We start from the raw sequence: 70,840 nt of genomic DNA on the forward strand, positions 1-70,840 counted from the left end.
AGAGAGACCTGGTTTCCATCCCTGGGTTGGAAAAGATCCCCTGGAGGAGGGCATGGCAACCCACTCTAGTATCCTTGCCTGGAGAATCCCATGGACAGAGGAGCCTGGTGGGCTACAGTGCATAGGGTCGCACAGAGTTGGACACGACTGAAGCGACTCAGCACGCACTGAGGTTTAAGAGACATGCAATGAGTAGCACGCCTTCCAGAGTCACACTTACATGAGTCTGGCCCCTCCCTGGGACAGTCTCCGCGGAACAGGACGTGAATTGCGCAGAGGGTCGGGCTTGGGCCGAGGGGGCACTCAGAGGCCCCTGTATCTGGGGTGGGCGTCTGGCTCCATTCCCTGGAGCCGTGCTGCCTGCACCTCCCGCATGGCCTGGGCTCCGGGCAGTGGGCGGGCAGGTGGGCGGTGGGAAGGGGAAGTGGCTGCCCAGCCCTCCCCAAACCAGTCAGACTCCTTTGCAGAGGTTTCTGGAGGCGCTTCGGGGAGCTGAGTAAGGGAGAGCGGGAGGCCAGGGCACAGGAGAAGGAGGGTGGAGGAATCATTTAATTAGCAATATTATAGGGAATTTCCAGTTCATGCCCCACCAGGCTGGGCAGGGACGCCATGGGATTACTCAGGCAATTTCCAGGTATGTTCCAGGCTCAGCCGTGAAGGCTCAGCCAGGCCCAGAGTTCTCATGGCTGGCTGGCAACTCAACTTGCCCATATGCGAAGGTGGTGTGGGTGGTCAGGGCTACACCCCGAGGCCGGGCCTGCAGCAAGGGCTGTGTGTAAGCACAAGCTTTCTGCATCAGTCCCCACCTGGAGGGGACTTTATTGGCCCTTTCTCAGGCCAAAACACTGAGTCTGGGAGCTGTAGAGCTGGCTGAGGTCATATAGGGGTCACTGAAAATGGGGAGAGCTCAAGAACCAGGGGTCAGTTTTGGAGTGACTCTTTCAATAACAACATTTTTTCACAAATGCTGATTGAACACTTACTGTGCTCAGCCTAGGGATAAAAAATAAAAAGTCCTGGGTGTATATTGTGGACTGCATCTTGTCTCCTGATGGAAAAACTATGGAGACAGAGACTGTTTAATGAAACCTTGTTTTCCTTTATTGTGGAGATAAGACGTTTAGACCAGACTGTTGTTCTTCAAGTCGCTAAGTCGCATCCAACTCTGCAGCCCCATGAGCTGCAGCACACCAGGTTTCCCTGTCCAGAGCTGGACCAGACTAGCATTTCCCAAATGAGCTTCTAAGGGACACAGATTCTCTGGGATATTAATAGCAGTAAAGTGGGCAAAAGGGTTTATGATCCAAAGAACTTGAGGATCACTGTGTTTAACAATGTTAACATTTGCTGCAGGGCCTCTCAGAGTCTTTAAAGTCTTCACAAACTTGGTGGGCATCACGTAAATGGGTGTTCTGTAAGTCACCCTCTGATGTATCTAAGGGAAGCTGATCACTGTTTTCCTGTCTATGAATCATGGTTTACATGCCACCTCTTCCAAGGAACGTTCTCTGAATCCCCAGATAGACCCAGTCCCCTCCAGTGGAGGCACCTGCCTCGAGCCCCCTTTAGCCTCCTGATAGTTTCCATGTTGAGTTGTAACCATCTGTTCCTGCCACTAGACTGTCAGCTTCTCAAGGGAGGGACCAGTTCTGATTCATCTTTTGGTTTTGGGACAGGGAACAGACTAGAATGAGTGGATGGAGAAGTCAATGGGTGGAAGGATGAGTGATGCTTTGATGGATGGGTGGATGGTCGAATGGATGGTTTATGGCTGGGTACGTGGGTGGATGGCTGAGGGTGGATGGCTGAGATGGATGAAGAGATAGATGGATGAGAGAGTAGAAGAATCAATGACTGAAATGATGAACTGACTTAATGGAAGGATGGAAGGATGGATGGATAAAGAAGTTAGCATGTAAATGGATAGACGGATGATGGATGGTTGAATAAACAAATGGATAATGGATAAGTTAAGAGATGGGTGGTATAGATGATTTCACAGCTGAACACTGTGAATTATCAATGGTGAATGAGTAAACGTGTAATTAATGAGTAAATAAATAAATGAAATGATGGACACATTAATAGATGGCTAGATAAATAAACACATAAAGGAATACACGGATAGATGAACTGATAAGTAGTGACCTCATGAATGAATGGTTGGCAGATTGATGAATGGTTTTGCTGTTGTTTAGTCACTAAGTCGTGTCTGACTCTTTGTGACTCCATGGACTGTCGCCCACCAGGCTCCTCTGACCATGGAATTTTCCAGGCAAGAATATTGGAGTGGGTTGCCATTTCCTTCTCCAAGGGATCTTCCCCACCCAGGGACTGAACCCACATCTCCTGTGTCTCTGGCACTGGCAGGCGGATTCTTTACCACTGAGCCACCAGGGAAACAATGAATGGTTAGATGAGATGGATAAATGAGAAAGCGGATGGACGGATGGGTCAGAGAATGGATGGAGGGAGGGACGGGTGGGTGGATGGATGGATGGGTGGGTGGGTGGATGCGTGGTGGAGTAAGTATATGAATGGGTGGATGGGGGAGTGGATGGATAGGGAAATGAATGGTTACATGGGCAAGCGAATACATGCCAATGTCAAAGGTCTGAACTGAGGCCAGGATGGCGGGAAGATCCCTGCATCCCTCCCTGGGGTAACAGTCTGTCGAATTTTGGGAGCTTGAGAGTTTAATGAAAGCTATGACCCCTATCTCCCAAAAACGACTCCTAGATGCAACGTGTAAGCAGCTTTAATGCAGCGGTGGCCATCAAGCCTCGCGGCCATCTACAGAGGTGGGGAGCTCCGGCCCTGCACAGTGAGTTTCTGTTTCTCAAGGCCTGTCCTCGGAGAGGAACACAGACCCAGAGGGATGAAGGTGGCTGAGATGGCGACAGGGAGCATCCCAGTGGAGGGGTCACCTGTGGATTCATTTGTCCGTCACACGGCATTGCTGTAACTTTTCTGGATGCTTGGGAGATGGCTGTGAAAAGATAAAATTGTCTCTCACAGTGTTTAAAGAGTAAAGTCAAGCAGTTTTCATTTTTAATCTCCTCTCTAATGCTTACTGGTTGGGTCATCTTAGGAAAATTACTTCATCTTTCTGGGCCTCCTCTTCAGATCTAAAATAGGGACAGCGATAATCCCTACCCTATGGGGTACAAACATGTAAACAAGTGTGCACTGCACATAGCCTGGTGCTCAGGGCATAGTAAGCGCTCAATAAATGCTGGTGAACCCGCAGTAGCTAAGGCCCTGTCAAGTCCCTTAAAGTGACCGTAGTCTGGCAGGAAAGAAAAGCAAGTAAACCACAGGCTGACTGGGGCTGTGGAGGGGATTCTGAGCCATCACCTTTAGGGTCCACTGGTACCCAGTCTCCACTTACGTCACTGTCTCCTTCTGTCTAGAGGGTGCAGAGGCTGGAGCGTTGCAGGCCGCATTTCCCCGTCTCCTGTGCAGACAGGGTTCTGTATGCTCCTTAGGTTCGGCCACTCAGATGCTCTCCCACGAGATTCAGAAAGTACAGCCCATCTGGTTTTTGCCTTCGCTCTCTTTCTGCTGATAACCTTGGTCATGGCTGGGTTTTCCTTTGGTAGCCGCATACTTTGCCTGCTCACCAGTTTCAGGGATTCAGAAGCTGCGGTGCGTGCTAAATAGCTTCGGTCATATCCGACTCTTTGCGACTCTGTGGACTGTAGCCCCCCAGGCTCCTCTGTCCATGGGCTTCTCCCGGGAGGGATACTGGAGGGGATTACCATGCCCTCCTCCAGGGGATCTTCCTGACCCAGGGATCGAACCTGCATTTTTACATCTTTCGTACTGGCCAGGCAGGTTCTTTACCGCTAGCACCACCCGGGGAGCTCCTCAGAGGTAGCGGTAGTGACCTCCTAACATTCAGGTTACTGCTACAGTGAGGTGTTCTGAAAGCCAGCAGTCCCTGTGGTGGTCTGCTGGTTCCCTAGCATCGGGACTGGCTGTGGTGGCAGCTTCCCCAGTGGGCAAGCTCCACTGTGCCATTCTGGAGCCCCTCTAGGCTGTCCAGCAATTTTGTGAGGGCCCACATCCCTGTATTCCATCATTTCTGTGTTAAAACAAACAAACAAACAAACAAAAAAAACCAAAACACTGGAGGGATTCTGGTTCCTGCCGCTGTAATCTGATTCACACGGGGGCGGGATAGGACCTCAGTGGGTACCTAAACCAGGCTTAGGGGATAGCGGACGTTGTATGAAGCCCATGGCACCTTGGTTGAGTCCTGCAGGGCATTCGTGGAGTAGTCAGACAAGAGATGGGGTTGGTGGGGAAGAACCCTCCAGGCAGAAGGAACAGCCTGGCAAAGGCTCAGAGATGAGAGAAAGCACAGCGTGCTGGAACAGTGAGAGGGGTTCGGGTTGGCTGAGGCCAGAATGTGTACGGATGGGGCGAGGTCACTGGACTGATCCAGGGTTTTAAGGCTGGCCAAGGTGTTTGAACTACCTTCTGTGATGGAACTACCTTCTGTGGTGGGGAGCTACATGCAGCTGGCGGCTGTAGGAAATGGCAAACGTCAGCCAGCTGCTGTGGGAAGCTTGATTTGGAAAGGAGGGTGTTCCGACAAGGGGTACACAGCTAGGAGGAGACTGAGGTCAGCCAAGGAGGAGCGGAGCGGCAGACGGATTCAGGGGACGCTGAGGACAAGACTCCCTGGCCTCGGTGACCAGCTGGGCTGAGGGTGTAGGGGGCGAGGTATTGAGGACAGCGCTCGGGCCTCTGGCTTTGTCCACTGGGCAAAGGTGGGCCTTCTAAGAGCAGGAAACTGGAGGCAGAGGGCCAGTGTGGGGAGGCTGGAGAGTTCACTTGGGGGCGTTGGTTTGAAGGATGCCTGGGGGCCACGCAGGGGTGACATCTGGGAAGTGTGTAGACAAGTGGCCCGAGGCACAGGATGCTGAGGCTGAGACAGACTGGATAGAAGCCTATGGCGTAGGGAAAAGGAGATTCCCAGGAAGCGAGTGAAATGTTCATCCAACAAACACTGTGGGGGAGCCTGAGACAAACCCTACCTCTTCATTTCTGAATACCCAGCTCCTGGCCTAGGACCTGGCTGCTTGTTTTTTCTGTCTTGTTTTGTTTTGTTGGCCACACCACGAGGCACGTGGGATACTAGTCCCCGTGCATTGGAAGCGCAGAGTCCTAACCGCTAGACCACCAGGGAAGTCCCTGGCTGCTGCTTAAACACTACGGGAGGAAGTTCTAGGGCCGAACCTCGGAGGACGGGCTGGGTTCCAGCAGGAGGAGAGGAGGTGAGGCCCCCGTGACCCAGCACGTGAGGCCTGAGCTCAGGTCCAGCTCCTCTGCGTGCTTGTGGTAGGGCCCTGGGCCAGTCTCTCCCTCTCCCCGAGCCTCAGTTTCCTTATCTGAACATTGGCTGTGAAAGGATGCGGCCGAGATTCAGAGGGACGGCGGTGGAGCCGTGTGGCTTGAAGCATGGGGGGCGTGGAGCTGGCATGTAAAAAGCAGGCTGATGAGGGCATGGTTTGGGGGGGTGACCTGGTGGGGCACAGGGTCACCTACTTCCTGGGGTGGCAGGGCCGTGGGGGACAGGAGAGGAAAATGAGGATCTGTCTGGAAAACACAGCCACGGCTGTGTCCCATGTGGGCCCCCTTCCACCCCACGGCCAGCTGCGGCGGGCGGGCAGGCCAGGAAGCCTCACCCGGGAGACGGAGGAGGGGGACCAGATGACAGGGACCTTTTCCGCAGCGCCTTGGAGCTGCTGGCGCCGAGCTCTGGCCACCGTCCCGACCTTCCAGTCCTGGTCAGGACCTGGTCCGCTCCTTCTCTGGCTATCCTCTTTGGCCAAGCAGAGGTTACAAACCAGAGGCCCGAGAGACCGAATCTGGCCCTTAGGTTGGCTGTGTTCAGTCCAAACAGAATTTTTTAATGAAAGGAGACAACATTAAAGAATCTGCAGATGTTGGATAAAAACCTGTGTTTCTGGAAAATCAGAGGACCTGAAATTCTGATCGCACTGGGTCCCCATCCCCAAGGGGCCACACTGGGCTTTAGACAGGGTGCGTGCCCTGGTCCCCTCCACTCCCTCTAGTCTCTCTGAAGCTGAGGCCAGGGAAAAATAACTCTTTATCATCTTAACTCTGGCCCGCTTCAGTCATTTAAAATCCCATCGGATTTTAAGCCCTGAAAAATTGTCTCTTTTCCCTCCATAACCACCGAGGCCTGGGCCCGGATTCGAGCCTGGAGCCCCTTAATCTCTGCCTCACGTGAACGCTCCAGGGTCGCTGGTCTTCTCTGCCCTCGCCCCCTCCAAGGCCCGGCACCACGCCCTGAGGGTGGATGCTGGGCTGAGACTTGGCTGGGCTCCGCGGGGCCCGTGGGAGGCGGGCCCACATCTGTTCTGAGATGTGTCAGCTGGGCCTGGTCACACTCTCTGCAGCTCATCCCAGAGGCATGTGGGACCAGCGCTGTGCTTGCGGCCCGGCCGGGGTGGCGGGCGGGGCCCGGCCCTAGACATGGTGTATGTCCAGGCTGCACACGGCAGGCTTGATATTTCAGCAGCAGACACACTGGCTGAAAAGAGGGAAGGAGGAGGGGAGAGAGACAGAGCTGGTTTAGTGGAAAATGCCCAAAACACAGAGGCAGAAAGACCTGAATTCACACCCTTGGTTGCTGTGTGACCTTGGCCAAGTTGCTTCACCTCTCTGAGCCTCCAGTGTAAGGTGGAGCCAAGGAGAGCCCTCAGAAGAGGTAATGTGGCATCAGCCTAAATCCCAGAGGGGCAGCCCGGAATGAAGGAAAAAATATCACAGACTTTTGGGGGTCAGATCAACTGACCACTTGTGAGCTGAGTGACCCTGGACAAGTCACTTGTGTATCTGGGGTTGGGAGCAAAGGTCATAAGCTCTAAACCCTCAGAAAATTAATCTGAGGGAAAAGAGAATTCATTCACTCAACAAATATTTATTGAGCATTTCCTGTGTGTCAGGCGCTGGGGTCAAAGCAGGACACGAGACAGTCAGAGGTCTCTGCCCCCATGGAGTTCACACTTTGGTGGGGTGAGCAGACAACAAACAAAATAAATAAGTTGTATATTGTATCTGAAGTGTTTCCCAGGTGCTGCAGTGGTCAAGAAGCTGTCTGCCAGTGCAGGAGACCCAAGAGACTTGGGCTTGATCCCCGGGTGGAGAAGATCCCAAATCGTAGAAAATACCAACCCACTCCAGTATTTTTGTCTGGAAAATTCCACGGACAGGGGAGCCCAGCGGGCTACAGTCCACGGGGTCACAAAGAGTTGGACATGACTGAGTGTGCGCATACATGTGCGCGCACACATACGCGCACACATTGTATTTGAAAGGACCAGGGCTGCAGGGAGAAATAGTGGGGAAAGGAGGTCGGCTGAGCTGGAGGTTTCTAGAGGTGGGTCAGAGACAGCCTCATTAAGCAGGGAATGTCTGAGCAAAAACCTGCGAGTTGAGGGAGGGAACCAGCAGGAGGAAGAGGTTTTCACGACGCGGGAGGAGCACGCAGTGCAAAGACCCTGAGGTGGTGCGGCAGGGAGGAGGCCGGCGTGTCTGAGCAGGGCTGGGGGCAGGGGCGGGGCGGGCCACCAGGACCCTCTGTCGTGGCTTCTCCGCACCAGGCGGGCACCACGGAGGATTCCGAGCAGAGGCGGGACGCAGTCTGACTTGCGGTTTCACAGGACCCCTCTGGCGGCGAGTGGAAAACGGACTGCAGAGGCCGGGACAAAAGCAGGAAGAACAGAGGAGGTCCGGAGCGCTCAGTCCTCTGTTTGCGGATCATGCTCGGCCCCTGCTCTGCAGCCTTCCTGGCTCCTCGTTGCCCGTGGAGAGAGCCCGAGCTCAGTGCGGCGTTCAAGGCTCCCGCTACGCCGGCTGGCCTCCTGCCTCCAGCCCTCTTCTCTCCCCCTCAGCCTCGCTGGACATGTGTTCCCCACTGTTCAATGAGCTGTGCCTCCTTCTCCTGCGCTGGTCGCTCGGCCAGGAACACTCTTCCTGTCCTAGCTTTGTGAGGCAGCTCACGGATGGCTCCCACCAACTCCCACTAACTCTCAGCTGGGGTTCAGGAAGGCAGGAGGGGGAGAGGAAGTCCTCATCCCAAGGTGCAGGGTGGGCTGGTGGGCACAGACCTTATCTTCCCCCTCCTCACATACACCCCAGGCCTCTGCCAGCTAAGAGCAGGATTGGGAGGTAGAAGTAGGGCTGGAGCCTGCTGTGTGACCTTGAGCAAGCCACACGCCCTCTCTGAGCTTTGCTTTCTCTGCCCGGTACATGGAGAAAATAATGAACTTCCTCATAGGTGGGTGGACACGGTGGCTGTGAGCTCGGGGGCTGTTGCCTCTGTGGGCGAGATGGCATTCTGGGAGAAGATACGAGCACATGTCTTTTTCCAGCTGGACCAGGCCCACACCGGTGGCCTCGAGCTGATGCCAGGGCTATCTTGGGGGATGGATCCCTTGGCAGCCCCAGGGTTCTCCAGCTTGGTCGTCCTTGAGTTACCTAAGCAGCCACTGTGTGTCCAGCCCCAGTTCTGAGTAGGCACTAAGGGGCTTCCCAGCTGGTGCCAGTGGTAAAGAACCCATCTGCCAATGCCGGAGACATAAGAGACAAGGGTTCAATCCCTGGGTCAGGAAGATCCCCTGGAGGTGCGCAGGGCAACCCACTCCAGTATTCTCGCCTGGAGAATTCCCATGGACAGAGAAGCCTGGTGGGCTACAGTCCATAGGGTCGCAGAGTTGGACACGATGGAAGTGACTTAGCAAGCATGCACGCAGGGACAGAAGACCTGGGTTCAAATCCTAACTCTGCCACTTAGCAGCTTTATTATCTAGGTGAGTTAACCTCTCAGCTTCTCATCGGTGAAGTGGGAAAACTAACAGCACTTATGTCCTAGAGTCGTGAGAGAAGCCAGTGAGATGATGTAAATATTACCCTCGGCACGTGGAGTAAGTACCTAATCTATGCCAGTTATTATTTTTATGGTATTATTTTTTTGTTATGACTGCTGTTTACCAGCTATGGGGGCTCCCTACGCCTCAGTTTTCTCATCTGTGAGGTTAATTGCACTGCCGCCCTGTAGGGGTTGAGTCTAATAAGCACAAGTGGTGTCGAGCAGAGCAGGTCCTCAGTGGGTTTTTGAAAATTTCAAGGATAGAATTCATTTAATACAGTACCAGAAGTCATCACTGATCTGCAAATGGTTCCTATGAAACCTTTTTATTATCTCTCTAGTCAAACAAACGCCTATTTGGTTTAATTGAATTGAAGCAAACAAATGAGATAAGAAAGAAAATCCCCAGCCTCGGGATAGTCATTGCAACCCAATGGGCGATGAGAGATACATGTGCTTCTAATAAAAAGCCAAGGATTATATTAACATTTCGAGTAATTACGAGCGTGCAGTTGGAAGACCTTGGCAAGTCCCTACTCTTCTCGGACCCTCGGTCTTTTCTTCTCTGCAATGGGTATGAGAACCTTTAACCTGCGGGATTATGGTTTGGCTCACACCCATCACAACTATGGCTTATGGAGTGCCTCCTGTGTGCAGAGGACTGTTTGTCATCTCCCCCTCCCTCCCAGGAGGGGAGGTTGGGCACAGGCTGCCCCCCCAACCCAGGAGAGGACAGCTGGAGACGTGGCTGGAGATGCCGCTGCGGGAGGGAAGGAAGTGGGGGGGGCTGGGCAGGCTGGACTGACGCAGCTGTGATGTCAGCGACAGGCCGCAGGCGGTGGCCAGCCCAGTGCGAACGGTGAGCTCTCTGCTGGCCTGGCGTGGTGCCTCCCCCCCGGGGTGTGTGTGGGGGGTGGCCTGCTGCCCCCCTTAACCCCTTCCCGGCCTCGTTTTCCCAGACAGCCATCCCCCGGGCCTGGCCTTGCCCACAAGATTCCCAGATTTCACAACCGGGGCTGGCGCTGAATCATGTACAGTAAGTCCAGGGAGAGAAACTCCTGGCTGCCCGGCGTCCCCAGGACCGGCCAGCCGCCAAGCCAGTCTTCCCTCCCCATGGGTGAGTGGCTGCAGGGAGCCAGGGATCGTCCCTCCGGACCGCCAACCAGCTGCGGGGGGCGTCGGGCAGGGCACGTGACCTCTCCAGGCTGCGCTGGGAATCAAGGGGTGGGGCTGTCTCTAGGGGACCCTGGGGCTCTGGAGGGCGGGAGGTAGGGCGTGGGGGAGACTGGTGACCGGGAATGCATCCCTTTGCCTAAGCTACAGTTTCCTGATCTGGAGGATGGGCATAATCACAGGACTGACCTCACGGGGCCAGTGCGAGGATTAAATGAGATGATCCATGCACAGTGCTGAGCACAGTCAGCGCCCGACAAGCAGGACTGTCGCTGTTGTGATGTCAGAGTTCCCCAGGACTTTGAAAGGCTCCAGAGAAATCATTCAGTCCTTGGGTGAGCCATCCCCACTCCCTGCCCGCTAGAACACCCACCCCTCTCCTCGTGACCCAAATGATTCTTATTTTTAAAAATGTCTTTATTACATCAATAAATATCTGTTGAGCACTGCTGTGTTCTACCAGGTCCTGGAAATACAGCAGTGAATAAAAAAAAAAAAGAAGAAGAAGAAATAAAAACAAGCCCCTCTGTTCTCACAGAGTCTATACTGTAGTGAGGGCATCAGAAATTTCAGGTCATTTCAGAGAGGGATGAGAGCTGTCCAGGAAATAAAGCAGGAGCTGTGATGGAGACAGCCCAAGAGTGATTCTCTGAGGAGGTGACCTTTGAAGAGAGATTGGATAAAAAGAAGCCAGCGTGGGAAGGAGTGTGTGTGGGAAAATTGCTGTGGGCAGAGGGGACTGCAGGTGCAAAGATGCACTGGTGGGAGCCAAGGTGTGTTTGGAGATCACCTGGGCCAGTGTGGCTGGAGCGGGGGACCTGCGGGTAAGAGGGGGACCAAGCGAGCGTGTGGGGGTCGGCGGGGCACAGACGCCCTGCCTGCACCAGCACTCTGAGCCCTGGGCTCCTCCTGAAAGTGAGCTGCCTGGGGCCTGCCCTGTGCTTGCAGGGGCGGCCACTTGGCAAGGGCCTGGCTCCCTCCTCTCTGGGGTCCCCAAGCCCAGGAGCAGCCCACTCACATGGAAAAGCCTCATCTCTGGGGTCACCATTTAGGATCGGGCATCTACAATGAGGCTTCAGCTGGGACTCAGACAGCCTCAGGGGAAAGTGGAGGGCTGAAATCTGCCTCTTCCTAGCCTAGGGCTTTGACCTTTGCATCTCAGAGCCTCAGTGTCCCCTTCCGTGAGATGGGCACAATGTTGCCACATAGAGGGATATATGCAGTGGAATACTACTCACCCAGGAAAAAAAATGAGGCCTTGTCGTTTGCGACAACGAGGATGAACCTTGAGGGTGTTATGCCCAGTGAAATAAATCAGACAGAGAAAGACAAGTATCGATACCATGTGATTTCACTCGTGTGTGGACTATAGAAAACTACTAAACGAACAAAAAACCAACACGTAGATACAGAGGAGAAAGTTGCGGCTACCAGGAGGGAAGGAGAGGCAGGGCAAGGGGGTGGGCAAAACAGATACAGGGGCCCCGCCAGTTGGGGGTAGATGGAAAATGAACTTTTAGTGGTGAACACACTGTTGGGTGGGCTTACCAGATGGCACTCGTGGTAAAGAACCTGCCTGCCCAGGCAGCAGACATAAGAGACCTGGGCTCGATCCCTGGGTTGGCAAGACCCCCTGGAGGAGGGCATGGCAACCCGCTCCAGTGTTCTGGCCTGGAGAATTCCCATGCATCGAGGAGACTGGTGGGCTATCGTTCATGGGGTCGCAGAGTCGGACACGACTGAGGCGCCTCAGCACGCACGCACAGTGTCGGGTGTGCAGAAGTAGAAACAAGATGTTGTACACACGAAACTTATATAATGCCATGTCGGTATTACCTCAATTTAAGAAAATAATATAAAAAATAAATAACTGAAAGGAGGAAGACAGGGCTTGCTCTGGGATCTGTCCCTGTTTCCCCTCCCCAAGCCAGGCAAGAGGCTGGGATTCCAGGGGCAGAGGGCAGCTGGAGCTTGCTTCTGGGGCCCAAGAGTTGGGGGCAACATGAGGCCTAATCAGCATTCCGAAGAGTGTTTTATTTTATTTTTTATTTTTTGGCCGTGCCAAGCAGCATGTGGGATCTTAGTTCCTTGACCAGGGATCACACCTGTGCCTCCTACATTGGAAGCACAGAGTCTTAACCACTGGGCCCCTAGGGAAGTCCCCTGAAGAGTGTTTTAAAAATTTTTTTTTTTTTTATTTCTAGAATTTTTTTTCTCTCTTTTTTTTTTTACCATTTCCCATCAGGCCGTGGCAGTCAGGATGGCTATTGGCATGGGAGGCTGGGGCCTGACATGCAGCCAGGGAGATGGAACGTGTCTGTGTGTTTGTGAAAACCACAATGCCTGTGGGGAAGGCAGGCTTCTTGCCCCCTGTTGTGCACATAAAGAAACCGAGGCCCTGACAGGGGAGGGGTGCTGCCCTGGTCGCCCCATCAGGGAGGGGCAGAGAAGCAGTCTCAAGACTGACTGGTCTGTGTGGCTTGTGCCCACTCACAGCCCCATGTCCTCCTGGCACTGGGCGTCTTGGGGCAGGACGGCTGTCAGAGCCAGATGCCCATGACTGCTGCGCTCCTACACATCTGGAAAGGAAACCGGATGGAGGCCGAATCAGACCAGGTGCGACCCCTCTTCTTCCTCCCCCGGGCTGGGAGTAATTATTTGCCCGGGTTAATAGTGCCCACTTCCCACCACCTTTCATCACAGCTCCTGGAATTGCCAGGCAGTAATTAACCCTCCTAGCACCCCTCTGAAGTTGGTACTGGAGGCAGACATGTTATTATACCCATTTTTTTTTTACAGATGGGTAAACTGAGGCAGGGCTCATTGAGGCCTAGGAGCCTGTGGTACCCCTATGACTCAGCAGCTCAATCAGTCTCCACTTCCTTCCCACAGGAAGCAAGAGGGCTTACCCTCCAGACACCCCTTCCCCTGGGGGCCGAGCTGCAGATGAGAGACTTGGCAGGTCTTGGATACTCCTTGTTCCTGCCCTCTCGCCTCTCAGAAGCAATAGGCATGGGCTTGGGACCAGGTGGAAGGGGCTGGGGTCTGTCTCTGCTGTGTGACCCTGGGCAAGTCACTGCCCTGCTCTGAGCCTCAGTTTCCTCCTTGGTAAAGTGGGGATAACCAGCCCCACATTGTGTCTTTGTTTCCCTGAGCAGAAATCACAGAGCAGACCTCTGGTCAAGCTCCATTCCCCGCCCGGCTCTGGCCACATGGGCCTCCTCCGTGCTCTTTGGACACCCAAGTCGCCTTCAACCTCAGGGCCTTCGCATGTGCAGAGCCATCTGCCCAAAATGTCCTTCCTTCAGATCTCTGCCTAGCAGGCGCCTTCTCTGCTTTCTCAGCTCAAACGTCACTTCCTAAACCTAGAGTCTCTCCGCCCCCCTGCCCTGCCCCAACCCCTTGCTCTATTTTACTTTCTTAAAGTGCTTGTGAAGGTAACTCATCATTTCCCATGTTTGTTTCCTCATGAGCTCCACCAGGGCAGAGATTTCCATCTGGGTCATTCACGATGTGCTCTTAAGGCTCAGCTCAGCTTTAGGGACACAGTAGGTGTTTAAGAAATGATTTTTGCTTTCTTCACCTCTTGCCTGGCTCACTCCAGGGTCAGCTACTCCTTGTCAACTGAGGATGGGCCGAGCTCCACTCTCTTGAAGGTCTCAGGTTGCTTTGAAATCCAGGACCTCAGTCTCGTAGCTTGAGAGCAAGAAGGTAGGTGAAGGGAGAAGGGCCACCCCCGGAACAGACACCTCACCCCTCCCCTGCTGCCTCGGGCTCATGGACTCACTCCAGGCTGATCCCCAAGCCAGCCACCCCCTCCCTTGGCATGTCTGTCAGCACCCTTGGGGGAAAGAATTTGGAAAGGGGAGGAAGAGAAAGAAAAGAAGGCAGGGTGCGAGGGGACGGTTCCCACACCTGTGTAAATAAATTGTCGTCTTAAAACTTGTCAAATATGCTCACCTTCAATGCCCAGTTCTTGGGCTTGTTTTCCTTGGCAAGGCCCCCAAGGGAGTGGAATTTCGGCTGAAGGGAGCCCAATTGTCATCCTCTAAGCATGTTCCCAGGCCAAGGGGGCCAGGGACGGCTCTGGCTGATGCTCCACTTCCGTCCCCAGAAGTACTGGAACGTTCCTGGGATTTCAGGAGCAGCCGCCAGTCCTGGAAGCTGTCCCAGAATTCTGGAATGTTGGAATTCAAACAGCCTCCTGCCCATTTTTCAGAAGAGGCACATGAGGACCAGAGAGGGAAAGCGGTTGGCCTGAGGTCACACAGCATGCTGGGAAGCGCTAGAGTTTTCCAAGAGAAGATGGGATCAGTATCCATCTCCTGGTTTCTCCTGTATTGGGGTAATAGCACCCCAATTTCCTACTGGAGAACCTCCTCTTCCCTCATCTCATTCCATGAGATTTGGGTGGGGTGTCCTAGGACCCTGTCTCCAAAGGTGGACATGTGACCAGGTCTGGCTCCGTGTGATCCATCCAGGGATGGGCGTGTAACTAAGCCTGCCCAATGAAACTTGATCCTGGGACTTTGGTTGCTGGGAATTATTGGCGAAAAGGCTTGCAGTTTTTCCATTGGATGGAGAGTGAGCAAGTGAAAGCTTGGAGCATCGGGGACTTCATAAGAGAAAAACCTGCCTGAGAGAGATCAAGACAGAGCTAGACAGGGTTGGATCCCCTGGCTCCAGCCATACCTGAAATTAGACACACTTGAATGTTTTCGTTTTATGAGCCACTACATTTCCTGTTTTTGGCTGAAAACAGTTTGGTTTTCCATCACTTGCACACAAAAGGGGATAACTGACCCAGGGGAAGGGAGAAGGAAGTGATTCCAAACCGAGGAAACAGCATGTGTCATGACCCTGAAGCAGCAATGCTAGGGGATATTCAAGTAACAGGGCAAAGAGAGTCATCCCCAAGGTGAGGTCAGGAGTGTCTCAGGTGGTCAGGGTGGGAGAAGGGAGCGTCTCCAAGCAGAGGGAACAACCGATGAGAACGCTCGGAGGGGCAACCAGCCAGTGAAGACTAACCACGTACTGGGCTTGTGTTGGGTGCCAGGGAACACGGAGGTGAAAAACGCGAAATCGAATCCAGCTACTTCTTAACGGCTCTGGCCAAATGTGGGCTCTTGTGCTTTCAGAGCTGAGCCATCGCACCCTTCCAGCATGCTGTCTCAGATGCACGTTCTCTTTGTTGATACAGTTGGGCACCTTCGGGGCCACCCAGCTTCGTTTTCTAGGGTGCAGAGCGTCAGTTCCCATTGTGTCACAGAGAGAGAGTCATTCCCTTTGCAGACCTTTCTACAGTTCTTCCTTTACATCATGAAGAGCAGATGCTAACCTGTCTCTAACACTCAATCCTTGCTTATCTCCCGTGGTGAAAATGAGCAAGTCTCAGACGTCATACCTCTGGCATACAGTTCTCTCTAGCTAAACTTTTAAAAACTTTGTACTCAGCTATGACATATGCGGGAGAAGGAACTGGCAACCCACTCCAGTACCCTTGCCTGGAAAATCCCATGGACGGAGGAGCCTGGTAAGCTACAGTCCATGGGGTCGCGAAGAGTCGGACATGACTGAAGTGACCGAGCATGACGTATGGAAAGACGTGCTCGGCTTGAGTTTTCACAGCCGAGTAACTGCTGCTGCTGCTGCTAAGTCGCTTCAGTCGTGGCCGACTCTGTGTGACCCCATAGACGGCAGCCCACCAGGCTCCCGTGCCCCTGGGATTCTCCAGGCAAGAACACTGGAGTGGGTTGCCATTTCCTTCTCCAATGCATGAAAGTGAAAAGTGAAAGTGAAGTTGGTCGGTCGTGTCTGACTCTTCACCACCCCATGGACTGCAGCCTCCAGGCTCCTCCGTCCGTGGAATTTTCCAGGTGAGAGTGCTGGAGAGGGGTGCCATCATCTTCTCTGAATTAGCACCTAAACAGATAGGGCCAGAGCCCTCCCTCTCCTCTGCCTCTTCCCTTCCTGTGAGCATTGCTCTCCTGGCTCCTATGACCATAGGTCAGTGCCACTTGCTCTTGAACTTTGATCCTTTTCTCTTTCTATAAATTTGCCCTTTCCAGAACGTCATATAAGTGGAATCCTATAGTGCATTGGTTTTTGAGACTGGTTTTTCTTACCGTCAGCACTTCGCATTTGAGACACGTTCATTTCATTGCGTGTTATCCGTACATTGATCCTTATTATTGCTGGATCAGTTCAGTTCAGTCGCTCAGTCGTGTCCGACTCTTTGAGACCCCATGAATCACAGCACGCCAGGCCTCCCTGTCCATCACCAACTCCCGGAGTTCACGTCCATCGAGTCAGTGATGCCATCCAGCCATCTCATCCTCTGTCGTCCCCTTCTCCTCCTGCCCCCAATCCCTCCCAGCGTCAGAGTCTTTTCCAATGAGTCAACTCTTCGCATGAGGTGGCCAAAGTAGTGGAGTGTCAGCGTTAGCATCATTCCTTCCAAAGAAATCCCAGGGCTGATCTCCTTCTGAATGGACTGGCTGGATCTCCTTGCAGTCCAAGGGACTCTCAAGAGTCTTCTCCAACAGTACTCCATTATATGGACATACCACTGACTGTTTACCCACTCACCAGGTGAGGGAAATGTGGGCTGTTTCCAGATTCAGTGACTATAAGTGTAGCCACTTAAAAACTTTTGCAAATAGGTTTTTATGTGACCATAACATTTTATTTATCTTGGGGAAATTTCTAGGAGTAGAATTGCTGGGTCCCATGGTAACTGTACGTTTGACTTAATCAGAAACTGCTGAACGGTTTTCCAAAGTGTCTGTGCATTTAGTATTCCCATCACCATTGCATCAAAGTTTTAGTTGCTTCCCATCCTCACCAGCACTTAATATCGTCTGTTTTCTGTTTTTAATTTTAGCCATTCTAATTGGTGTGCTCTGAAACGTCATTGTGTTAATCTGCCTTTCCCTAATGACTAATGATGTTAAGCATCTTTTTATGTGCTTATTTGCCATCTGGGTTTTTTTTTTTTTTTTTTGGTGTAGTGGCTGTTCAAATTTTTGCCCATTTAAAAAATCAGATTGTTTTCTGATTAATGGGTTTGGAGAGTTCTTTCTATATTCTGGAGACGAGTCAGTCCTTTGTAGATATGTGATTTGCAAATACTTCCTTTCAGTCTGCGGCCTGCCTTTTTATTCTCTCAACAGGCAGACTTCAATAACACTGTTCTGTTTTCATTGTGGTGGTTTTTCTGGCTATCTTTGATTTATGGCAAATATTCTTTGTTCTTTTCAAATCTAGTGATCGTATCAAATGTCTCCTCTTAAAATAAATTCACTTAGATAGAAAGGTAATTCAACTTGAAGGAAAATATTAAGCAATAGGCTTTTCTGCCTGCAGTGCAGGAGACCTGGGTTCGATCCCTGGGTCAGGAAGATCCCCTGGAGAAGGAAATGGCAACCCACTCCAGTACTCTTGCCTGGAAAATTCCATGGATGGAGAAGCCTGGTAGGCTACAGTCCATGGGATCGCAGAATCGGACATGACTGAGCGGCTTCCCTGGTTCACTGGTAGAAATAGTGGAAAGCAGACAGCAGAAAAATAGTGAGGCCGGGTACTTGAATAGCTGAGGTGTGGGCAGGTCTGATTCATTTCACCAGCAAATACGGATGGAGCACCTACTATGCTCCATGCTCTGTCTCTTTTAGCACCTACTATGCTCCATGCTCTGTCTCAGGTGCTGGGATGTGCATGAGGACAAAAGGAAGAGTGTTGCCCTTCTGTTGATGGTTTCTCTCCAGCGAGCTCCTCTTCATCCTTCAAAAGCCGACTTGAATGACCCTTCCTCTGTTTAACATTCCCTGGAACACTCACCACTTCATACTGCAATTTTCTGCTTCTGTGAACTTCTTTCTGGAAAGGGGATATATCTGGCAGCCTCTGAGCAGGTTGCATAGAGTCTGATGCTTAGGTTCTCAATGAACAGCATCTCATGGAGTAGATGCTATTATGAGATGCCAAAGATGGGTTTGTTGATTTTAATAACTGAAGTTACCCTGTTCCACCCAGATGCGCCCAGATGTGGCCTAAAGCCCTTCCCTGCTGCAGTCTGAGCTGGTGCTATGCAAACCAAGGTCATTCTCCTTGGCCTTCCCTTCCACTGGCAAAGACATCAAGAGAAGAAGCCTCCCAAACTCGATGCCTTCAGCTCCCCTCCTTGCTCCCCATCCAGTACCCGTGGATGTCTTCCCTGGTACTCATGATCCCACAAACACTCACCAGGCATCTCCTTGTCTGACTTGGCTCCAGGGACCGCTTCACCCTGGCTCCCACCACCCTTCCTCCCGCTTCTCCACTCCAGCACAGCAGCCTACTTCTGCTCCTCCGGCACACCAAGCTCATTCCCAGCTCCGGGACTTTGCACTTGCTGTTCCCTCTGTCTGAGACCCCCTTTTTCCAGCTGTTTGCATGACTGGCTCCTTCTCCACATTCAGTTCTGAGTTTAAACTACTCCCTCCCCAGAGGCCCTCCCAGGCCACACTATCAAAAGCCTCCCTCACGTCTACATTTTATCCTATCAGTTCAGTTCAGTTGCTCAGTTGCGTCCGACTCTTTGTGACCCCATGGACGGCAGCACGCCAGCCCTCTCTGTCCATCACCAACTCCTAGAGCTTGCGCAAACTCTTGTCCATTGAGTTGGTGATGCCATCCAACCATTTTATCCTCTGTTTTCCCCTTCTCCTCCTGCCTTCAGTCTTTCCCAGCATCAGGGTCTTTTCCAATGGGTCAGTTCTCTGCATCAGGTGGCCAGAGTATTGGAGTTTCAGCTTCAGCATCAGCCCTTCCAATGAATATTCAGGACTGATTTCCTTTAGGATGGACTGGTTGGATCTCCTTGCAGTCCAAGGGACTCTCAAGAGTCTTCTCCAACACCACAGTTTAAAAGCATCAATTCTTTAGTGCTCAGCTTTCTTTATAGTCCAACTCTCACAAGCTATGATTGTATCCTGTAATTCTGTTTATTTTCTTTGTAGCACCAAGGGCTCTCATTTCAGAGTTTACTTGCGTGTTCACTTATTTCTTGCCTGTGTCCTCCATTAGAGCATCAGTGCTGTGGGGGATTTTGATCTGTCCTTCCCTGTCTTCCCAGTGCCTGGTACAGTGCCCAGAATACAGTAGAAGCTCAATAAACTTTTGTTGAATGAATGAATGATGTCTCCTTTGAGGTGCACTCAAGCAAAACTGAGTCCCTTAGCCCATGTGACAGGCTGATGGCTCTCGGTGCTTCTTCATGGTGGACCTTCAGGGTGGACCACGTCTTCCTCTTCCTCCTGGTCTCCATCAGGCCCCTGCAGCTGGCCCAGTGCTGAGCACTGCCTACTGGGTCCACCAGGCTTGTGTCCTGCCAGCTGGGGCATTCCACCATCTTGGAGCTGTCCTGTTGGAAGGTGGTCCTCAGGGCCTCACCCACTGTGGACTGTGGGAGGGGCCGGAGCCAGCTCGGTGGGCTCCGAATCACACCAGCTCCCTGCGAGTCATTCCAGCTCCTTTCTGTCCTCCTGGTTCTGTCACAAGGAAGGCAAGGCTCCACTTGAGGCCTGTGGGTCTTTCTCATTTCCTAATACGTCTTCTTTTGTTTTAAGAAACAGTGTGTGTGTGCGAGCTCAGACGCTTCAGTCATGTCCTACTCTTTGTAACCCCGTGGACTGTAGCTCACCAGGCTCCTCTGTCCATGGGATTCTCCAGACAAGAGGGCGTAGCCATACCGTCCTTCAACAGGATCTTCCCACCCAGGGATCGAACTCGCGTCTCTCATGTCTACCTGCGTTGGCAGGTGGGTTCTTTACCACTTTGTGTAATATGCGGAATATTTCAATTTATAGCAAATGCCTTAGGTTGGGTCCCCCTAGAAGCAGATCCCCAAGAAAATAATTCAAAGCCAAGTAGTTTATTTGTGAGATGATCCCAGAAAACTCTGGTGGAGGTGTGGGAAAGTGAGCCTAGGAGGTGGTGGGGGGTAGGCCTCCAGTGCAGGGAATATTGTCGAGCAAGGAACCCCTGTGGGCACCTGGGGCTCCACCTGATGCAGAACTCTGAGAAATGGTACAGAAGGTGCCGACAGCCTTGGGATTTTCCAGCGGGGGTGGGGGGCGGTGGGCGCGGTCAGGGAGCTGAGGCATGGATACCCCCTTGGGCATGCCCCCCTTGGTTGGGGGCAGCTCCCTGGCGTGTTAATTCCCAGAACTTCTGGCCTCCTGCAGGTGGGCAGAGCCCATGGGTAAAGGGGGTAGGTGCTGGCAGCTGGAATCTGGTTTATGTTCATGGGAAGTAAGCAGGAGGGGAGCTGGGCGAGGCACCGACAGCAAATGCCTCGTACTTGATGCTGGTTTCTCAGATAAAGCAGAGATCAAATGTTTCCTTTAAAATGAAGTTTAAATAAAAGTTGAAAACATGAGTCGGCTTTAAGAGAAAGAGTAAATAGTGTACGGGGGAAATATGACTGTGGCAAACACTGCCACTTCTAAGGGCGTTTAAAGCCTTTAACTTCCCTGGTGGCTCAGACAGTAAAGAACATCCAGGTTCGAGCCCTGGGTCAGGAAGATCCCCTGGAGAAGGGAATGGCAACCCACTGTAGTATTCTTGCCTGGAAAATCCCATGGACAGAGGAGCCTGGTGGGCTACAGTCCATGGAGTCCCAGCGTCGGACACGACTGAGCGACTGATACTTGCAAAGCCTTTAACAAGCAGACGTTTCTCCTTGGTGACCCAGCCAGATGGGGATACAGAGACCAGCCTCTCCTCACAGCACACCCACCCCAAAACTGCTATGAATTCCTGGGAATCTTGGAAATGAGCCGTGAGGCTTGAAGCCCTTTGACTTGGGGTCTGTCCCTTAATATCTCTAGGCTTGTCCATGAAAAGGGTAGGTTCTAAAGTCACGTGAAAGAAGAAATGTGTAAAAACAGCCAAGACAACTCTGAAGCCAAAGAACTAAGATGGAGGACCTGTCCGTCCAGGCTTTGGGCTCTATGAAAGTGAAAGTGAAGTCGCTCAGTCGTGTCTGACTCTGCGATCCCCGTGGACTGTAGCCTGCCAGGCTCCTCTGTCCATGGGATTCTCCAGGCAAGAGTACTGGAGTGGGTTGCCATTTCCTTCTCCAGAGGATCTTCCCAACCAGGGTTCGAACCCTGGTCTCCTGCATTGCAGGCAGATGCTTTACCATCTGAGCCACCAGGGAAGTCTATGGGATCTATGGCAGAGGTTTAAAAAGTAAAACTCTATGTGCCTGCTAGGTCAGTTCAGTCATGTCCGACTCTGCGACCCCATGGACTATAGCCTGCCAGGCTCTTCTGTCCATGGGATTCTCCAGGCAAGAACACTGGAGTGGGTTGCCATGCCCTCCTCCAGGGGATCTTCTGGGATCAAACGTGCATCTCTTACGTCTCCTGCATTGGCATGCGGGTTCTTTACCACTAGCGCCTCCTGGGAAGGCTGGTATTGGCATAGAAGTGGGCAAATACATTAAGGGACTGGAACAGAGTCCTGTAACTAGCCCAGGTGTCACTTGTCCTGCTGAGGGATGTGAAAGAGTTTGGGAAAGGGGAGACAGCATTTAGCGTGGAGTTCTCTGAATTGGGTCTGGGCTGGGGCACTGGCTCCCCAGCAGGCTCCTGTCGGTGGCCTTTCCCTGGGGTCCCCCTGCCGAGGCCCTGGGGAGACATCCTCGTGGACCACACGCTCCCTGTGTCTGCCCTGGGAATCTCAGGAGCCTCCAGGGCATTGTTCCCTTTGGAGTTCTCTTTGATTCTTCTGATTAACCCACAGAGACAGCCGCACGTGGGTGCTGGCCGCCCTTTCCCAGGTCTCCAAAGCTTGCTCATCTCCTTTTAGGAGGCAGAGCAAATCTCAGCCTGGAGCCCTCAGCCAGCCACAGAATCCAGCTAGAGTTTAATAATATTTCTTTGTGATCATTGCTTTTAAGGTTATGTTTTGTCTGTAGAACAATAACTGTACAAATTTTCCTTGAAAATTTCCTTGAAAAAAGTTCACGTTACTGACATGTGCTATGAAGAGGATGAACCTCCATAACATCATGCCGAGTGAAAGAATTCAGATCCTGAAGGTCACCTGTGGCGTGAATCCCTGTTAAACACGTAGAATAGATAAGTCCATGAAGACAGAGAGCAGAATGGTAGCTGCTCAGGACTGGGGTGCAGGGCTCAAGAGTGGGGAGCAGCTGCTTAATGGGTACCGGGTTTCCTTCTGGGGTGATGAAAATGTTTTGCAGCTAGTGAGAGGTGGTGGTTGCGTAACACTGCGAATACCATTGTGACTAGCACATGAATTGTTCACTTTAAAGTGGCTAATGGATGTTATGTGAATTTTACCTTAGTAAATGATTTTTTAAAAACCAACCAAGCAAAGGAAAACAAAATCATTCATAAAAAGTGTGAATGACTTTAAAGATGACTTTTCAGCGAGGTTTAGGAGACATTGGCTGAGGGAGCTGACCTCACCCCCAGACCATGGCCCCTGCCGTGCCCAAGTGTGGAATGCCCCCTCTGTGCACTGATGGAATGCTGCCCATCCCTGGGAACCAAGCTGTAGCCTCAGCTCTGCAGGAAGCCCTCCCTGATTACACGGGCCGGGCCGGGCCGGGGATCAGAGCAGTCAGCTGGGCCAGTCCTGCAGCTGTGCAGACCTTGGTGCAAATCCTATTAGTGGGGAGGAGTCTCCTAACTTTGGACACACTGCTTACTTAACCCTCCCAAGAGGGCCTCAGTTTCCTCGTCTGTAAAATGGGGGCTCATGGTTGTTCTTATCTCACCAGGTTGAGTTAAGCCTATGTAGAAAGCCAGCAGACGGGGCCTGGTACAGTGTGGATGCCCTTGGCTCACCCCTGGCTTTGAGCACTGGTCACATCATATTGATTCATGTACCTCTTGTTTCCTGAACTGGAAGCAAGGGCGCAGTCTTTGTCATCCTTGTATCCACAGTTCCCACACAGGGCTCAGGCATAAGTCTTCAGGAAAGATGTGTTGATTGATGCCCGAAGGGATTCCTCAAAACCTGCCTCTTCTGCCCACCTGCAGGGTTCTCCCCGACCCTACCCCCCGTCGAGCTCCCGTCCTCACTCACCTGGACCATTGCGGCCACCTGGCCGTGTGCTCTACTCCTCACCCGCATCTGTTCTCTACGTGCAGCCAGAGGTCTCATCGGAACCTAAGTCGGCCAGTCCCGCTCCTGCTCTGAGCCGTCCTGGGGCGCTCCTCTCACCTAAAGTCTGAAGCGCTCCTCGTGGGCCGCCAGGGCCTGCGTGGCCTGGCAGTCCCTTCCCTGCCCCCCTAAAACCCCAGCCTCCACTGCTGGACTTTTGCACCTGCTGTTCTCTTTCTTGAGGACACTCTTCCCCAGATATATTGCCCACTTCCTCCCGTCCTTCAGGTCTTGGTTCAAATAACTATTCCTGTTAAGGGAGATTTTCCCTGGCTTCTCAGACCTCACTGGACACCAAAGCTCTCTTCCTCCCTTAGGAAAAGCCCCTGGCTGGGGTCCTGGGTCCCAGCCCATGTGTCGGGAGAGGAGAAGCTCCCAGGCCACTCTCTGGACTCGGGGCCCCAGGGTCAGCTGTGGAGGTGGGCAGCACCAACCGTACCTGGTGCAGAGGTCCCTGCCTGCCCGCCCTCCGTGGGAGGCGCCCTGCCCAGCTCACACGGGCTTCCAGGGCAGGTGGGAAAGTCCCGCGTCCTCCTCCTCTTACCTGACAAGGGCTGACTCAGACCCTCACCCTTGGCCAGAGGGAGCCGCAGCCACCCCGCCCGGGCCCTTGATGGGAAATGGCGCTGCCAGGGCCTGGCTGGGCCAAACCCTGACTCACGGCACCCCACCCAGCCTCTGCCACTGGGAGTCACACCCCCCTCTGGCCAAAGACGCTCCAGCTTCGCTCCCGGGGAGCGTTCCTCTCCACGCCTTTGCCCCAGCAGTGCCCTGGTTGGCAGTGCCCTTTAACCGGGAGTCTTCTGTTCCTCCGAGCCCAGCCTGAAGGCCATCTTCTGGTGGGGAACGCCAGAGATTCTTCTGGCCAGGAAAGTGAAGGGGTCGTGAGAGAGGTGGTAATGATAATAGTAATAATAATAATAACTATTATACAGTAATAACAGTAACTAGTCACGCTTTCGCTGTGCGAGGCACTGTAGGAAATACTTCATTGTATTAATTCACTCAACCTTCACAATAATCTTCTGGGGTAGGGACTTTCATTTTCCCAACGCACAGAGTGGTTAGTAATTTGCCTGAAGTGACCAGCTGGAAAGTGGGAGGAGAGCGATTCGATCTCAGGAGTCTGGCTCTCACACCATCATTCTCATCTCCCAGACCTGGAAGACCACGCGGAGACCCCTGAGGGAGCTGGGGAAGAAGGAGGTCCAAGTTCTGGGCTCGGTCTCAGTTGCCCCTCCCCCACAGTGGGAATAGGCCCTGCTCTTCAGGGTACGGGTGGTCTTTGTTCCCTCCATCAGGGTGAATCCTTGGAACACGGGTCTGGGCAATGCACCAGCAGTGGCGGGAAAGGCATTCACATGTACAGAGCAAGGACTATGGCCCGGACACTTGACCCATTAGCCTCTCAGCAGCTGCAAGCAGTGGGGGCAGTTACGAGCATCCGTTTTATGGAGGAGGAGGAGACTCAGGCCCAGAGAGCAATAAGATTTGCTCAAGATCACAGAGCTAGGATATTGGATTTAAACCCAGGATTGTTCTGATACCGTAAGGCCTGAGTCCCTTCTGCCGAGTGGTGACATGGCGTCTCAGCGAGGAGCAGGGCAGGGCCCAGAGGTCAGAAAGAGCCCAGAACTTCTGTTCGTGTTGCCCTCTTGCTCCAGTATCTCACTAAAGTCCACCCACTCATTCACTCATCTGCCATCCACCCACCCATCTTCCACTCACTTATCCATCCACCCACCCTTACATCCACCCTTTCATCCATCCATCCACCCGCCTACTCATCTACCCACTCATCTACCTTCCAAGCACCTGCCCATCCAGCCACCCTTCCGTTGTCGTCTGTCCCTTCCGTCAGCCTCCATCCATCCACCCACCCTTACATCCACCCTTTCATCCATCCATCCACCCGCCTACTCATCTACCCACTCATCTACCTTCCAAGCACCTGCCCATCCAGCCACACTTCCGTTGTCGTCTGTCCCTTCCGTCAGCCTCCAGCCATCCATCCACACTTGCGTCCGCCTATCCTTCCGTCCGTTTTTCTGTCCCTTTCACCTTCTGTCTGTCCTTCCATTCGTCTGCCTCTCCATCATCTTAAACAGTATCTGTCCATCCATCACCCATCTATTCTTCTAATCATGCATCCATCTCTACGTCCATACATCCCACAGATGTTTATTTAACTGATGGCTACTATGCCCAAGCCTTCAGATCACTGTGCCTTGAGCCAGGAGAAACATACCTAATTAGGCTTCTGTTTATTTGCTGTTCCAGGAAAGCTAATTGTGGGGTTTGTAAACAGCCCTTTGATGGCTGGAGAGTTACTTAAGAGGACAGTTAAATAAACCACTGCTGGGTGGAAACAGTCTGTGCTGGTACAGAGCGGGTCCAGAGTCATGGCCTGCCTTGCACGGCAGGAGGAGGGCTGAGCTCCAGAGAGTGTGGAGGCTCTGGGGTCAGAAAGAAGTCAGAATAATGGACAGTGGCAATAACATCCCACAAGTGTGGAATGCCTACGGTATGCCAGATGCTGTGTTAAGCATAGTTCTTACAGAAACTCCACGTGATGGAAACTATGATCCCATTTAAGGATGGGGAGACTGAGGCTTGGGGAGGGACATCCATGTGCTCAAGGCCATAGGGCTGGGAAGTAGCACAGTCAGGACATCAACCTGTCTGTGTGCAGCAATGATGGTAATAATAGCACATAATTATATAGCATTCACTAGATGCTAAGGCACTGTTCTCGGAGAAGGCAATGGCACCCCACTCCAGTACTCTTGCCTGGAAAATCCCATGGATGGAGGAGCCTGGTGGGCTACCGTCCATGGGGTCGCTAAGAGTCAGACACAACTGAGTGATTTCACTTTCACTTTTCACTTTCACGCATTGGAGAAGGAAATGGCAACCCACTCCAGTGTTCTTGCCTGGAGAATCCCAGGGACGGCGGAGCCTGGTGGGCTGCCGTCTATGGGTTCGCACAGAGTTGGACACGACTGAAGTGACTTAGCAGCAGCAGCAGCAGCAGCAGCAAGGCACTGTTCTAAGAATCCCACTAAATACACAACCCTATGATGTTGCTGCTATCATCACTACCATTTTTCAGGTGAGAAAGTTGAGGTTGAGAGGCTTAAAGTAATTTGAAAGAAATTACTCAGCTGCTAAAATTAAAATAATAATAATAATAATCTGGACTTACTCTTCACCATTTTATGCAGTGGATTACGCCTTCTATGCATTTAGCTTAGAAAGATCTAGCCATATACGATTGGCCAAACACTTTTTAAAAATCATTTTTTCATTTTTTCTGTTTTATATATCTAAAAATACTGTGAAACTATAACTTGTTAGGTCTTTTTAATTGCTTAGTTCAGGGGTTGGTAATCTTTTTCTATAAAGCTAGTGCATAATAAATGTTTTGGACTCTGTGGACCATATGGTCTCTGTTGCAACTACTCAACTCTGCTGTGGTAGCTGGAAAGCAGCCACAGACAATATGAAACTAATGGATGTGGCTGTGTGCCAATAAAACTTTATTTACAAAAACAGGCGGAGGGCCGGATTTGGCCCAAGGGCTATAGTCTGCCAACTGCTGACTTTGTGCATTTAAAATGAATCTGTAGTCACCAAACCGTGTGCTCTTGCCTTTTTATGAACAACGAAAGATTTTCAAGGGTACTTTAAACCATTGCTCAGTTCCACCTCCAGACCATTTGCTCACATATGCCCTATACAACATTTGCCCCTTTGTCAGCTAGCGGCAGCTTCTGAAGGAATTTGCAACATTTTGGCATTAATCTAATTCCTTTATTCATGCAGTCAACAGTCTTAAGAGGTGGTCAGCCTGGCTGACTCCCCACTAGGGACTCTGAGAATACCAAAGGGCATGGGAGTTACTCTTCTCCACACCAGGTTTTGTAAACTTCTGGCTTAAAAAAAAAAAAGAGTAAAGTAGAAGTTAAGTAGTCCTATGACTGTGGCTCTAATACGATTTCCTATTGGTGACAAGAACAAGGAAATGAAAGGATGACTGGTAGAGAGATTACAAAATGTCCTCAGAGCTAGTGGGAACAAAACCGGGTAAGGTCAGAAAGATCCCCTTTCCTCTTTATCCCCACCCCCTTTGCCTCAGTGTTGATTTCCCAGCCTCAGAAAAGTTGTGAGCCTGGGGAACAGCATGTGTTCACGTCCAAGTTAAAAGACCAATGACAACTTGGGTAAAAATATTTGCAACGTCCATGTAAACAAATGATTTATTTCCATAGTAGCTAAAGAATCCCTGCAGAGCAATAAGAGAAAAACCCATAGAATAACAGCGTAAGTAGATGGAAACAGGCAACGTACAGAAACAGAAATCCATATGGCAAATAGGCATGCGAGATATCCAGCCTTGCTGGTAGTCAGGCAAATATAAACTAACAAAAATTAGACAAGGTTTCTGAGTCCTCTGTTTGTCACAAATAAAAGACTAAAATGTAAAGTATTCAGGAGACCGTGGGAAATGGCCACGCATATTCTTCTGGTCCAAGTATGAACTGGAACAGTCTCTCAGAAAGATACCTTTACAGTATACAGTCAAACTGTAATTTCATCTTTTTTAGAACCCAGGAATTCCGTTGTTTGGCGTCTCCTTTAGAGAAACGTCAGGCACAAGGGACATGTGCCAAAATGGTTACTGGAAACGACCTAAATAGCTGCTGGCGGGGGAAGAGTCTAGCACCTTGCAGTGGCCTGAGGACTCCCCATCTTTTGAGGCAGACCCTACCCACTTCCACCATTGATGGTGAACCTGCTGGCTATTCACATTTCCCAGTCTCCTTTGCAGTTATGGGGTGGTCACATGACCTGGACTTAACCAATCAGACACACCTACCCAAACTTGGAATGAGGGGTAGTCCAGAGGCAGCAGAGAGGTCTTACCCGATCTAGTCCTGTGGCTGGGGCACTGGCCCTGGTTCTTCAACTCTCTTAGACTCTCCCAACCCCTGATTTTAATTTGAGTTTTTTAAAAAATTTATTTTTTAATTGAAGGATAATTGCTTGACAGAATTGTGTTGGTTTCTGCCAAACATCAACATGAGTCAGCCACAGGTATACACGTGTCCCCTCCCTGATGTGAGCTTTTTCCTCAAGTGTAGAATACATACAGAAAAAGGCACAGGTCATAAGTGACCGCGTGACGAATCTTCCTAAGTGAGCACATCAAGCCCACATCAAGAAACAGTGTTCCTGTTCCCCAGAAGCTCCCCTATTCCCTCTGCCAGTGATGAATTCCCCAAAGGTAACCAAGGGTAGTGTGTCTGTTTCTAGCCCTTTACTTAAATAGAATTAAATGACATGTTTTTGTGTCTGGCTCCGTCTCTTAATGTTGACATCTCTGAGACCCATCTATGTTGCTGCATGTGGTTGCGGGTCATTCATCATTATTGCTGGGCAAGAAGCCATCGTCTGGATGTGGCTCAGTTCATTCATTCCCTCTACTGCGGATGGGCACGTGGCTGTTTTCTAGGTAGAGGCTGTTTATGAATAAGGCTGCTCTGAACATTCCTGTGTACATCTTTGGGCGAACATCTGTCTACATTGCTGTTGAGTAATAGACCTATTGCTAGGTCATGTGGTGAAGGCATGTCTCATTTGATTAGAAATCACCAGCTTTCCAAAGCGTCTGCACCATTTTGTGTTCCTACCAGTCATGTATGAGTTTCTTCTGGATGTTCCACTTCCTCATCAACTCTTGGTATTTTCTGTATTTTTCTTTTTAACCATCCTAAGTGGTATCCCTCTGTGGTTTTACATTGCATTTCCCTGACAATCAGTGATGTTAAGCCCCTCTGTGTCATTCTACTGGGCATTTTGCATCTCCTTTGTGAAATGTCTCCTTGACCCTGTCTTTTGTGTCTATTTGATTGATTGTTCTTTTCTTTTCCCCTAAATTACTTGTAAGAGACTGTGTCTCTTAGTCTTAGTTGTGGCATGCGCGATCTTTAGTTGCAGCATCTGAACTCTGAGACGCAGCCTGCTAACTCTTAGTTGAGGTGTGTGGGATCTAGTTCCCTGGCCAGGGATTGAACCTAGGCCCCCTGCCCTGGGAGCATGGAGTCCTAGCCACTGGACCACCAAGAAAGTCCCCTGTGTCTCTTTAAATTACTGTAACAGGCAGGGTTTTGCAGGAAAAGAAGATCAATAGGAGATGAGCTATCTATCATTGATCTCTCTGTCTGTCTATCATCTAGCTTTAGGAATGCAGTTATGGAGGGTGGCAAGCCTGAAATTTGTAGGCAGCCTGGCAGGCCACAAACTCGGGGAGGATTTCTATATTATAATCCAGAGACAGAATTCCTTCTTCTCCAGGACACCTCCATTTTCACTCTCAAGGCCTTTCACTGGTTGGCCCACCCACATTATGGAGGATACTTGCCTTTACTTAAAATCAACTGAGTGTAGATGCTAACCACACCTACAGAATACCTTCCCAGCAACGGTGAAACTAATGTTTGACCGAACAACTGGCACAATAACCTAGCTAAGTCGACACATAAAATTTAAACGTCCAATTACTCAGAGTTGTTTACGTTGTTTGCAACTTGGGAGCCCAATCTGGTTCACCATTTACATAAACACACACACACACACGCACGCATGCTTGCACACACACAATATCAGCGGCAATGTTGTGCATTTCTATGCGTGTACGTGTACAAGAGTAAGTCTGGGAGGACACTGCCAAACCAGTTACATGACCACCTCAGGGAGTGTCCGGATTGAAGGTCAGAGGGAATTTTAACCATTAACAGTAACAGTAAAGAAAAATATTAAAGAGTATAATAGTGTCCATTATGAAATTAAAGTTAATTTTTAAGTGGGAAAACAGTTTTCAAAAAATAAAGGAATCATTACGTTCCCATTATTCATTCAGCAAAAATGGACTAAGCACCTGCTGTGTGCTATTGCTGGTGATACAGAGGGCAGGATGGGCAGCCTCTGTCCTGCGGCACTGACATCAGAGCGGAGGAGTCAGGCAGTGGAGAAACAAAGAACTTGGCAAGGAACTTCAGAGAGTGTTTAGGAAGGCTCTGCAGGAAAGGCAACCAGCGTAGAGAGGAAGAATGAATGGAGGTGTGGGGCTGTGTTGCCCTGATGTTCAGAGAAGGCCTCTCAAGGGGACCTTTGAGTCCTGCGGGAGGGGAAGGAGCTGGCTTGGAAGGGGCAGAGCGGGTGGCCAGCCCCACAGGTGTGAAGGTTCTAATGCAGGGAAGGGCCAGACGAGGCACGAGAACCCGGGCAGTGCGTTTGGAAAGGGAGGCTGAGAGCAGGCCCAGTGGTGGGTGTGGTGGAGCCTCGAGGGGCTCTGCTGCCTGTCCCAAGATGAACTCTGTGCCGAAGCCGAGCTGCCTGTTTGGGGGAGGGGGAGGCCTCTGAGCTGCACGCAGGGCCTTATCCCCACGTTGCTCCAGCAATCCCTGTAGGATTAGACCCCAGCTCTGAAGATCCCGCCCTCAGGCCTCGCCAAGCCAGCCCAGGCTGGCAGCATCCAGAGGGACGTCCCAGGGCTTCACCCTCTCTGCCTTGGAACAGGAGGGTCAGCAAGATCCACCATCACTGTCTCATCGAATCATAGTGTAACAGGGACGAGGAAGGTAACCAAAGAGATGCTTTCCCTGCACCATCCCTGGGGCTCCTGGTAAGAGCCCCAAGGGGTGGAAGGTATTAGTATTATTCCCATTTTATGGCCCCAAACACCGAGGCACAGAGAGATTAAAACCCCTGACCCCAGGGTCTGCTTTCTTCACTCTTGCAGTCTAGAACCTGGCTCTTCTGGCTCTCAGGCAAGAGCAAGGCCATCTTTCTGTTTTTTTCTTTTGTAAATGACAGAGCCCTGGATGGGAAAGGACAGTCCCATCTAGGCTTTCTTTATATAGGTGGAAATTCCAAGGTCTGGGGAGAAAAGGGAACCATTCCCTGACTATTCAGAGCCAGAGCGGGAGCTGGGCCTCTCTGCCCGCAAGGCCCTTGCAGTTTTACCCCCTATTGCCCTCTACCTTCCTTCCTTCTTTCAGTGATGGTTAGACTGGCCTCTAGGGCTTGCCTAGTGGCTTAGATGGTAAAGAATCTGCCTACATTGCAGGAGACCCAGGTCTGATCCCTGGGTTAGGAAGACCCCCTGGAGGAGGGCATGGCAACCCACTCTAGTACTCTTGCCTGAAGAATCCCATGGACAGAGGAGCCTGACGGGCTACAGTTCATGGGTTTGCAGAGCTGGACACATCGGAGCGACTTAGCACGCACGCAGACTGCCTCTAGGCTGTTCTTCCGGTATTCCGATCTCAATCGTGCCTCAGGGCCTTTGCACTTGCGGCTCCCCTACCAGATCTGGTCCGTCGTTTCTTTCTTGCCTTCCTTTCCCACTCCATGGACAATAGTCCTGCGCTTACTCCTCCTATTTTGCCTTATTTTGTGCCTTAGCTTTTTTTTTTTAACCCTCAGTCATTTTATTAAATATATTACATATGACTCATCTCCCTTCCTAGAATATCAGCCCCTTAAGGGTAGGGACTTTATTCACAGCTGTTTTCCCAGTACCCAACGCAGGGCCTGGGCCTCCATAATGCTCAGTATGTGCTTGTGGAAAGGATGGGCAGATGGATGGATGGGTGGGTGAGAGATGGGTAACAGACGGAGGCACTGGTAGGTGATGGGTAGACAGACAGATTCATAGACACATAGGCGGTGGAAGGATGAATGGAGGGGGGAGGGGTGGACAGTTCCCCCAACACGATTTCCCAACCCTGGGCTCCGGGTCTCCCACTTGGCTGTTCTAACTTGTCTCCTTTGGCTCCAGGCCTGAGCCGGCAGCTGTGGGGGCTTCCACAGGATCAGGCAGGAGTTGCTGTTTCTCATCCTCCTCTGCGGCTGGGCAAACAAAAGCCTTTGTTCTCCCTCCCCGGCCTGGCCCCCCCTAGAGCCCAGGGTGGGAAGCTGCTGGCAAGTCAGCGACTCAACTTTGCCACAACTAAATTTTGAGGCTTAACCTGTCAAGCTGGGCCCAGGGGGTCCTGTGGCCCACACTGGTGCTGGGCATAAAGGGGATGTGATGGGGGCGCTGTGGGCACCCCCCAGAGATGATTCCTACCTGGGTGGGCCCGAGAGACTCCTGGAGACCTTGATTTGGGGGAGGTGGGTGGGGGAGTTACAAGATGAAGCTGGTCCTGGGCTCTCTACGGACAGCTCAGGACGATGTTTCCTCTTGTCCCTCAGAGCTGCCCCCACAGGGCAGAGGGGCAAGAGAAGGGAGCCTCACGTGGTGCTGCAGTGGGCCCATGAGGGTGGTGCCATCAGAGTACCCATGGCACAGAGGAGGAAACTCAGGCCCAGAGAGATAGTTAGTGTGCCCTGTTGAAAGCCAAACTGGATGGGCAGTAATTACCCAGCTGGGCTGTCTCTGCTAACCAAAGACAGTGGCTTTTGGCCAGTTTCTTCCTGTCTTTGTCCAGGTCAGATTTGAATCATGTTCAAATGAACCCCAAAGCCAGTGGATCGTGGACGCAGTGACTGGAGAGCCTGGCACCCTTAGCTCACCAGCCTCACTAGCACACCATTGAGGAATTTAAACAGCTCACTTCCCTGCCTGCTCTGGAATGGGGTCCCACTTCCTGAGCAGAAAAAGTGGGAAGAAGCTGGGGTCCTAGCGTGGCAGTTGAGATCCATCCACGACACTTCTCGACTTCCTCTCTGTACAGCGCCCTGCGCAGTAGGTGCTGGGACTCGTCCGCACAAACCATGTGCCTTCCAGCCTCTGCCTTTGCCCGTGCGGTCTCTTGCATAGAGCATGCTGTCCTGGTCTGAGTTCTTCCAGAAACAGACCCTGAGACAGGATTCAAGTTCAAGACGTATATTCGGAAAGTGATTCTGGGAAGTCCCCATAGCAGGGTGGATGAGCAAGACAGGGAAGGAAGCAAATAGAACACGTGGTTATCAGCAAGCAACATCCAAGGGGATCTCAAACCCACGCAGGGAGCCGGTGTAGAGCATGGATCCCAGACTTTTTCCAGCCAAGGGGAGAGGAAACCAGCCGTGTATCCGCCAACTCTCCATCAGTGGTCAGCTGAGGGCTCATTCCAGGCCATCAACTTTCTGGAACTTCTGGTTATGCACATGCCCACAGCCAGACCAAAGTTCTCAATTAGAGAGAGTAAACATAGGTATTTGCAGCAAGCGGGAGTGGTCATACAGGGGATTTGGGTGGGCACCAACAGCATTTGCTACAAGTGTTTATTGGTTCCTGATCTTTTTCTAGCAGACTCCTATTCATCCTTTAAAACCCATCCTTCACTCTCCCAAGGGAGATTTCCCTAACCCTTTTAAATCAGTCAATTACTTCACCCCATTCCTTGTATGCACATCTAATATTAGCCTTTCTCACAGAGGGTTGTAATTACCCTTTAAAACCTTTGCTTGTCCCACTAGGGAGTGAACAACTTGAGGGCAGGGACGACATCTTGGGATGTAGAATGTGCTGTTTGCTGTTGTGAACTCCTGAGTGCCAGTCTCTTGACCACTCTGAAGCTAACTCTGGTCACCAACTCTGTGTCCCCAGGACCTGGCTGTTATGGGCCCTCGGGAAACTGGCAAAGGAATTGAAATTCCATTTTTAACTCACTGACATTTCTTCTTTCCAGGATGTTTGGTGTTTTGATTCTGGAGATTTTGGTAAGCAAGTGAGTCTCCATCTGTGTTATTTCTTCTCAGAATCACTCCTGGAGAGCATTTAGAAAACTTCAAGGTCTGAGGCCCCACTCTGGAGATTCCGATTTCAGTCACTGGAGCTACTAGGTTAAATTTCAATGATAATAGGGAGCCTCAGAGACATTTCCCCCACTTCAGGGGTGCTCATGGAGAAAGTTCATCACAATGTCAGTCACGAATGTGGGGAGGGGAGGGAGGAGCAACCCGGAGTCTGTGCTAGAAGAAGGGGCTCAAGAAGTAGGGAGGATGCAGAAATCAGAAATGAGAGGCAACGGACTAGGCACACACGCAGCCGTGTGGCTAGAGCCGAGACACGGCGCAGCGCCGGGCGGAAGGGGAAAAAGCGGACTGACGGTCCATCCTGCATGGTGTGCGTGAAACCGTGCTGGCCCACGGGGGCCGTTCTCCCTCCTGCCTGAGGAGCTGCTGCGGCAGGGTCTCTGGGGTGGGTCCCGGGAACCGATATTGTAAGAATGTGAAGCCCGGGTGGAGGATCATGGAGCGCCGGAGTACGAGTGCCTCGGTTCGATGTCTGCACTGACGTCAGGGCTCACTTACCCGGCAATGATGGAACGCGGGTACGCACGAGTCGAGGGCCTGCTGTGTGAGAGGCGCTGTGCTGGAAGCTTCACGCGCATTGCCTCACTTTAGTCCCAGGTAGCCGTCTGTGGGAGGTTCTGTTGTACTCCGCATTTCGTAGACGGGAAAACTGAGGCACAGGGTGGTGAAGTCCGTGGCTGAGGATTCACGGCTGTTCAGCAGCCGATCAGGCTTGAACCAGGGTCTGTGAACCTGACCCCAGAGCGCTTGCCCTCTCTCCTCCTGCGTCCTCCAAAGTTGCTCTTTCTGATGCCCTTTGACCCACCAGTTCAGCAACCCACAGGCATTGACCCACTCAGTTCTGCAATAAATTATTGTTGATGTTGTTTTTCCCCAATAAATCCCTCATGGCCTTTTTCCCACCCTTCTTCTTTAACCTCAGCACACAGACAAATCCCACATCACAAAGGCCGAAGCAGCTTCTGGAGGCGAGCGCGTCATTCCACGGGTCAACAACTGCATGGGCCATGTTTATTAGGCTTATTTTAAATTGCTTCCCCTTCCCCCGATGAAAGGCGGGATTCTTAAAATTACTTCTCCTCCAAATCAGCCCTCAGAGGCGCCACCCTGCCCCGGAAGCTCTCTGACTTGCCTCCTAAGGAATTATTAATTATGATTTGTTTTTATAATCGTCCACTTGGAGCCTCGGATGACACATGCTCAGACTTGTCCACCCTTTAAGAGAAGGAATCAAAGGTTCATGGAAATCAGTTATGTATATCAAGTGGAATTACTTGGGCTCAGCCCTGGGTTTGCTCTGTGACCTTAGGCGAACCCCTTCCCTCTCTGGGCCTCTGTTTTCCTAGTTGTAGAAGGAATGTGGACGGACTTCTAAAACAGGGTTAGGATATATGTCTCCCAAACTGTGAATATGCCAGAGCTGTGGGAAACGGTTGTAAATTGTACATGGATGGACATTTTACAAGTTTTATTGTGTTACTTTAACTTTTAAAATATAACAGTGCTACAGTATTTCATTTATGCTGCTGTTTTTGTTCTTTGGGATGGTCACAGGGAGGAGGACCCCTGATTCACACAGTCACTTAGGTATCCCAACTGCTGGAGGCTCTGCCGTGTTCAAAGTCACCCTGGGGATCAAGATCCAGTGAGAGAGGAGATGGTGGAGAAGGAACCCGTCAGCCTGAGTGATGTACATATGTACCCTCTCCCCACCCTGCCCTGCCACGCTTCTCTGTCCAGAACTAGTCACATGGGTCCACCCAGACACGAAGGCAATCGGGAAATGTAGTCCCCTGGCTGGGCAGCTTCTTGTCTACAGCTGCACACTTCAGAGGAGGTGCACGCATCTCTCTGGAGCCTCAGCCATGTCTGCATCAATAGTCTATTTTTAAAAAGTGAATTGAGGAACAGAGCTTGGCCACCCCATTTATCAAAGAGATAAAACACAATATATTTTCTACAAAGTGGGAGGAATCATTCTCCCCCATATTAAAGTTTACCACACAGGAGAGAGTAGTGTTTGCAGAGGAAGAGACATGCCATCCATGGAGTAAAGAAAGGACTTAGACCCACACAAACCTCTCCAGCTGATTTGTGATAAAACTGTGAAAGCGATTCAGTAGGATAACCTTTCTAATACAGTAAGTCCCCTACATATGACTGAGTTCCATTCCGAGAACATGTTTGTAAGTCCAGTTTGTTAAGTCCAACAAAGTTAGCCTAGGTACCCAACTAACACAATTGTTTCTACAGTACCATCTTTAACAGGTTTATAATTCTTTTCACACAAATAATCAATTCAGTTCGGTTGCTCAGTCGTGTCCAACTTTTCATGGCCCCATGGACTGCAGCACACCATTTTTTAATAATAAATTTTAAAAAACACACACAAAAAACCAGAAAACATTTTTAATCTCACAGTGTAGTACCTTAAAAAGTACGGTAGTCGGAGAAGGCAATGGCACCCCACTCCAGTACTCTTGCCTGGAAAATCCCATGGACGGAGGAGCCTGGTGGGCTGCAGTCCATGGGGTCACTAAGAGTCAGACACGACTGAGCGACTTCACTTTCACTTTTCACTTTCACGCATTGGAGAAGGAAATGGCAACCCACTCCAGTGTTCTTGCCTGGAGAATCCCAGGGACGGAGGAGCCTGGTGGGCTGCCGTCTATGGGGTTGCACAGAGTCGGACATGACTGAAGCGACGCAGCAGCAGCAGCAGCAGAGTACAACAGCTGGCATACAGGGGCTGGTATCAAGGGCAAGAAGAGTTACTATGGAGGAGGGAGGGGAGGAGGGGGATGGTTGAGATGAAGGACCGTCAGCAAGAGGAGATGGGGGGGCAAGCTGCAGTGCCACTCACACCTGATACTGATGAAACACATGTTCGCATCTTTGAAAGTTTGCAGCTTGAAGGTTCGTATGTAGGGGACTTACTGTAAATAGTGCGGGAGCAACTGGACATCCATAGGCAAAAAGAAAAGATCTTTGACTTTGACCCAAATCTCACACCTTATAACAAAGATTAAATGGGTCATGGACTTAAACTAAAACACGAAACTATGAAACATTCATTTCTTTTAAAGTAGGAGAAAAGTAGTTTTCAGGATCTAGGGCCAGGCAAAGAATTGTTACACCTGAACACCAAAAACACAATTCCTAAGATGAAAAAACTGATACATTGTACCTCATCAAAATTAAATTTTTTTTTTTGCTCTGTCAAAGAGGATGAAAAGACAAGCTACAGACCAGGAGAAAATATTTGAAAACCATGTATCTGGCAAAGGACTAGTATTGAGAATGTATCAAGAACACTCAAAACTCAGCAATGAGAGAGAAATCCAATTAGAAAATGACAAAAGACAGGAACAGACATTTTATGGACTAGGATTCACAGATGCAAATAAACACATGAAACGATGTTTAACGTCACTGGCCAGCAGGGAAATGCAAATTAAGACCACAATGAGGTATTACTACCCACCCATCGAAATGACTAAAGTGAAAGGTGATGGGAACACTAAATGCTGGCGAAGCCTGGAGAAACTGGATCACTCACGCATTCCTAGTGGAAATGTAAAACGGCACAGTATTCTGGAAAACAGTTAGGCAATGCCTTAAAAACTACCAGATGATCTAGCCATCGTGCTCCTGAATATAGCAATGAAAACTTAGATTCACACAAAAACCTGTACACACATGTTCATAGCAGTTTGACTTACAATAGGCAAAGCATGGAAGTAACCCAGACGCCCTGCAATAATGAACAGTTAAAGAAACTGGTGTATCCATACCTTGGAATTCTACTCAGCATAGAAAGGAACAAAATATTGACACGTGCAACAGTTTGGATGAATCTCTAGGGAATTATGTGAGCAAAAAAAATAATAAGTCAGTCCCAAAGGGTTACAAACCATATGATTCCCTTCACCTTGTTGCTCAGTTGCTTAGTCGTGTCCGACTCTTTGCAACCCCATGGAATTGCAACACGTCAGGCTTACTCCCAGAGTTTGCTCAAACTCATGTCCATCAAGTCAGTGATGCCATCCAACCATCTCATCCTCTGTTGTCCCCTTCTCCTCCTGCCTTCAATCTTTCCCAGTATTAGGGTCTCTTCCAATGAGTCAGCTCTTCACATCAGGTGGCCAAAGTATTGGAGCGTCAGCTTCAGCATCAGTCCTTCCAATGAGTGTTCAGGATTGATTTTCTTTAGGAATATTTATATTGTATTCTTTTTTAAAATTATGTACTTATCTTAGTTGCACTGGGTCTCCCTTGTGCTCGGGCTGGTGAGTGGGGGTTGCTCTCTAGTTGTAGGAGGCAGGCGCCTCGCCGCGGTAGTCTCTCCTATTGCAGGGCGCAGGCTCTGGGCTCAGGGGCTTCAATCATGGCAGAACGTGGGCACAGTATCTGTGGTGGGTGGCTCAGTTACTCCTCGCCATGTGGGATCTTCCCGGACCAGGGATTGAACTGGTGTCTCCTGCACTGGCAGGCAGATTCTTATCCACGGTACCACCGTGGAAATCCGTTTACATAGTATTCTTACACTCATACAGTTGTAGGGATGGAAACGAGATTAGTAGTGGCCAGGAGAAAGGACAGAGTTGGGGGTGGGAGGTGGCTGGGGCTGTGGAAGAGGAGTGGGAAGGGTCTTTACGGGGATGGAGACATTCTGCATCTCGGCTGGATCAGTGTCAGCAATCTGGCTGTGCCATCGTTTAAAAGATGCTGTCATGGGGGAAATGGAGGAGAGGGTAAGTAGGAATCTCTGTTTCCTGAGACTGCTCCTGAATCTACACCAATCTCAACGAAAGAAATTTGACGGAGAATACAAATCCAAGTTTTTCCTACCTAGCCACTTCTGAACACAACTGTATCTTTGGTAACATGGAGGCACTATCAGAATCTCAAACAGCGGATGTCGTGCAGTGGTTAAGTGTGTGGTTTGCCGATGGCACTGGCTGGGTTCAAATCGCAGCCAAGCAGTCCTCTCACCGACCTGAGCCTTGGCTTCCACCCCTGCAAGCGGCTGAGTAGCGGGAGGCCCTGCCTCGAGGGCTTGGTAGAGACTCCAAGAGGTGACTCGAGATTCACACGGGGCCAGCGCTCCAGTGCGCCTGCTGCTCTGTAAATTCCTCATCACTTCAAGGCCGCAACAGGCGGGCGATCGGACCTTCGGGCATCCTCGGCTGGCTCCCTAGCTTGGGATGGTGACCCCCCATCAGAGGTTTGTTCTGACTCCTTTCTCACTAAGGGCTGTGTGCTAAACGGCTGCCCTGAGGTTGGTCTGATGGGTTCTTGCCTGCCCTCTGGGCTCTGGAGCACACTCTCAAGGACCTTTCTCAGTGAAGGAAGAACACAGGCGGTTTCCGTGGGCTGGGCCACTCCAGGGGACCACGAGCCCAGGGGTTAGCCTCTCTGAGGCACCAAAGAGAAGGGATGGAAGGAATGCTGACTGCCTACCTACTGTGTGCCTCATGACTTACATGCTCCAGCTCATCAAAGTCTCCCAACAGTCTTGCACAATAGGTATTATTACTATTTCTACTTTATGCAGGAGAAAGCTGAGGCCGAGAGAGGAATGGACTTGTCCAAGGTTATGGTGGAGCTGAGCCCTAGTCTGATTTCAATTTAGTGTCATTTTGATTATTATTAATAACCTTATTTATTAAGGGCTTCCCTGGTGGCTCAGACGGTAAAGCGTCTGCCTGCAATGCAGGAGACCCGGGTTTGATTCCTAGGTCGGGAAGATCCCCTGGAGAAGGAAATGGCAATCCACTCCAGCACTCTTGCCTGGAAAATCCCATGGACGGAGGAGCCTGATAGGCTACAGCCCACGGGGTCGCAAAGAGTCGGACATGACTGAGCGACTTCACTTTCACTTTCTTTTTATTTATTAAACATCTACCATAACCAGTTGGGATGCTTAGCTCTTTGCTTTGGGGCATCATCACCCCCTCCCCACTTTAGAGAAGAGGAAACAAGGATTAAGAAGGGTGAGTTGCCCAGATGGACTACAGCTCTTGAAGAAGCAATCAACTGACAGCTCTTCCTTCAGCCCCGCCCTCGGCTCGGGCTGAGCTCCTCCGAGACTCAAGCTCGGAGACGTAAATGCTGAGTAAGCAAAGAGTTGGTACCTTGAGGTATGATGCCAGGGCAGCCTGTGGGCATTTTCATGTCAGCTTTGGCTGGCTGGGGTCAGCTGAGACGGCCAGAGCTTCCTGTGGGGGCTTGGTGGGGTCCTGGAGAGCTATGCAGAGACCCTCCCCCCACCACCTTGGGCCTGACAGAGAGTGTGGCAGTTGGAGGAGGCTCAGGGTGGCGGTGGCGGTGACAACTTCCTTTTGAGTAATAACATTTACTGAAAAGCAATTCTGCTTTTAGCACCAAAAGTTCACCACCCTTGCAAGCAGGCGCCTAAGAATATCTCTACTCAACCACAATTCAGACTCACACAGATTCCCTTCTGCCTTACCTCCAGCAGAGTTTTGCGTTTGGTGTTAAAGGGAAACCGAAGACCGCAGTTATTGGAGGAGGCGGGAGGGGTGTGGGAGTGGGGAGTGGGGTGATGCAAGGGGGGCCAGGTGGCATCAACCACAGTGCCCCACGCGTCCACAGGCCGCCTCCAGGAGTGGCCCAGCCCCCTGCCCTGCAGTTACTGGAAAGACATTGACAGGCTCAGAGTGAAACTGAAGGGCTGACCATTTCTCTTCTTTTTACAAGAAAAAGAAAGTGATTGTCCTCGAAACAAGCCTGACTTTGGAGGCTGGGGACTTGCCCTGGCCACTCTGCACGGCAGGGGCAGAGCAGCAGCGGCCCCAGGCGCTCCAGGTTCTCAGCTGGCGCCCTGCCACGTGCGCTGGGTCCTTCGAATGGCCCCTCTGGTCTGTTATTGGAAAGCCGGTCTGTACCGGGGAGGGGATGGTCTGAAAGGTTAGGAGCTCATCCAGGCAGTTGGAGGATGGTGGGGGTGAGGGAGAGGGCCTGATGAGGAGGTGTGGCGCTGGGCAGAGGAAGGAGCTGTAAACAGCAGCTCCAAGTCCCTTCTCTGCCCCGATCTGGCCTCCTGACTTGCACCAGAACCAGATGCGCAGGAGCATGCTCAGTTGTGTCTGACGCTTTGCAACCCCATGGACTGCACCCCGCCAGGCTCCTGTGTCCATGGGATTCTCCAGACAAGAAGACTGGAGTGGGTTGCCATGCCCTCCTCCAGGGGATCTTCCCGACCCAGGGATTGAACCCATGTCTCCTGCATTGCAGGCAGGTTCTTTACCACTGTGCCACCTTAGAAGGTTCCCCCAAACCAGGAACTGTCAGGAAATGGAAAGATGGAGAGTCACAGGAATGCTGGTTCAAATTCCACCAGGGATGTTCACTGGCTGTGTGACCTTGGGCCAGTGATTTCACCTCTCTGAACCTCAGTTTCCTCATCTCTAACATGGGGCGAATAATAGGAAGTCGGGTCATGACCCTCCTCTGCTCGGAATCCTCATGTGGCTCCCACCTCACTTGGCAGAAAAGCCAGTCTTCCTGTGGTTCCCAGGGCTTGCATAACTGCCCCTCTGCTCCCCCTCAAGCTCATCTTCTTCTATTTTCTCTCCTTCCCTCCCCTCCAGCCACACTGGGCAACTTGTGTTCTGCCAGCAGGCTAAATACACTCCTGCCCCAGGGCCTTTATACTCACTGCTTCCTCTGCCTGCAAGATCCTTCCTCCAGATACCCCTCCTTACCCTATTGGGGTCTCTACTGAAATGCCCTCAGGAGGCAGCTCTGACCTTTTAAGTTGCTCCCCATTACTCTTTAACCCTTCAAAAGTGTTAGTTGCTCAGTCATGTTCAACTCTTCGGGACCCTGTGGACCAGCAAGCTCCTCTGTCCGTGGAATTCTCCAGCAAGAGTACTGGAGTGGGGTGCCATTTCCTTCTTCAGGGGATTTTCCCGACCCAGGGATTGAAGCCGGGTCTCCTGTATTATAGGCAGATTCATTACCCCTTTGCCCTGTGTTAATGTCCCTCCAACTGCTTGACATGATTTGGGGACTTTATTAATCCCTGTCCTCCAGACTATATGCTCCAAGGGGACAGAGCTCAATTCTGTGTTATTCTGTTTTAAACCCTGAGGGCCTGGCTCACAGCAGTTGCTCACCAAATGTTTGTTGACTGCACCCAGGCAGGGTTATGTGGTGAGGCTGAAGGCTGAGTGTAGAGACGGTTCTGACCAGCAGAGTCCTTGCTCACTAAAGCGTTACTTCCTTTTCTCCCTTCCCAGCACCAATCACGTGCTACATGCTTGACTTCCCATCACAAAAGGATGCCTGTTGCAGATACAGAACCCACACTGGAGAGGCCAGGCCCACTGCCTGGTGGGGGGACTCTGAGGTGTGGTCCAGGGGCTGCAGCCTCCTGGACGGTGGTGACAGGGTCTGCTGTGACCTGGGCCTGGCTGAGGGAAATGGCTGGGGGGCTCTTTAGACCCCCAAAAGGGCTGTGGGCACAGGAGAGGCTGGCTGTGGCTTCAAGGGACATCGAACCCTGGGCCTGGGGTTCATGCCCTTGCCCTGTAGCCCCCTAGTTCCCATCAAGGGGGCCCAGGGTTTCCAGAGAGGGGCTTTCTCAATTTTCCGTTTCTGGAAAGTTCTGTCCCAGGAAGGGCAGATGTCAGAGGAGCTGTTGGATATGGCTGGAGCCTCAGAGACTCGGAGCCTCCGGGTGTCTTCTCTCCCTGGCATCCAGCCAGTTCCCGAAGCAGAGGGACTTTCCAGAGAAGTCCACCTCCTACCCCTCCTGTGCCTGCCCACGAGACTACAGGCCAAACTCTCAGTGAGGCCCCGCCCCCGCCTTTGTTTCCCTGTTTTTATTTCTTAGAGAGGCCGAGGAATCTGGGGTGAACAGCCCCAACACTAGGCCCACCGTGTGGAAATTTCAGAGCCACAGACTGGCTTGGCACAGGCCCCAGGATGTGACCCCCCCCCCCCGCCAACCTGGACCTCCACCCTGGGCTCTGGGTTGAACTGGGCCTGTAGCCAGCCTAGGGTGGGCTGAGCAATTGCCTGTGAACCCCGTCTTCTGCTGGCAGTTTCACTTCTGCTCGTCAGAGCTGCCTTGCCCTATGAGGACCCCTTCCACACTACTACAGCAAAGCGGATGCAAGTGAGACACGAGCAAGAACTGTCTTCTGACCCTTCAGGGTACCCAGAGGTGGCCAGACCCCCAAACCCCTCAGGGCAAACCTTGCTGCCACCCACAGGCCCTATCCAGCCCAGGAATATGTTTGGTTTGGCCCTTGATGTAATTTAAAAAAATGTGAATCAGTTACCAACATTCAAGATACCAGGAAAGTTGATGTAAAATCCATTTTTCTGACTTCTCTTAAGAAACAGGAATCTCAGGCTGTGCGGGGTCCGCTTTCCTGCAGGGCGTGGAGAAGCTGGAGGGGGTCATGGTTCCCCTTTCAGAGCAGCACAGAGCAGATATTTTCTTCTTCCTCCCAGTCCCTGCTCAGCCCACTTTTCTCATACACATTGCCTACCAGGGTCTTGAAGTATGAGTAGGAGTTCACCAGACAAAGGTGTGGAAAAGCATTCTGAGAAAAAGAAGAGCATGTCTTTGCGATATATCTCTTTAAGATTCACCCAATAAGAATGTATTGAATACTTACTGTACACTCTGGGGCATAGAGCAGGAAACTGACTAGATAAGGATCCCTGCCCACTTTGAGCTCATTACTGCAGACAGCAGCTCTCAGCTGGGTACTATTATGTCACCCAGGGACGCTTGGCAATGTTTGAGGCCTTTGTGGTGTCATAACAAATGTGGGTGGGGGGAGGGGATGCTACTGCCATCAGCGGAGAGAGGCCAGGGGTGCTGCTGAACCAATCATGGCACGCCCAGGACACCGCTTCACAGCAAAGAATGATTTGACCTCAAATGTTCAGAGTGCCAAGACTGAGAAACCCTGGTTTAGCGGGAAATAGTAAACTAAACGAGCCAAGGAACACATCACCTGAAGTCAGGTGGTGCTGAAAGTTTTCTGATGAAACTGATCAGATTGCGGCAGTGGGGATCAGGAGGTGGGTATACGGCTGCCTAGGGGAGGATCTGTTTGCACAGAGACCTAAGGATGAGAAGGAGCAGGTCATGAAAAGATCGGGGTGCCCCCAGCAGGGTGACCCCAGATGGTAGTTGCTCCCTGAGCGACAGCTCCTCCCCTTTCCGCGCTGCTTGTCACCTTAGCCTCACTTCTGGGGCTGGGGTCAGTGGTCCGGTTGCCACTTTACCAACAAAGGACCCTGGCTGGATGTCACAAGCCTCTAAGAGGCTGGCCCAGGCCACCCGACCACTCTGAGCTGCTGTCCTTGGAGTGCCTGGAGGGCATGATGGGCACTGAATTGCCTTCTTTCGTTCATTCATTGAGTCAGTTCAGTCACTCAGTCGTGTCTGACTCTTTGTGACTCCATGAACTGTAGCACGCCAGGCTTCCCTGTCCTTCACCAACTCCTGGAGCTTACTCAAACTCATGTTCATTGAGTCTGTGATGCCATCCAACCATCTCGTCCTCTGTTGTCCCTTTCTCCTCCTGCCCTGAATCTTTCCCAGCATCAGGGTCTTTTCAAATGAGTCAGTTCTTCGCACCAGGTGGCCTAAGTATTGGAGTTTCAGCTTCAGCATCAGTCCTTCCAATGAACACTTAGGACTGATTTCCTTTAGGATGGACTGGTTCGATCTCCTTGCTGTCCAAGAGACTCTTAAGAGTCTTCTCTGACACCACAGTTTTCATTCAGGCAGTCAGTAAACATCTACGAGGCCCATGTGGCCCAGCAAGCTCAGGAGCACATAGTAGGTCCACAGGAAATAGTGTCAAACAAATGAAAGGAAGGTACCAATGAATAAAGGAGCCCTCGTCCATGTAAGATAATGGATCGTGGCCAGCACTGATTGGGTGCCTGCTGTGTGCCAGACCCACCCCCAGCTGGAGTGGACACCAGCTCGGTGGAAGGGACCGTGATCATCCCCACTCCGTGGTGAGAAGGCTGAGGTCTGGAGGGGACGCTGATCGCTCAAGGCCTTGTAGCCAGGAAGCCGCAGGGCTGGTCCTGGAGCCCAGGCCTCCCGGTTCCTAGGCTGCACCCCCTGCCTTGGCATTCTGTATGCTCTGCCTCCATTTGCTATCCTCCCAACCCTATGAGGCAGCTGGTGGCATTATCCCACCTTATGGATGAGGCACGGGAGCTCAGTGAGGCGGAGTGACTCACCTGGGGTCACACAGCATGGGTGTTCAATCTACGTTCCACACTTTGGGCCACCAAGCCCTGCCCCTGGTAACCCTGACTCCCCCCTGAGGAGGGTTAATGAGACCCACAGGGGAGGTGGGCCGGAGGGTTAGGCCCCTTGGGGTCTGTAGGACCGGGCTGGAGGCTCTGGAGGAGGTGGGGTCCGGGGTGGGCGGATGGGAGCAGGTGGGCCTGGGGAGCCGCCAGCCTTCCGCCCCCACACTCGGGCGCAGCCGCTGGGAGGGCTGTGGAGAGTCTGCCCGTCGTGTGCGGCAGCCTGACAATGGCTCCTTGTGTCTGCGCGGCGGGAGGGGAGGGGCACCATTGTTCTCGGGGACACCTTGCTGCCAGGGCTGGCTGTGGGCAGTCCCCGGCCCAGGACACTTGGCACAGGGCTGTTCCGGGCACCTGAGGGAGATGTGTGCCCGCACCTGTGTGTGTGTGTGTGTGCTGGTGGAGCGTGAGTGTGTGCACAGAGGGGCACGTGTGCCTGACACCGTCGCTGAGTGCGCACAGGCATGCCTTGCACGCTGAGGCGCTGTGTCTGAGCAGGCTTGCGGCTCCCTGTGTCTGCCGCGGCCCAGCGTGCCTTCCTGGGTGTGTCTGCAGCAGGGTGAGCATCCGCCTCTGGCTGCGTCCCTGGCGCCGTCTATCTGGTGTGTGTCGAGAGAGGCTGCCTCCTCTGTCAGCGTCTCCGTCTCCATCTGGGTGTCTTTGCATCTCGATGCCAAGGGGACAGCAGAGCTCTGGCTTTCAGGTGAGGGCCGAGTCCTGTTTGTTGCCCATCTGTGCGGAATGGGGTTCCAGGCAAAGGGGGTGCAGGCGAAGAGCCGGAGGCAGGCCTGCACCAGGGCATGGGCAGAAGCAGCTGGCGGCCAGGGCGCCGCAGCAGGGAGAGCGAGCAGAGAGCACCCCAGCAGGGAGAGCAGCTGGAACTTTGTTCCTAGTGCAGTGGAGCCATCAGGGTGTTCGTGCTGGGGAGTGACGAGGTCTATTATGGAGGTGCCCCTGGTAGAGGATAGATTGCAGGGCAAGTATGAAAGCTGCTGGGGGTCACCCTGGGGTGCCCCCACTCTAGGCAAGAACTGCAGCTCCAGTGGAACTGAAGAATTTATTTACAGGGCAGCAGTGGAGAAACAGACATCGAGAATAGACTTATGGACATGGGGAGAGGGGAGGAGAGGGCGAGATGCACGGAAAGAGGAACATGGAAACTCACATCACCATATGTAAAATAAACAGCCAATGGGAATTTGCTGTAGGTCTCAGGAAACTCAAACGAGGACTCTGGATCAACCTAGAGGGGCAGGATGGGGAGGAAGATGGGAGGGAGGTTCGAAAGGGAGGGGATATATGTATACCTATGGCTGATTCATGCTGAGGTTTGACAGAAAACAGCAAAATTCTGTAAAGCAATTATCCTTCAATAAAACATAAATTAATTAAAAAAAAAAAAAAAGGAATTGCAGCTCCCCGTTTTGCAGAAGTGCAAAGTGAGGCCCAGGCAGGAGAAATACCTTCCAAGGCTGCACATCTGGGAGCTGGTCTTGGCGGCCTTTCCTCCCTGAGCCCCTTCCTGTCCCATGGCTATGCGGGTGCCTGTGCTAAAGGCAGGGGACTAGGCTCCTCATCATCTCAGGAGCCAGGACTCTGGAGCCACCGGGCTTGGGTTCAAATCCTATCTCTGACGCTTAAGAGCTGTGTGACCTTGGGCAAGTCGCACAGCCTCTCTGGGCCCCAGTTTCCTCATCTGCAAAATGCGGGTGATGACAGCACTCACCTGTAAAGTGTGATGCCACTGATGACCCTCCCCATTACAGGATCCCTCTCTACTTAGTTTTTCTCCAAGCTACTTATCACCTTCTAATACACATGAAAATGTGTTAGCCACTCAGTTACATTCGACTCTTTGCAACCCCACGGACTGTGACCCGCCAGGCTCCTTGACTCCATGGGATTCTCCAGGCAAGAATACTGGAGTGGGTTGCCATTTCCTTCTCCAGGGGATCTCCCCGACCCAGGGAGCAAACCCAGGTCTCCTGCAGTGCAGACAGTTCATCACCATCTGAGCCACCAGGGAAGCTGCACACAGGACATGTTATATTAATTTGTCACGGCACTAGAGTGTCATTTCCAGGAAAGCAGGAGGTTTGGGTGTTTGGGTCATTACTAATAACCAGAACACTGTTGGTGCTCAGTGAACTTTTGTCAAATGAATGAAGCCAGGTAATTGGTATGAGATACTGGACTAGGGCCTGGCACATGGGTGGAACATGAGTGTAGCTGTAATTATTAACTTGGGAATGGGCTTGGACATGGGTATTTGGAAGCACAGAAACCCAGGCAGCATACCTAGGAATTAGGGTCCCAGTCTCTTTTCTGCCATTTGTCCTGCACATCTGATCTGCTGAACCCAGTAGTTCCTGTCTATTTTTTTTTTTTTTTGGCCACACCACACAGCTTGTGGGATCCCAGTTCCCCGACCAAGGATCAAACTTGTGCCCTCTGCAGTGGAAGTATGGCGTCTCAACCGCTGGACCACCAAGCAAGTTGGATTTTTTCTGTCTTTAGTACCCATGGCTCGCAGTGGGTTGGCTCCTGCGGGTACTGGGCGCTGGTGAACATCCCCGAGTACTGGAGCCCCACCACCCCACTTCCCAGGGCCCCTCTCCCCCTCTGGGTAACACTAAGCAGAGCCCCCTCGTTCGCGGGGAAGCGGGGTAAGCCAGCTGGCAGCTGTGGCGAAAATGTCCCCTGACCGCACTCCTGGCACAAAGAGCCGCTGGGCAAATATTTGTCAAGTCCACATGCTTTGTCGAAGAGATGGCTTCGTGATCTTTCAGTCTGTCGAGGCAAGAATGAAGGGAGACCGCCAAGACCAAATGGATGACATAGTGACCTCTCAAGGTCATCGTGTCCAGCCCCCTGCCACCTGCACTCAGTGTCCCTGCATCCTGAGGAGGGCCAGGAGCTGGAGAGGGGCCCGGGAGCTGGAGAAGGGACCAGGCCCGTCCCTGCCTTGCCTTCCACGTTTGTCCTGACTCCTGGCCCGGGGCACTCGGTGGGCACCACACAGGTCAATAGAAGCGGGATGTGGGGCTGGCCGGGGTGGCCACAGTCCCTTCCTCGGGAACCAGCTGGGGCCCTGCTCAGCCTAACTGGACAGCTTGGGGTCCGCCCACGGGCCCCCATCCTATCCTCAGGCCCCATCAGGGTTCAGGCCTCTATCTCACGGTTCTCCATTCACACCCCCTCGTCTGCTAAGCACCCTACTACGTGCCATCTTCCCTGGGGACTGTGAAAAGGCCTCGAGTACAGAATGTTTGCAGAATGCAGCGGAGGGTGGTGGGGCTGGAGCTGAGTGAGCCCGGGAGAGCTGAGGGAGGAGGTCAAAGGGGTCACGGGGTCAAAGGGTACAGGGCCTCCAGGCCAGGGAATTTTGGGTTTCCTTCTGGGGCGATGAAGTCCCCCTGGAGGGCTCCGGGCAGGACAGTGTCGGAAGTGCCTTTCAATTCCTGTAACAAAAGGGGCTTTGTCTCTTTGAAGGATCCGCCAGGCTGCTCTGAGAGAATACACGGGGGTGGGGTGGGAGAGACAGGGTGCAGATGGGGGTTGGGGGGTAACACCACCCAGGGTGATGGGCACAGGGGTGGTGAGAAGTGGCATTCAGGGTGTATTTTGAAAGTCAGAGCCAACGGCACTGCCTGCAAGGGCTGTAGGGGTCACAGAGCAAAGAGAGGCTAGCAGGCCAGCTCTAGGCTTTCTGGTCCAAGTAACTGGGAGGCTGGAGGGACCATTTTCCGTTCCTGGGAGGCGGGAGCAGATACTGCTGTCGGTTTAGGGAACATGACTGAGTTGAGGAGCTTTGTGGGCAGATGAGTGAGGAAAGCCACGGCCTGCCACCTCTCCGAGGCCTTTGTCCCGCCCCAGTGCCCGGTACCTGCACCAGGACAATTGTGACAGCCACCCAAGGTTCCTCCCTGCTCCATAGTTCATCTTCAGGAAGCACAACTCTGGAACTCCCCAGGTGGTGCCGTGGTTAAGAATCTGCCCTGCAGTGCCGGGGACCCAGGTTCGATCCCTAGTGGGTGAATTAAGATCCCACATGCATCAGAGCTTCCCTGGTGGCTCAGCTGGTAAAGTCTTGCCTGCAATGCAGGAGACCCTGATTCGATTCCTGGGTTGGGAAGATCTGCTGGAGACAGGGTACGCTATCCACTCCAGTATTCTTGGGCTTCCCTTGTGGTAAAGAATCTGCCTCCAATGTGGGAGATCTGGGTTCAATCCCTGGGTTGGGAAGATCCCCTGGAGAAGGGAAAGGCTACCCACTCCAGTATTCTGGCCTGGAGAATCCATACAGTCCATGGGGTCACAAAGAGTCAGACAAAACTGAGCGACTTTTACTTTATGCCTCGGAAAACTGAATCCGCATGCTCCAGAGCCTGTGTGCCACAACTAGAGAGACCGTGTGTGTGTGTGTGTGTGTGTGTGTGTGAGAGAGAGAGAGAGAGAGTCACTCATTCATGTCTGACTCTTTGTGACCCTGTGGCTATAGCCCACCAGGCTCCTTTGTCCATGGACTTCTCCAGGCAAGAATAGTGGAGTGGGTTGCCATTTCCTCCTCCAGGGGATTCGTGTGATGCAACAGAAAAGTCCCACCGAAGGTCCTGCATGCTGCAACTAAGACCGGGCACAGCCCGGTCTAATGTTTAAATGAGTAAACATTAAAAATAAAAAGAAAGCACAACTCTGGATCACATCTCTGCTCTAGAACTATCAATGGCTCCCCACTGCCACCTGGATAAAGTCCAAAAGCTTCAGTTGGGTTGACCCATCTACCCTGACTTCTGCAGCTTCGTCCCCTATGTGGAAATCAAGTGGATGGCTCTTGGTTCCTCAAACACACCTCGTCCTGTCCCACCTCCTCAGCCTTACCGAAGCTGTTCCCGCCAGCTGAGTACCGCTTCTCTCCTCAGGGATGAGTGTAAAGGTCTTGCCTCCCATGTCTGTAGCCCTTTGTTCATTTCTTTCTCCTGGGACATATCACACAGTGCCTTTTAAAAATAACTTTAGTTTCATTTATCTAGTCAAGGCTTTGGTTTTTCCTGTGGTCATGTATGGATGTCAGAGTTGGACTGTGAAGAAGGCTGAGCGCCGAAGAATTGATGCTTTTGAACTGCGGTGTTGGAGAAGACTCTTGAGAGTCCCTTGGACTGCAAGGAGATCCAACCAGTCCATTCTGAAGGAGATCAGCCCTGCGATTTCTTTGGAAGAAACGATGCTAAAGCTGAAGCTCCAGTACTTTGGACACCTCATGTGAAGAGTCGACTCATTGGAAAAGACTCTGATGCTGGGGGGGATTGAGGGCAGGAGGAGAAGGGGACGACCGCGGATGAGATGGCTGGATGGCATCACTGACTCGATGGACGTGAGTCTGAGTGAACTCCGGGAGATGGTGATGGACAGGGAGGCCTGGCGTGCTGCGATTCATGGGGTTGCAAAGAGTCGGACACGACTGAGTGACTGAACTGAACTGGACTGATCTGTGGCTGTGCTGGGTCGCCGCTGCCTTGCGCGGGCTGTCTCTAGTCGCGGTGTGCAGCTGCTCATCGTGGTGACTCCCCTGTTGCGGAGTGCAGCCTGTAGGACGTGTGGGCTTCAGTTGTTGCAGCAGGCGGGCTCAGTAGCTGCAGCTCCAGGGCTCTCGAGCTCGGGCTCGATGGCTGTGGCCCACTGCGCTTGGTTGCTCCATGACCTGCGGGATCCTTCTGGATGAGGGATAGAACCCGTGTCTCCTACGTAAGCAGGCAGGTTCTTTACCACTGAGCCACCAGGGAAGCCCCTCACGGTGCACTGAATTATACTTGCTTAACTCTTTCTCTCCTCCCAGATGGCAGAAAGGCGCCAGATTTATTTCTGGGCTTGATGCCAGGCTCAACATGGGTCCTTGTCAGATTTAGTGTGTGGACCGCTGAAGATGCTGCGTTCCCCGTGGTCTGGGCCCACCCAGTTCCTGTTTCTCCTCCTCTTGGAGAATACACTGATGTCCCCCCTGGGGTGCACCATCCCATCAGCTGAGCTGGCCCCAGCCCCAGGGGTAGACTGGTGGTCCAGACCTGGCCAATCGAAGCTTCCCAGGCCCCTGCTACTTCCATTGGTTCAGGGGTAGGCACGTGATCTAGTCAAAGCCAACAGAACTCAATTCTGTGGAACAGAAGAGAAGAAATGGTTGCTTGAAGTGGCTGAGCTAGTGGGATCTTAGCCTGGTGGAGCCATGGCCCCTGAGCCACCATGAGAGCAAAGACTGCCTGGAAATACGGCCAACACGGCAAGGTGCAAGGTGGGGCCAGCCTGAGTCCTAAAAGCAACATGGGTATGCCTGGATCCAGCCATATCTGAAGCTGGAATAGCCCTGAACTCAGTTCAGTTCAGTCGCTCAGTCGTGTCCGACTCTTTGCAACCCCATGAATCGCAGCACGCCAGGCCTCCCTGTCCATCACCATCTCCCGGAGTTCACTCAGACTCACAGCCATCGAGTCCGTGATGCCTTCCAGCCATCTCACCCTCTGTCGTCCCCTTCTCCTCCTGCCCCCAATCCCTCCCAGCATCAGAGTCTTTTCCAATGAGTCAACTCTTCGCATGAGGTGGCCAAAGTTGACTCAGTTATATAAGTCAATTTGTTTTTCTTTCTGAGTGAGTGAGTGAAGTCGTTCAGTCATGTCTGATTCTTTGCAACCCCATGGTCTGTAGCCCACCAGGCTCCTCCGTCCACGGGATTTCCCAGGCAAGAATCCTGGAGTGGGTTGCCATTTCCTTCTCCAGGAGATCTTCCTGACCCAAGGATTGAACCCAGGTCTCCCACATTGTAGGCAGACACTTTACAACTGAGCCACAGGGAAGTCCTTTCTACTTCTCTCTTTAGAATGAACTTCGTATTGGATTTCCATTGCTTACAGCTGTAAGAATTCCTAAGAAATACACGAACTTTCTTCTGTATAAATCTCTTGCCATCTCACTGCCTGTCCCTTCATGATCCCAAGTGAAATTCCCTTGTTGAGGAACTGCTTTGAATATTTGCTTACAGAGCTGATACAGTGTTCGTCCGTTTTATCTCTCCTGGATAATGATCCCAGGCTCTAGCTGCCTCAAGCAACTTTCGGAACATGGCAGGGGGCAAACAGGATAAAGAAGGAAAATGGGCTTGAACCCTGAGGCTTAAGGCTGAGCCTCTGGCCCCACAGCCGCTCAGCGTGGTGCTGGGCACACAGCACTGTTTCTCGGCCATTCTCTGCTCGACAGTGTAAGGGGAGGGTCTTCAGTCTGGGTGTGACGGACATTCTGAACCAGAACTCCTCTCTGAAATATTGTAATGAGGAGTCCTCCCTCCAGAACTGGTAAAGAGGGGCTTTCCCAGCCTGCTGACTGCTGGCGTCTGGGGCCGGCTCACCCTCTGCCCTTGAGGCCATGGCAAGTTAGATCAGAAGCTCCCCTCACTTCTCTGCCCACTAGATGCAAGTGGCAATCCCTGCCCCGCGTTGTGACAATCACAGGTGTCTTTGGACATTGCCAAACGTCCCCTGCGGGGCAAATAACCCTTGGTTGAGAACTGCTGGTGGAGGCAAAGAGCTTTGCATAGGCCCTCACACGGAGCAAGCACTCAGTAAGTACCAGCAACGATAATGCGTGACAACGGGGCTGGTGATCGCTGAGGAAATTCAGGCATCTCAGTCAGGGTCAGGTCGGACCAAGTTAAGCAGGAAGGGGATTTGGTGGAGAAACATTGTGAGTTTATGGAATTTATGAGGAAAGGGGAGAATGAGGTCAGAATAGCACAGAAATGAAGGCAGGTGTAAGAAAGCAGGTAGTTCGAGGAAGAGGTGCTGGTAGCAACAACCAGCTAATCCTCATGTCAGCCTTCCTAACAGACCCTCATTTTGCCCAGGAAATCCCCGCATCTCAGGCACTCAGGGTAGGGCAAGGGACATGATTCTGGTCGATGATACATGCCGGGAAATCTGCTGGGAGCTTCTGGGAAAGGCTTCCTTGCTTGTCTAAAGAGACAGAGGGGCATTTCACTTGGCACAAGACAGGAGTCCCTTCCGTTATACGGTTTACTAATATCCCGTGGTGTGTGTATGCCCCATTTCCTTTATGCATTCCTCTGTCAATGGACGTGTGGTTATTTTCACATCTTGGCTATCGTGAATAACGCGGCGAAGAACGAAGGCGCGCAGATACCTCTTGGAGATCCTGATTTCAATTCTTTTGGATAAATTCAAAGTAGCGGGAGTGCTGGACCATTGTCATTATGCTAAGTGAACTGAGCGAGTCACAGAAGGGCGAGCGCCGTAAGAGTCCACTTACCTGAGCATTTAGACTGGTGGAACTTGTAGAAGCAGAGTAGAGTGGTGGCTGACCAGGTCTGGAGGGAGGGGCACGTGGGCAGTTGCTATTCAACAGGTGTGAAGTTTCGGTTGTCTAGGAGGAGTTCAGTTCTTGAGGTCTGCTCCACCTCAGGGTGTCTATAGGTAACCGCACTGTATTGTACACTGAGAAGTTTGATAAAAGGATAGCTCAGTTCAGTTCAGTCGCTCAGTTGTGTCCGACTCTTTGCGACCCCATGAACCGCAGCACGCCAGGCCTCCCTGTCCATCACCAACTCCTGGAGTCCACCCAAACCCATGTTCATTGAGTCGGTGATGCCATCCAACCATCTCAGCCTCTGTCATCCCCTTCTCTTCCTGTCTTCAGTCCCTCCCAGCATCAGGGTCTTTTCAAATGAGTCAGCTCTTCGCATCAGGTGGCCAAAGTATTGGAGGTTCAACTTCAACATCAGTCCTTCCAATGAATACTCATGACTGATCTCCTTCAGAATGGACTGGTTGGATCTCCTTGCAGTCCAAGGGACTCTCAAGAGTCTTCTCCAACACCACAGTTCAAAAGCATCAATTCTTCGGCGCTCAGCTTTCTTTATAGTCCAACTCTCACATCCATACATGACCACTGGAAAAACCATCGCCTTGACTAGACAGACCTTTGTTGACAAAATAATGGATAGGTCTTATGTTAAATGCTCTCTCTAAAATAAAAAGAGCACTAATAAAACAACATTATGTGGAGTTCTCAATGATACCAACATTAAAAAAAATTTATATTGGGTTGGCCAAAAAGTTCGTGCAAGTTTTCCATACCATTTTATGGAAAACTCAAATGAACTTTTTGACCATCCCAATATATGAACATTCTTAGATAAAGGGGAAAAAAGGGGAGGAATGGGCTCTGTCCCTCTAGGATTGGGGAGAGGCCATGGCGCTTGCAGCCGGCTTGAGCCAATGAGGAGAGGCAGCTGGAGGGCAAAGCCCCAGTCTAGGGCGTGGGTCCTTGTTGATGTTATTAAACTGCTGCACTAACCAATCCCCGATTCCTCATCACTTCCAAACTTCCGAGCTACAAGATAATCATTTCCTTGTTTTTGAAGCCTCTCATTTTTTAATATTCTTCCTTTTTTTCTTTTTTTTAGTATGTGTTTATTTTCGGCTCTGCCGGGTCTTGGTTGCCGCACGGGCTTTTCTCTGGTTGGTGAGACCGGGGACTACTTTCTAGTTCTGGAGCGCGGGCTCCTCATCTCAGTGGCTTCTCTCATTGTGGAGCTCAGGCTTTAGACCACAGGCTCAATAGTTGTGGCACACAGGCTTAGTAGCTCTATGGCACGTGGGATCGTCCCGGATCAGGGACTGAACCCATGTCTCTTGTGTTGGCAGGAGTAGTCTTTACCATTGAGTCATCAGGGAAATCCTTGAGCCTCTTTTGATTGAATTTTTACTCCTCGTAGCCAAGAGCACTGGATCAGTGTGCTAAATCCCAAGATGTATTGTTGCTTCTAAGTCACTCTTGACATTTCTCGCCTGCCTCCTAAATAATGCAGAGGGACTCATTCTTGCTAGAGATACCGGACTCCTGGGTCCTCACCTGGCTGCCGGACATATTCTGTGGCCTGGAGATGAACTCAGGGCTCAGGCAGGAGGCCTTCCAGGAGACCAGCTTCCAGTTCCTCCGTGGAGTTCAGACTTGGCCTCTCAGGGCCTCAGTTTCCCCATCTGTGAGCTGGGGGTGGTAATGGGGCCTCCAATTTCCCAGGGTGTTATAAGGATGAATGAGATGAGTTCTATTCTGTAAAGTAACAGGCGCAACGCCAGGAGCACGCTAAGTGCTCAGCAAACGTGGGCTATCACTCACTCACTATTCTTCCCTCATTTGGGAAATAACAATAAGCAAGGAATCTACCCCAAACTTAGTCCATGTAAGACGTGCTCAGGACACTGTTAGAACTGGCAGCTATCATCATCGTCATTTCTGTTTCCATCTGTGAAACAGGCCGGGGGCTTCCAGAACCAGGGTGAACGGAAGTGCCATCATGGGGTGACTCAGGTTCCAGGCTGCAAAGTGAAGGGTTCACAGGAAGGGAACCCTTCCTGTTGTTATTACTTGGACCAAGGGAAGGAGGAACCTGGGCATACCCAGTGTGAATCGGGTGCAGAACGAGACTGGCAGCCTCAAGAGAGGAGACTGGGGTGGAGAGGAAGGATTCTGCCAAAGCAGGTAAAGAGACTTCAAGGAGAAGCATGAGGCCCTGGGAGCCTCCTGAGGTTCAGGGAAGCCACCACATTGCCAGCTTGACAGAGAAGTGTCTTTCTCCTTAGACGTGAAGGAAGAAGGGCCTCGGGAAGGTGAGAGGTGGAAGAACACTGGCATTAAGCCAGAAAAGGCCAAGGCAGCCTTCACGCCTCCTTCCAAAGACCCTGCGTCATCACCACTGCTCCAGGCCTCCAGTGCTGGAGGTCGTGGGATCCTTCCATGCTCTCCAGCGCCTCCAGCATTCAGGCCTGGGGCTTCTGCCTCACTGGGCAGACTCCCCAGCCTCTCCACTCTGTGCACTGGGCACCTTCCTGACCCCAGGACCCATACCTGGCTCCCCCAGGGATCAGAGGGCCTCCCTGTCACTGGATAGATTAAGCAACTCGAGCAAGCGTGCATTTTCCAGCCCCTGCTCACCACCGTTCACTCACTTCCTCTCATACTCATCAAGCAGTTGGTTCCTTGTCATTTCTCAGAGGAACCGTGTCCCTTCCTGTGAACCCTTCACTTTGTAGCCTAGAACCTGAGTCACCCCGAGATGGCACCTCTGTCTACCCTTGTTCTGGAAGCCCCTGGCCCATTTCACAGATGAAAACAGAAGTGATGATGATGATAGCTCTCAATCCTAACAGTGTACTGAGTACACTCTATGTGGACTAACTTTGGGGTTGATTTCTTACTTATTTTCGAAATGAGGAAGACAAAACCCAGAGAGGGTGAGTAACTGCTAAAAGGTAGAGGACCCCCAATGTGAGCCTAAGTAGTCTGGTATGGAACTTCAATCACGATTAGTTAGATATTTGACAGAACACTTTTGTAAAAGAAAACATTAGGAAGAAAAAACCTGCAATTTTTGTTTTAAAATGTATCATTGGTTTATTCACTCATCAACCAGATATTTCTATAGTAGAATTCTTCCAGGACCATCATTCGGATACAACGCTTCAGTGCGGAATACTGTGACTTAAAACACATTTGCAGTTTACCTCCCAGTTGGCTTGAGGGAAGGTGATTCCAAAAAAGGCTGCATGATGAAGGCTCCCTGTCTCTGCAAATCTCAGCTGGACTCAGACGAGCATTACAGATGAGCCGAGAAGTCATGAGCCTTGCACCAAGGGAAGTGGCTGGGTGAGGACCATGGTGACCTGGAAGGATGACCATGAGTCAGCTTCCACGGTGAACTTGCCCCAGTCATGCCAGAGAACCATTGTCCTCAAAAGAAGTCAGCAATCCAGATCTTTAGGCCGACTCTCAACTTTCGGATGTTTCTGACTGAGTAAGAGAAAGCATTGGCCTGTTTCCCCTGCACCTTTCAGTCCCAAAAGACAGACAGTAGCAAGCACTGGCGAGGATTGGGAGCCATCGGAACCCCCACACTCTGTTGGAGGGATTGTAAAAACGATGCAGCCAATTGGAAAACAGTCTGGTGCTTCCTTGAAAGATTAAACACAGAGTTACCATATGACCCAGGAAGCCCACGCCTGGGTATATCCCCAAGAGAATTGAAAACATGTGTGGCTTCCCAGGTGGTACAGTGGCAAAGAATCCACCTGCCAGTGTAGGAGATGCAAGAGACATGGGTTCGATCCCTGGGTTGGTAAGATCCCCTGCAGTAGGAAATGGCAACTCACTCCAGTATCCTTGCCTGGGAAATCCCATGGACAGAGGAGCCTGGGGGCTGCAGTCCATGGGGTCGCAGAGTCAGACACGACTGCGTGACTGAGCAGGCACACACATCCACACGAAACCTTGCACATGAACATTCATGACCGGACTCTTCATAGAAGGCAGAAAGGTGGGAATGATCCAGGTGTCCATCAGCTGAGAACTGGATCAGAGTGTGGTTCGGCCATACAACGGACACCACTTAGCATTAAGAAGGAATGAAGCGGAACTTCCCTAGTGGTCCGGTGGTTCAGAATCTGCCTTCCAAGGCAGGGGACTCAAGTTTGATCCCTGGGTAGGGAATTAAGATCCCACTTGCAGAGGGGCAACTAAGCCCCTGCACCACAGTTCGTGAGTCCGCGTGCTCTGGAGCCCGTGAGGCACAACTAGACAGGCCGAGCCCGCAACCAGAGAGACACCAGGGTGCAGGAATGAAAGATCCCCCAGGCTGCAGCGAAGGGCCATCCTGCCGCAGCTGAGACCCGACTCAGAGGCACCGATTCATGACTCACGGTGGACGAACTTTGCAAACATGATGCCAAGTGAAAGAAGTCAGACACAGAGGGCCATATACTGTCTGATTCCATTCATATTAAACATCCAGAAGAAGCAAATCTATTGAAGCAGAAAGTTGATCCGGAGTTGCCAGGGGTTGCAGGGAGGGGGAGTGGGAAATGACTGCTCACGGGTTGGGGAGGTAGAATGGATGGTGGTGATGGTTGTACCAACCACAGATGTGCTCAGAACCACTGAACTGCACATGTTGTATGGTATGGGTGTTATATATCAAAGTTGGTAACATTTAAACACGTTTGCATAATAGAGCTCAGAGCCAACCACAAGCCACGCTCTTCCACTCCCTGGTTGAGGAGGTCAGCCTCAGCTGCCCGGATGTTCAGCTACCTGGAACGCCAGGTTCCCACAGAGTGCTTGGGGCTGCCCCAGAAGACAGAATTTCCCCCCTGGGGCTCAGCGGCGCCCTGGTGGAGGGTGCTGTTCCCGACACTTCCCTTTTTGCTCTTTTTAAAAATAAACAATGAGATGCAAGCCGAGAAAAGTTCTGTTTGATAACCTCTAGCCCCAAATACGGAGAAGGCAATGGCAACCCACTCCGGTACTCTTGCCTGGAAAATCCCATGGGTGGAGGAGCCTGGTAGGCTGCAGTCCAAGGGGTCGCTAAGAGTCGGACATGACTGAGTGATTTCACTTTCACTTTTCACTTTCGTGTGTTGGAGAAGGAAATGGCAACTCACTCCAGTGTTCTTGCCTGGAGAATCCCGGGGACGGGGGAGCCTGGTGGGCTGCCATCTATGGGGTCACACAGAGTTGGACCCGACTGAAGTGACTTAGCAGCAGCAGTAGCCCCAAACAAGAAGGAAACAGAGCCAGGTGAGCGTGTGGTTCAGACCAGCTCCAGAGCCCAGCAGGCCAAGTCCAGCACAGTCCGCTGTGTCTGTGTGTGAAGTTTCTGGAATCTGGTGCCTGTGCGTGGCAGGGTGGGGGCTGTTTTCCTGCCCTCTTCCTCCTCCCTCCCTCACCTCTGTGAAGAAGAGTTGGAAGCCTGTGAGCACAAAAAAGATGGCCGTGGTCCTGGAAGGGCAGGCTGGGCAAGGAGCCATTGCTCTCTGACCCCGTGGACCTGCAGGGATAGAACCCCTCAGCAGTCAGGCCAGGACAGAGGAGTTAGGAAGGACACCAATAGCCCCCAGGAGAAAGTTCGAGCCTTTTCTTGGGGCAAGAGAGGCAGTCTCCAGGTCAAGAAGGGGCCTATGCAGAGAAGACAGTCGTGGGAAGAGACCAGGTGTGAAAATCCCGAGTGGCTCTAGAGGCCATGTGACCTGAATCCTGGCTAGGTTTGTGACCGGCTAGTGCCCCTTCCCTCGTGGACCAGGGGCTGGGGACTTAGTGTGCTCAGCGAGGCCGGGGGAGGCACAGTCTCTGCAACCCCAGAGTTGAAGTTCTAGCAGGAGAGACAGGCGATGAGGGATAAGCCACATACCCAGCTCGGAATGCCATAGGGGAAGAATCTTTGGGACCTCGACGCAGGATGAGGAACCAGAGAGAATCAGGGTGGTGTTTTAGATGGGATGGTCAGGGAAGGCCTGTATGAGGAGGTGGCATTTCAGCTAAAAACTTGAGAGAAGTCATATTTGAGGCAGAGGAACTGTAAGTGCAAAGGCCCTGAGGCAGGGAAGCACCTGGCGTGACCGAGGCCACTGCTCCTGGGACCACGAAGGGAAACTGACGAGGCCAGGAATGTCCCGAGGGGCCAGGCAGGGCCTTGTGGGCTCTAGTGAGGATTTCGGTCTTACTCCAAGGTGGGAGCCATGGAGCCCTGATCTGGTCTAGACGCTAACGGGATGCCTGCGGCCCAAGGCAGAGAACAGACTGTGGGCTGGGAGAGGGAAGAAAGCAGGGAAGCCAGGAGGGAGGTGACGGCAGCAGAGCAGAGGGGAGGTGACCCCGCGGCCCAGGATAGGGGAGGTGACCGCGGCCCAGGTTAGCGGAGGTGGCCGCGGCCCAGGATAGCAGAGGTGGCACTGGGGAGACTGCTCACTGTCTCCTCTCACTGCGCAGCCTGCCTGCTCCCCAGAGACGCAGGACAGGCAAGCCCAGGAGGTTCCAAACACACACACACTCTCACACACTCTCCATGCAGATAGATCCTACACACACACACGCATTCTACATACACAGAGATTTCACACCTGCATTTCACACACATATCCATGTATTCTACATGCACACAGATTTTATACATATACACACATACGCACATATTTTAACATTCATATAAAATTTTCACATATATATTCTACACACTATAGACCCTTCCCATTTATTACATATATATTAATGGGTATATATAGAATATATATATCGAATACTGGAGTGGGCAGCCTTTCCTTTCTCAGGGGAATCTTCCCAACCCAGGGATCAAACCCAGGTCTCCCGCATGGCAGGCAGATTCTTTACCAGCTGAGCCACCAGGGAAGCCCAAGAACACTGGAGAGGGTAGCCTTTCCCTTCTCCAGGGGATCTTCCCAACCCAGGGACTGAACCCAGGTCTGCTTCATTGCAGGTGGATTCTTTACCAGCTGAGCTACCAGGGAAGCCCTATTCTACACACATATAGACCCTTTCCATTTATTATATACATATGTGTGTGTGTGTCAATATAGCCTACATACACAAACATTTTATATGTGTATTACACACACATAGAGAGTTTACACATATATGCACATACATTCCCTGTGCGTATAGACCCTTTCATACGTTATATGCACACATACATGTATTCTGCATACGTGCAATCTATACATATCCACACATACTCCACATCCATGTAGTTCTAGACATGTTCTATACACACGTGTAGTGTCTACACATACATGACTTACCCACATTCTACGCACATGTGGATTCCACACCTATCTAACACCTGCAGACCTGCATTTTCCATACATATAGACTCAACACAGGTATTCTAAACCAAGTCGACCTTGAGAGCCGTGAGCCCTGTGTCCTGGAAGGGGCCCAGCTGAGAAGCTGGGAGCTGTGTGACTCAGGCCTTGCTTCTCAGACCCTCGTTTGCCTCGTCTTCAAAACGGGGATGACAGTGCCTGCCTCGCAGGGTGTCGGGACGGCCGGATGAGATCACCATGTGTGCAAAGCAGCTGGCCTGGTGCGGGAGCCAGGACTGTGTATTAACAGGCATCACACTCATAACGAGGCCTGTTTGGGAGCCAAGCAAACCCCACAGAGCTCCTTCCTGGAACGAGGGTGTGTGTATCACCTGCACAGCCAGTCTCCCACTTGGGGCAGACCTGGGGCCTCTGTATGGGCAGGAGGGACCAAGAACTACAGCGGAAACCTGTGAGTCAGCGACAGGCATGAAACAGTTAATGGGCGTGCCGCCGCAGCTACAGTAATGATGGGGAGATGGAAGCTTAGATAATGTCCGGAAGGCAGGTGGATTAGTCAGGGACAGAAACCCGGCTCAAACCGGTTTAAGCAAAAGAGGATTTATTGGGTCATGTTAAAAGAAAGAAACAAACTTCAGGGGTGAGCTTGCTTCAGACACCGCTGGATCCAGGTGCTCGAATGGTGTCGTCAGTTTTCCTTGTCTCTCTGGAAGATGAATTGAATTAATTAATGTTTGTGAAGCTCTATAACAGCACTAAATACACCTACTGCTCTAGAATATTGGCTATTATTTTATTACTACTACTATTACGGCTGCTATTGTTACCTTATCAGGCCAGTAACTCAGAAGAAGTGAGTGTCGTTTCTCAACATTTCCTACGAAAGTCCCAGGACCAGTTTTCATTTAGGCGGGGTTGTGTGGCCATCAGTGAACCGAACGCTGTGGCCATAGCCGGCTCTGTGACAAAGGTCAGGTGACCATCCTTAATGCCGGAGAGGAGGTCAACTCCACTCGGACCACATGGACGGAGAGTGGTGGCGAGGGGCTTCTCAGGGCTCTGACGGGGTCATCACCAGTGCCTGCCCCCATCCTCAGGTGGGACCCTCGATTCTAGTCATTTGGTTTTATTATGTTTTAAAAATTTCTAGCTGTACCCTGTGGCATGTGGGACCTTCGTTCTCTGATCGGAGACCGAACGTGCCCCTCCTGCGGTGGAAGCACAGAGTCTTAACGACTGGATCACTAGAGAAGTCCCTCTAGCCACTGGTTTTCCACCGCCCGGAGTCTGGAGACCTAGATTCTCCCCCAATTACCTCCTTTGCCCAAGGGTGGCCTTTAGAGTTGAATAGACATGGACTCAATACCCAGTTCCACTCCTCACCTAGCTTCACCTCCCTATGCCTCAATATTCCCATCTGTGAAATGGGATAATTACCACATTAATTCAACAAACATCTTATGGAACATTATATCTGACAGGTATTGGTACCTCAACATTACTTTTTATGTATTAACTCATCTGACCCTGATAGCTCTGTTGGTAAAGAATCCGCCTGCAATGCAGGAGACCCTGGTTCGATTCCTGGGTTGGGAAGATCTGCTGGAGACAGGGTACGCTATCCACTGCAGTATTCTTGGGCTTCCCTTGTGGTAAAGAATCTGCCTCCAATGCGGGAGACCTGGGTTCAATCCCTGGGTTGGGAAGATCCCCTGGAGAAGGGAAAGGCTACTCACTCCAGCATTCTGGCCTCGAGAATTCCACAGACTGTATAGTCCATGGAGTCACAAAGAGTCAGACATGGCTGAGCCACTTTTACTTCCACTTTGTCATCCAACATTCTCAGTAACAGCTCTGGAAGTTAAGTACAACCATCACATTTTTACAGGTGAGGAAACTGAGGCACAGTCACTCATTGGAGGCTGCCCAGCCAGAGAGTGGCAGGGCAGAGCTTTGAACCCAGGCTGCCTGCCTTTAGAGTCCCAGAAACTGGGGATTCTGCTCTAAGGCTCAGCAGCTGTTGTGTAGCAGCTGCTTTCTTGGTGGGGACTGTCCCTGACAGGGTGTGTCCCCTTTAATCTGCCTCAGTTTTCCTCATCTGTATAATGGCTTCCTAGCTATGGAGCAAAGAGGGTGTGATAAACAGGGACCAAGTGATGCAGGGCTTTTATTTCACTCATCAAGAACCTACTGTAGGCCAGGCACTGAGCTGGACACTGTGTGTCCAGAGACGCAAACTCCCTGACTCCTGGGAGCTGACATTCCAATGTGGTGATGGACAGCAGACGACTCAACACAAGTAAACAGGTGCTTTGGAGAAATAGAACACGGTGACGGGACAGTGCCAGGGTGGCTGAGAGGGGACTGTCCTGAAGGAGGAGAGATGTGGGAAGGTTCTCCCACCTCCCAGGCAGGGAGAGCCGCAGTGCAAAGGCCCTGGGGTGGGCTCTGACAGGACAGAGCTGGCCAAGCCCTGCTCTTGCTGCTGGCTGGGAAACCAAGGCACGAAGAGAGGAAGGGTCAGACCCTAGGCAGGCAGCTGGCGGAGGCTGGGCTGGGCGGGGTGGAGGAGGCACACAGGGGCTGGGACCTTTGCACCCCGGCCAGACCCTTCCAGGCTGCTCGAGGCGCAGCACCCCCCTACCCCCTGCCAAGCCAGCTGTGCAGTGGCTGCTGCTGCCCCAGTTCCTCTGTTTAATGCCAAACCACGTTTTCCACCCTCAGCTGATTGTACAACAGGGGTCCATGGATCTCCCACTGTCTGCCCCCATTTCCTGGCTTGGAACATGGGGCCCAGTGACTATCTCTAAAGACTGAAGGGCACCTAGGCTGGGAGGGCGGCAAGCTGGTCATGTCCTCGGCGCTGTGCGGCCAAGCTTCTGCACCCTCTACTGGTGCGGGAAGGACAACTGAGGGTCGGCATAAGGGTCCATGAGATAACAGCGGCAAGTTCCCAGCACCAACGAGCCCTCAGCTCTCAAAGGGGCCGAGACGACATCCTGAAGAACAGAACAGAAAGGGTGCAATTTCACCTCCCAGCCACCTGTGCAGGAAGCTAGAACGTCTCACTCGATGGAAGGGGACTCTGAGAGGCTCAGGAGCTTGCGCCAGGTCCCACAGCATCTTAGTGAGGGAGCCAGGTCGGTGCTCAGGTCCTGCAGCTCCAAAGCCCTTCACTTTCCATGCCAGCGCCCTCCAAACCGCAACTTATTTGCAGACCGTCAATTGTGACTGGACCGTCCCCGTGGTGTATCCTCCTGGGAACTTGGCCTTGGGTTCTGTCTGTGGGTCTGTGTTGGCTCTGATATCCCCAGGTGATCTGAAGCCAAAACCAGCCCTTCCCACTGGGGAGGGGAGCTAACGTCGATCATTTTCTGTGCTCTAATAGTAATAATAATAATAATAATAGTACTATAGTGATAATAATGTTAACAGGCAATTATTGAACGCTATTACTATGTGCCAGGGACTTTCCACATATTATCCTATTTTAAAATTCACAGCAGCCTTCTGAGGAAGCCTCTGTTATGCCCACTTGACTGATGAGGGGCCTGAGGCTCTGAGCAATGAAAGGACCCACCCCAGGCCACCAGCTGTGTGGTGGCAGAGGAGGGACTGGAGCCCAGGCCCGTCAGACAGAAGAAACTCATGCTTCCGAGAAATGGCTGGGGAACTTGGGACTTTTGCCAGCGACACCCTCTTCTCAGACCTTGGGAGCCATGATACAAAAAGAAACACCCGTGGGGACCCATGTCCAGGCCCCGTGAAGCTTCTGAGCAACTCTCTGTCTCTCTGCCTCTCATTCCCCATCTACCCTGGGCCCTCACCTCCTAAGTAACTTGGCCCATCTCCCTGCTCCCCCGGCCCAGCCCCCACCACTGCTCATCCAAGCTGCCCTGACTGCCCTGGGACCCCTTCTCCAGACGTAGCCAGAGGCATCTGCTTAGAATCTCAGGCAGTTCAGCCTGTCCTTGCCCCCTTCCACCCTGGGACCCCCGGAGTCCGGTCCACGCTGCAGCCAGAGGTGTCTTACCGAACCTGAATCTGAGCAAGCCCCCCAGCCCCCAGCCTAAATCCTGTCTCTGGGGGGCCTCCGCTCCCCGCAATGCCTGAATGCACATCCCTGCACAAGCCTGCCGCTGCTGACTCTCTTTCCCTCCCCTGTCTTACTGAGCTTTCCTTGCACTGTAGCTCCAGGCAGACCCAACTTCTAGGTCCCCCGAGGGCCAGCCTCCAGGCCGGGGTGGCTCAGCCTCGGGTGGGAATTTTCTGTAGGCCTTGGGAGCGTGCGCTGTGGTGTTCAGCAGCACCCTGGCCTCTGCCACGACGCCACCCCCCAGCTAGGGCCACCAGAAACGTCTCCAGGCCCAGCCACATCCCCTGGGGAGAGCAAAGCCACCCTGGGAGGGAGCCATGGGGTCCGGCGTGCGTTCATGCTGCTTTTCCTTTTGAGAGCTCCCTCCCAGCCCTCTGCTCTCATCCTCCCGCTCCTCCCTGTATGGCAGTCCCTTTTCAGGCCACCCACAAGCAACCTTTCCACTCCCAGTGGGGTCAGGAGTCTTCTAGGTGCTCCCACAACCCGCCATCAGTGAGCTGACGTCACCGTCTTGTGACCGTCAGGTTGCTCGCCCTCCCCACCGCCCACCGCCCCGGTCATCATCTCCACCAGGACAGGCGCCGTGCCCGCCTGCTCACGGAGTTGCTGGGGCTCCGTCCGCACTTGACACGGCCTCACCCCTGCTCTGCCTCTCCGTCCCCATTCATCCTAACAGTCACTCAACAGACTCACCCCAAGTCCACAGAAGGGGCAGGTGGCAGAGATACCGAAAAGAATCTGACATGATTCTGGGCAAAACGTGGGGCATTAAGAAACAGCACAGTCGCACCTGGCTGGAGTCCCAGTTTGGAGGGGCCGGTGGTGGTGGTGGTGGACAGTGGGGATGAGACTGGAGCCTGTGGCCACAGCCAGGCGTTTCTACTTTCCCCGAGGGAGTTGAGAGCCACGGCAGGCTGTGGGCGGAGGAAGGACCCGCCGTGACTCGGGTTCTGTCAGAACCCTCTGGACGGTCAGCGGGAGCGATGGAGGAGGAGAGGAGAGACTGCCGCGGTTTAGGTGGACGAGGATGGTGGCTTGGCCCAGGGGGTGATCACAGAGGTGAGGAGGCGTGGTCTGATTTCAGAGAAATCTGGGGCATCAAATGAGAGTTTCAATGGTTTGGATGTAGTGGTGAGATAAGTAGTATCAAGGACAGTGAGCGGGTAGACGAGGTCAGGGACGCATCTGCACTCCTAGAGAGGGGGTCGGGGCATGTCTGCATCCCCAGAGAGGAGCTCAGGGGCCCGTCTGCACCCCCAGAGAAGGGGTCGGGGCATGTCTGCACCCCCAGAGGTGGTCAGGGGCCCGTCTGACCCCCAGAGAGGGGGTCAGGGGCCCGTCTCCACCCCCAGAGCCCTCATGGGGAGAGGCTGGGGCCGGGACCCAGTCCCCTCACCCCCACCCCAGGCCCTGCTTCCCTCCAGGCTGTCTCAGGTGTGGCCATGGCTCTCCCACAGCCCACTGTGTGACTTCTGGCTGTGTTCTCAGCCTCTCCGGGCCTGTTTCTGGAGCACCTGCATAGCCTCCTCTCCAGGAAGAGCGGGAAGGTGAAGGTGAAGGGAAGCTGAGGGTGCGGGAAGCCACTGGCTCAGGCAGAGAACCTTGCAGAACCTGTCTTGCCAGCCTCACCCGCCCCTCCCTGGTACTCCACAGGCAGAGGGGCACCTGGGGCAGGGCCTGCGCAAGAGCGCCCAGCCCAGCTCCTAGTGCCTACGCTGACGGCCAGCCCTCTCCCCCCATACCACCCCCCACCACCAAGGGCCCTGGGGGTCCTGACGGCCAGCCCTCTGCCCCCTCCCTCCGAGGGCCCTGGAGGTCCAAACCTCCAGTCCCGGGGGCTGAGCCCAGCTCCTCACGCCTACGCTGATGGCCAGCCCTCTGCCCCCCCCCATGCCACCCCCCCACCGCCGAGGGCCCTGGGGGTCTGGACAGCCAGCCCTCTGCCCCCCCCCACCGAGGGCCCTGGGGGTCCAAGCCTGCAGTCGCAGGGGCTGTAAGCCCAGTCCAGCCTCTGAGCCCCACACTCCAGCAGAGGCTTGCCTGCCGTGGAGACAGCCTCCCCTAGCAGCGTGGCTCGGTGGTCAAAGGCGTGGGGGCTGGAGCCCAGCCTGAGTGCGGATCCCAGCTGCCCCTTCCTGCTGTGCAGCCTGAAGCAAGTGACTGTGCCTCTCTGATGCCCAAAGAAAGAGGCCGGGCTAGGGAGTCACACCCCAGATAAGCAGGGCTTCTACACACAGTGGCTTCAGGCCCCAGTTCACCAGCTGGAGCCGTGTGGATTTTGTTTTTTTTTTTACAGCTGAACTTAATCTCCATCTTGCGCGATTGTTCCGGCAGGCCAGTGGAAACCATCTGACCGTCGATTCCCGCACCCGCCTCCCACCACTTCCCCATCCTGGGTTCCCAGCTCTTCCAAGCTTTAGTGAGGTGGACGTGTCGGGGACCAGAGTGAGAGCAGGGCTGTGAGTCTGCTACGGGCTCACTCCCAGCAGCCGGGCCACGTGCTGCCCGTGTCCTGGGGTCCTTTGGCTGTTTTCTGGCCGCTCCCTGTTCCCTGGCTGGATGGAGGCCTTCCCAGAGCATCCCGGAGAAGCCATTCCTACCTGGCGTCTGGCTTCTTCGCGCTCAACCCCAGGCGGTCCCCCCGCCAGAACCCCACCCCTGGTTCTGGATGGGGGGGGCTTGCCCTTTGTGAGATGCTTTGTCACAAGAATGAGTTCTTTCTGATCGCCTTGGTTCTGAAACTCTGAAGCCAGGAAGCCTCCTGGGACTCCACGATTTGGTGCCCAGCCCCATTCCTAGAATCACTGAGCACTGACTGGCCCAGGGCTGCCCTCCAGGAGGGAGGGGGACAGGGGAGATGGGGAGAAAACCGGGGGTCAGGGTCGGGGACTGCGGGGGTGCGGGAGAAGAAGCATTATCAGTTAAGGCAGCGTTCCCAGACATTCGGTCTCAGGATTTTAAAATCAGTTTTTAAAATTATTGAAAAGCCCAAGGAGCTTTTGTTTATGTGGATAGTTATCAACTGATATTCATGTTAGGAACGAAAACTAAGAAGTTTATAAAATGTTTATCTTGTTCACTTGATAATAACAATAATTCCAGTACATGTTCATATAATTAACATGTTGTTATAGTAAGTAACTATACATTTCAGAACAGAAACACACACTGAGCAAAGTGGCACTGTTTACAGCTTAGCTCCTCTCTCAAATGACTAGCCTAATACAAGACATCTGGATCACGTATCTGCTTCTGCATTCCATCTGCTGTGATATTTTGCTTTGGTTGAAATATCTGAAAAACAAAACCTCAGCTTCACAAAGGCACATCTTCGCAAGCAGAGACTATTGTGATATTGTGAATATTCCTCAGTGGTGCACGAAAACTCACCACGGGTCATTTCTTAAGGGTTAGTTGCAGCATGGAATCTAAATATCTATGGTGAACTTTTCCCACCCTTTATACTCCTGTGAGAATGAGAGTGAAAAAAGACAAAGAATCTTGTGAACTGTGTGAAAGGGTCTTGGGGACCCCCAGAGATCCTTGGAGCACACTTTGAGAACTGCCGAGTTCTCAAGGACAAGTACCCTCTCCTGGGTGACGCTCCAAAGAGACATGCCAGGGTAGGATAAAGAACATGAGTTCAATTCTGTCTTCCACTGCTTACTGGCTGTGTGTCCTTGGGCAGATGACTTTGCTTCTCTATGCCTGTCTCCTCATCTGTAAAATGGTCGCAGTGAGACCCACCTTACAACGTGGTCACCATACATGCTTGCTGACATGAAAAACACAGTCCTCAGACTTTTAAGGAAGGACTCCTTCATATCAGCCCTTCATCCTCATACGTAACTTCCTGCCACAGGGCCTTTGCACAGGCTATTTCCTCCTTCCCAAACCCTCTCCTTCCTGACTTTGCCAAAGGAACTAATTCACTGTTAGTCTTCAGTCCTCAGCTCAAGTGCTACCTCCTTCGGGAAGCCTTCTGTGACTTCTCTGAGATGTCAAACACCTCAACAGAGGATTCCAGAGCACGGTTGACAACAGTTTACATATTAGAATTATTAGGTGATTATCCGTCTCCCATTAGACCACAGCCCAGGTTGACTGTTGCCCTCCAACAGAGTCGGGCTGGTGTGGAGTGAATGCCGCTGAAAGAATATTTGTCATGAAGTGTCATCTCTACTGATACCTGAGTTTCTCCAGCCGTGGAATGGAAAAGCTGGGCTTCGACAAATGACCCCTCCCCACCTCCTACCTTCTCTGCCAACAGCTGGACTGCATCAAAGAATGGGGGAGGCCAGGGTCCAGGCCGCAGAGCTGTGGTGCTCTTTCTGGGGACCCAGTCCCTTGCTGGGCCCCCTTTGTGTGGGGTGCTCTGACGTGCCCTGGAGTCATGCCTCCCCTCCTCCAACGGTTCCTCCCTTTCTCCAGGTGGTTCCCTGCCCCGAGCCCGAGCCCACCGCAGTCTCTCAAACGTCCGGACCGGCAAGCACGCTGCGCCCCCATCCAGACCTCCGTTCCGTCTCCCGACTCTGCCTCCAAGGCTGGATCAGCCAGGACTTCTCTCCACCCCACGCCTAGACTGGGGCCTGCGTCCCTGCCGTCGCCACACAGATCATGTCGCCTCTTTGTTGTCCTTTCTTCATCCCTTTCCCCACCCAACCAGGCTGCATGTTGGTCAGGGACGGGTTTGTGTCATCTCGCTTTTCCAGGATCGGGCATTGGACCTGGCATCCAGTATGAAAAGGCATCCAGCATGTGGCTAATATGTATTTGCTGATACGATGTGGATGCAGAGTTCTGGAGAGACTGCTGTCATCAAAGGGCATGCATCAGCTAGTCTGGGACTGTAGACAATATACGTAGGAGACTGCAAACCGATTCATTGGCATTGACATTGACGTTGAAGTCACTCAGTCGTGTCCAACTCTTTGCTACCCCATGGACTGTAGCCCTCCAGGCTCCTCTGTCCATGGAATTTTCCAGGCAAGAATACTGGAGTGGGTTGCCATGCCCTTCTCCAGAGGATCTTCCTGATGCAGGGAGGGAACCCAGGTCTCCTGCATTGCAGGCAGATTCTTTACCATCCAAGCCACCAGGAAAGCTCAGAGAGAAATGTGGCACCCACCGAAACTGGAGCAGCTACCAACGAAAGAGTGAGATGGCAAGAGAGTCAAAACATCCACTCTGGTGTTTAATTATATTAAAATCTGGAGGAAAAAAGTTCTTTGAGCAAAGATGAATCTGGGAGAACTTTGCCAAATGTCTAGATCATTCACCAGAGCCTTGTCTCCAAGGCAGGAAGATAGCACATTTTTCTGCTCTTCGATTGAATTCCATTGACTGAAACCACAACCAATTCACAAAGCCGCAAAAGACTTTACCGAATATTTTTTTAATGTGTTTGTTTTTTCTGATTATGATAACAATACATGCTTGTTGTTAAAATATTTAAATAATGCAGAAAAGTATTTAAAACAGTGCTTCTCAAACGACTGTGGTTTTGTCCCCCAGGAGACATGTGGCAATGTCTGGATGCACTTCTGGTTGCTATGACTGGGGAGGGGGGTCAGGGTGCTACTGGCATCTGGTGGGTAGAGGCCAGGGATGCTGCTAAACAGCCTGCAATGCCCAGGACAGCTCCCCCTCCCCAAAAAAAAAAACCAAAAAAATGTC

The 70,840-nt window shown here is 52.1% G+C and overlaps 2 long non-coding RNA genes across 9 annotated transcripts; one reads left to right on the forward strand and one right to left on the reverse strand.

Annotated features, from left to right (window-relative positions):
* Positions 1-9,728: 9,728 nt before the first annotated feature.
* LOC105608638 (uncharacterized) lies at positions 9,729-35,589 on the forward strand. 8 transcript variants are annotated; one of them, XR_009595986.1, is made up of 7 exons: positions 9,729-9,767; positions 9,868-10,025; positions 10,226-10,416; positions 13,686-13,792; positions 19,690-19,880; positions 33,946-33,976; positions 34,995-35,589. It is a non-coding gene; the product is annotated as an uncharacterized LOC105608638 (long non-coding RNA). The 8 variants fall into 8 exon arrangements; XR_009595985.1 differs by having other exon boundaries at positions 33,946-35,589; XR_006055753.2 differs by lacking the exon at positions 19,690-19,880.
* A 781-nt stretch (positions 35,590-36,370) lies between these two features.
* On the reverse strand, positions 36,371-40,650 carry LOC132657584 (uncharacterized). The gene is made up of 2 exons (XR_009595989.1): positions 40,210-40,650; positions 36,371-38,800 (listed from the first exon to the last, which is right to left on the reverse strand). It is a non-coding gene; the product is annotated as an uncharacterized LOC132657584 (long non-coding RNA).
* Between the last annotated feature and the right edge of the window lie 30,190 nt (positions 40,651-70,840).

The sequence above is a fragment of the Ovis aries genome, chromosome 13 (assembly GCF_016772045.2).
Source record: "Ovis aries strain OAR_USU_Benz2616 breed Rambouillet chromosome 13, ARS-UI_Ramb_v3.0, whole genome shotgun sequence".
NCBI lineage: Eukaryota > Metazoa > Chordata > Mammalia > Artiodactyla > Bovidae > Ovis > Ovis aries.